We start from the raw sequence: 62371 nt of genomic DNA on the forward strand, positions 1-62371 counted from the left end.
CTGAGTTCTTTGATGCATTTTAGAGCCTAACAACTGCTGGAAATATTGCAGAAAAGCATGTTGAACGCTTCTTGGTGTATCGCACCAATTACCCTGATCATCTTCAATGGAAGAGACACGATTTTGGGTCCTCCTTGCCCTCAAAGAAGCATGGAATATGGCAGTGTTATCATCTCCATTTTTAGCCCAAGAGGTTTTAGCTTTTTGAGCTAAAAAAAGAGAATAGGCCTTGTAAATTTGAGTATACTTCTCCCTGGCTGCTTGTTCCTCGAGCAGAAGTTGACTGTCAAGAGGATCAGTATTGATTCTGCCCTGCAACTCCAGTAAGGCTTCTTTAGCTAGCATTGCTTTCTTTTGAAGGTCATTGAACCCCTCCTTATTGATACTCTAAAGTACCTGTTTCAGTCTCTTTAACTTCACTGTCAGTTTGAACATATCAGTTCCTACAACTCCTTCCTGCCAGCTTTGAGCAATTTTTCCATCAAAATCCTCAGCATCTTTCCACATACTAAAGTACCTAAAAGGTTTTTTCCCACAAACAACATTTTGGTGTAAAGAAACTAAGATAGGGCTATGGTCAAAATTACCTTCAGGTAAGAAAACCGCCTCAGAAGAATGAAAAGAATCGACCCATACAGAATTGACCAAAGCACGGTCAATCTTTGAAAAAACTCTGTCTTCCGGCTGTTGTTTATTATTCCAGGTAAAGAAGGCCCCAGAATATTTTAAATCTTCTAGTTGACAATGATCCACACATTCTCTAAATTCTTGGGTAGGAGCTTTGGTACTTCTCCTTCCAACTCTTTCATTTGAGAGCAAAATATCGTTGAAGTCTCCAACTAGTAGCCACGGTCCCTGTACTTGTGCTGAGATATCTTTCAAATCTTCCCACAGCTGCCTTCTTTTACTGTCTTCATTAAACCCATACACAATCGTAATACTAAACCTTTCCTTGCTTTGCTTAGAATGACCAAGACAATGAATCATTTGAGCAGAACAGATTCTGATATCTAAATCAAATATACTTGGCTGCCATGCTACTACTATTCTTCCTTTATCCAGCCACAGATTATTATTCGTAAAACACCAATTCTGAAATAAACTAGAGTATAAAGAACCCATGTTTTTATTCTTTATTTTCGTTTCGAGGAGACTAACTAGCCCAACTTTTTTTGAAAAAATCAGATGTTTGATTTCTTGATGCTTTTGTTGGCTATTAACCCCTCTAACGTTCCAGCAAAGGATCCTATCCATTGGAAGTAGAGGGATCTCCCCCCTCTCTAGTACTACTGTTAAAAACCTCTTTCTCCTGGTTTTCCAACACATCAAACCGATTGGCCACTTTTGTAACAGCAGGTATCTCATTAATTATAACTTTTTTCCTCTTTTCAACTTTTTGAAAACCTTCCTCATCCACTGTAGGTGCCTTCTTCTCCACCTCATTCACCTGTTTCTTGGGAATCCATTGTTGTTTCACTGTGTCCTTCCCTTCCATTTTCTTCCTACAATTGTTGGTCTCATGTCCCAAACCCGAACAAGTGTAACAGACTAATGGTAACCATTCATACTTCACCTCTAATTCAATATCATGATTAAATTCATCTGTGAATGAAACCATAACAGGGAATTCTTGACCAAGGCTTACCTCAATTAAAATTCTAGGATACATCAGCCTATCCCGATGTTTTGTAACATTGTCAACTTGCAAATGTGTGCCAATTTGACCAACAATCTTGAACAAGGATTTCTCCCCCCAATACTTGATATCCAAACCCTTTAATTGTATCCAGGTGGGAACACTGGTAATGTCATCTTTGGTGAAATCATCAATCGGATTCCATGGTTTCATGACCACTGGCTTCCGATCAAAAAACACATATCCACCTTGAAGAACTTTGTCTCGTTGTTCCATATTCTGAAATCGTATGATGAAAATTCCACGAGCAAACATTCCCACTTTAACTACAGTGTCTTGCCACATCCTTCTTGCAAAGCCATCAAGAACATGAAGAGGCAGATTGGCACCCATTACAAAGCACATAATAGAAGGTTGCCAATAGCTCACTTCCTCTGCGATGTCATCAAAATCAATCTTCACTTTAGATTTAGGGCTCTGTTCTTGTTTCCCCTCTTTTTCATTCTTCTCTTGAATCTACCCAGCAAAACGAGAATCCAGGTTCTGAACGATGTTAGATCGAAAGACTGGAGGAGGATTCTTCGCCCCCGTGCTCACATCTTGGGCCACACGATTCGATAGAGATAACCAGTCCGAAAAGTTCTGGCGTATCTCACTACGATTCCTGAAATTCTCCTCCGTTTCTTCAAGGGAAAATATTTTCTCAATCCCCTGCTTCTCACCACGAGCTTCCTCATCGATTTCCAATTCTTCCACACCCAGTATCGCATCCATAGATCGTGTCTTGATGATCCTATCAGAAGATGAAGGACCATTTTTCTTAGATTTCACTTTCGATTTAGTTTTTCCGGCTACCTTCGCTCCTTTCGCCATGGCTCCGGTGAAACACCGAAGGAGAGAGAGAGAAGGAAAAACTTTCGATTTTTCAAGAAACATTTTTTTTTCATAATTTTTTTTATAACTTTTATATGTAATTTATTAAGTTTATTTTAGGTATATGTATTTTTGTTGGATGATGTAATTAATGTAGGTTTCAGTCTTATAAAAAAAATATTTTATAACTTCCTTATTGTTTGTCTGTAACTAATTTAATAATACTTAATTATTTAATTAATAGCATTTTAACACTTAATTTGTGTATGATTAATATATTTAAAATTTGACCTTTTCTCACTAATTTTGATTAATACTTTTTTTTATAAAAAATTTATAAATATATTTTAAATCTAAAAAAAAAAAATTAAAGAATTTTAAACATCTTTATAAAAAAAAATTAACCAAAACTTATGGAAGTGTACAATTTTGAACCAGTTTATATATTAAAATAATATTAATTAAGCAAGGATATTCTAAAACAAACAATATATGATACTAAAATGGTATGTTTCACAAAATAATTTTTTATTCTGTCCTAATCCCAACATTCATGCCTTTTCTTGTTTCATTGGAAATCAAAATAGTTGTACCATATTTTGAAGCTTAGGTTTTTTTAAAAAAAAAAAATAATAATAATAAATAATTGAACATTAGGTTGGAACTAAAAAAAGAATGAATTTACCACTACAACTGTTCAATGAATTGTTAGCCAGTCATCCTTTTCTCAACAAATAATGCCTTTGTTTTGACTACTTGTAAATGACACGAGGCTTCCAACCTAATGGACTTCTAGGGCATTCGTCTTTGTTAAAGAAGAATTTTCGATAATTAGGGTTCTATTTTCTACAGTGATCACACATTTAAGATGGAATATCTCTTCTATATAATAAGTGTGTAGATAATAAAAATTCTTAATTTTAACGGTTTTTTATTTTTTTAATGTTAACTTTAACAGAATATTCTTATATTTAACCGTAGTTTATAAATAGTTAAACTTAAATAAAATAAATAATTAAACAAATTAAAATTAGATATTTTTGAGATATTTTACAATGTTAATTATTTAAAAATAATAAATAATTAAAGAAATTAAAAAAATATATTTTTTAGATATTTTACAATAATAATTATTTAAAAATAATAAAACTATAAAATAACTTAAATAAAATTTAATTAAACTTAAACTTAAACTCGAATAATATCATATTAAACATATAATATAATTTACAGTTAATTAGCAACAAATTGTTTTTAAAAAAAACTAGCAGCAAACTTAAATTTAAAAACCACGTATACTATTTAATATTACATTAAACATATAATATATAATATTTTATTGTTGCTCTCAAATTCAAAAACTAAAACAAACATAAATAAATTATTTAATTAAAATAAGATATTTATTTGAAATTTATATGACATTATTATAAATTTAATAAAAATAATAAATAAATTTTATAAATAAAACTAAACAAACGTGCATATTGCACGTACTTGTATCGCGTATATATATATAAATTAGAATATATTAGGTACAAAGAATATGTTTTTGCATGTTTGCTTAGTTTTATTTAAAATTTTATTAATTATTTTCATTAAGTTTTTATGATTGTTATATAAACTTTAAATAAATAAACAATATTATATATAAAAGAATGACATAAACATATTAAAAGAAAAATTAAACTAAAATATTATTTATGGATTTTTTTAAAAAAAAAAAATCAATACAAAAACTTTTGAGATCACAAACTACCTTATTTAAGATATAAAATATTCATGAATATTATTCAAATTACACCTCAATAATTGGAGAATAAACTTTTTTATTCTTGATAGAAGATAAATGTTATTTTAATTTCTTATTCAGTTACACAATCATACTATTTATACACACGACATTTATATATAATGTATTTATTATGTATTGTATATTATTGTAATAATAATATTTTTATCACATGTGAATTTATATTAATATAATTTTTAAATATCTAATTTTTTATTAAATATTATCATAATAATATTTTAATTTATATTAACATAATTCCTAAATATTTATTATAGTAAAATTTTATAAAATTAGGATTATATATTATATGTTATATTTTATTACAATAATAATAATTTATAACATTTAAATTTATATGAATATGACTAATAAATATATAATCTAATATTAATATAATAATGATATTTTATAACATTTGTATTTATAATTAATAAAATTTTATGATATTTGAATTTAATGATGATATTTTATAACATTTGAATTTATATTAATATAATTATTAAATATCTAGTGGTATTTTATAATATTTGAATTTATATTAATATCATTATTAAATTTTTATTTTTATTTGGTTATAAAAATATATTCCATTAAATATTTAAAATATTCCATTAAAGTTAACAAAAAAATAATTAAACAAAAAAATTTCGTTATCTACACATTTTTTATATAAAAGAAATATTGTTATTATTTTCATATGCTGATTTGTTATAATTTATTAAATATTTTTGTAAATTATCAAATTGTTCCTAATTATTGAAAAACGTTCTAACAGTTAATATATATATACTGTATTATTGTGGATGTCTCTATTATTTTATTAAAACGAGGATAAGATGATACTGTTAAGTATTAATGGGATTTTGTATTTTCTGAAAAGTTAAGATGCGTAATACATGGGCAGTTACCTTTGGTCTTTCTGAAAAGAGCATCTTATCTTTAAATCAGATTTTTAAATTGTAGTGCTTCCTATAATAGGGTCTTCAAGTCCAAGGCGGTCAATGGAGTCTTCATCATAGGTCCTATCAAATTGATTATCGGGGCGAATCTTTAGGATAACTAGGTTCAAACATATTGTTTTCCACACGCATAAAAAAATTAATCACGCGTGCAAAACTTATATGTAACCATGCATTTATAGATATTTATGTAATTACTGAATACAAACTTATATATAAACAATCATTTTTTAATTATTAGAAGCCTAGATGCATCAAATCAAACATACATTACATAAAACAAAACTTTAATTACTTCGCATATTTTTTTTTTACAAAAATGAGATGAAATCCAAAGCCATGGATATGCATGGAATGGCAAAAAAAACCTGGCAGATCGGGACTTTGACCCGACGGGGCGTTCCTGATCCAAATATAACTGGTAATAACGGGGCGGGTTGAGATTCGACCCAACCTATCAACAATTGTCCGACCCGGTTGTTGTTGTTTTTTTTTATAATAAATTTAAAAAAAAAATCTAATTACTATAACTATTTAGGGTGATTTACGATCCATATATATATAAATAAGACAAAGTATATTTAAGAGAGATAAATGAGAAAATTGATGTTTTGCTTCAAAGTAATATTTTTTTTTATTTTAGTATGCAAGACCATTTATAAAAAAAATTAAACAGCTCATTTATGTCTAGTATGAGAGATTTTTTTGCCACTTATTTTTATATTGTAACATATTTTAAAAAATTAGTATTTCTTTTATTAAAGAAAAAGAAAAAAATAAACCTTACCGGGTCGGGTTTGACCCACTCCATCACATCCAGGGCAAGTCTGACCCGACCTGCATCAAATGTCTTAACGGGGCAGGTTGAGTCGGGGCATAAACCTAGTGGGTCGAGGCGGATCTTTAGCAGGGCGGGACCGACCCGCCCCATTTACATCCCTAATGGAAATGAATGTGTAATAAGGTACGAGTAGGTTCACAATATATGGCTATATAATGATAGGTTAGGATAACTACAACATATTTTCGTTTTAGTATAGAATATCATTCCCAGTAGGCACGATATAGTGTATGAAAAAAAATAAGAACATGATTTTAAAGATTTCAGGGATATTAAGGTAAAGAAAGTTTAATCAAATGTTAGTTGGTCCAGTCAACTCGGTCAACTCAGCTTATTTCTATTAACCACTTTTCTGTTAGAGTTAGTTACATTGATTAGCTCTATAAATAGCTAGTTGTTAATTGGTTTTAGTTGGTCATTTTTCATTTAAAGTTTTCTCTTGAAAAGCTTAGTGTAAATTCAGTAAAATTGTTCGTGTGAGACAAAGAGAGCTTGAACAATTTGTAAAGAGATGTTTTGATTCAATAAAGTGGTTGTTGCAGATTTCCATTTATGATGTTCTTACACTACTTCTACTATAAAATTGGGCTTTCCCCACACCCAACAACGACAGGTAACTCTATTGACTGTTATAATTGTTTAGTGCAACTCTACGTGCGATAGTTAAAAACTGTAGGCATAGAAACCAACGCCGACAGTGAATAACTGTTACCGTTGTTTTTTACTGTCGTTATTGACCCAAACGCCGACAGTTAGTTTGAGACCAATGCCAACAGTTAAAAACTGTTGTAATTGACCCCAACGCCGACAGTTAATTCAAGATCAATGCCGATAGTTAAAAATTGTCGCTATTAACCTCAACGCCGATAGTTAATAAAAGCTCAATACCGACGGTTATAAAATGTCGCCGAAATTCAAATAAAAAAAGTAAAAATATAATTAATGAATTTTAAGGGGAAAATAATATTTATTAAAAAGGTTATTTAATTAGACAATCATGAAAATTAAATCGATGTTGATTTAATTATATAATGGGATAATAGATGGATTTATGTATCAAATTATGTATTATTCATTAGAATAATTAATAAGTGACATTAAAATTTAAAAATGGAGAATAAATTGAATTGAAAGAGTAATTAATAATTTGTAATACTAAATTTCTTTTAGTTAAAAATAAATTATTTAAATTATTTTTCTAACTTTTTAATAATATTTAATATTAGCTATTAATAAAATATTTTTTATAAAAATATATTATTAAAGATATTCTAATTTGTTTTTACATTATTTGAATTTTAAAATATATTAATTTATTTAAATAATACACATATATAATCGATTTGTATATGAAATAAGTATAACAAATACATACTTATTAATATTACATATATTATAATTTTTTAAATATATATTAATTAATTATTTGGAATTAAAAAATAATTTAGTTTTTATAAATAAGAAAATATTCATTTTACACTACTACAAAACACTCTTTTATGACACTTTTTTAGGGCACTCACCTAGATGCGAGTCCTGAAAACAGCTCTTGAACTTTTTAGGACTCGCAAAGAATTTCTTTTAGGGCTCGCAGAACGAGTCCTAAAAACTCATGCGTGTCCTAAAAGTTTGATTTGGTTTTTTAATATACATCTCTTGCAAGTCCTAAAAGAATTCTTTGAGGGCTCGCGGAACGAGTCCTAAAAACTAATGCGTGTCCTAAAATTTTTATTTTGTTTTTTTAATAAACACCTCGTGGAGAGTCCTTAAAGAATTTTTTGTAATAATAAAATTTTGAATAGTACTTATATATCATCAAATATAGTTTGGTGTGGTGGTTTTCTACACATTTAGGCCCAGAGTTCTAATCTCATTTTACAATTTTGATTTAAAAAAAAAAACAATATATATGGTGTTATAAAGTTTCGAACCCTCACCCTATTAGTTAAGTTAAGCCTTTACCATTGCACCAACACATTTTACTAATAAATAGATGACTATAAAAATATTTCTATCATAATATGCACACTTAATTAATAGTTAGAATTAAGTAGTTTATGGTTTTTTTTTCAGATCTAACATAAAAAAAAAAAAAAAGAAAGGGGCTGGGGGTCGGGTTGTAGGCGATGGGGGTGGATAAGGGGCTGGGCTCGGGGCTGGCTAGGAGGCTCGATCGACGGCGCAGAGAGGGGTTCAGGGCTCGGCTTGGCTCTGCTCGGTTTGACAGTGCAGGGAGGGGCTTAGGCAGGGAGGGGCTCGGCAGGGACGACAGTTGGGCTGGGCTCGGGGCTGGCTAGGGGCCGATGGCGCAGGGAGGGGTTTGGGTAGGTTGGGCTGGGTCTGGGTCGACGGTGCAAGGAGGGGTCGGCTCGGACGGCGGCTGGGCTGGGCTCGGGGCTGGCTGGGGGTCGGCTGGTGGGCGACGACAGGGCTGGCTAGTGGGGTTCTCAACTACATGGTGGCGACACTGTAGCTCACAACGACAACATGTATTTATTTTATTTCTTGATTTTTTTATGTTAAAATATATTTGATTTGGCTGTGTTGGATATGTTCAGATCTGATTTTGAGCTTAGACTAATAATGAATATCATCTTTAGTGTATTTTGCTTATGCTTTAATGGCTTTCTACTTGTGTTTCACTACTGGTTTTTGGTGTATTTTGTGGCTTGATTTTGTTGTATTTTGTGACTGGATTTTGGTGTATTTATGATCTATTTTGTTGTATTTTGTGACTTGATTTTGTTGTATTTTGTGACTGGATTTTGGTGTATTTATGATCTATTTTGCTGCTTCTTTAATGTCTACTACTTGTATTTTGCTACTAGTTTTTGGTGTATTTTGTGAATGGATTTTGGTGCATTTTGCAACCGGGTTGAATGGATTAATATGGTTGATTTATGGTCTATTTTGTTGATGCTTTTGGTGTAGTTTGCTATTGTGCAATGGAGACTAGCTGAGGTCTGTTAAAGATTGAAGCATGATCTTGTGATCCAGAGTTTTAATAGTATATTTTGCTATTGTTTTAATGGTATATTTTATGTATTATGCTAATTGTTTTTTGGTGTATTTCGTGACAGATTTTTGGTGTAAGTTGAATGGATTAATATGGTAGATTTATGATCTATTTTGTTGCTGATTTTGGTGTAGTTTGCTACTGTTTTGGAATACTTCTATGTACTGGGTGAATAACATTTTATGAAATAGTATTATCTAACATTTTATGGTATATTGAGATGCATTTCTTTGGCGCAATACTAGACATCATTGGTAGTTGAAGTTTTTAGAATCAAAAACATATTTCACTAATTTTGTATACACTTCTTGTTTAATATTTGGTGATGATAGAATTTGAATGTAGTATAAAATATCATGTAATATGATTTTGTAAGTCGAGTAGACTAAATATTGAAATTATATTTTTGAGTAATTAATAAAAAATTATTTTGTTGTATTTTCTTTTGAAATTTTAGAAATCTAACATATATAATACATTTTGGACACTCAAATGGATATATTTTTTTAAATCAAAATGAAAATTGTAACTGCAGTTTTTTTTTTTTAAAAAAAAAACTTTTAAGGGAATGCAAAACGAGTCCTAAAATCTTAATTTAAAGACACCCTGTTGACGCGGTTCTTCGCCAACAGGTAATTAAGAGAAGGAGAGAAAGGGATTAGTGCTGAAAGTAGAACCGTCACAGATAGGAAATCTTAGAGGATGAACTAGGTGACTCAAGACACGTTTTTAAGTGGTTCAAAGGTTAAAATCCTTCTACTCCACTAGTCAATATTATTGATATATGCTGGGTATTTGGTCACAAAGTGTATATCTCTTCAGAGACTATTTTTTCCAACCCTTATCAACTCCCAGGGTCTCCATATTTATAGGAGAAGGCACCTGGAAGTTGGTAAGGAGGTCATCCCGTGACCTTCTTATTTGTCATATCAACTCTGTGACATTCATGATTAATTCCTAAACCTGACACATAAGTATGGTCAAATCGATAGATAAGGAGATAATGGGCCGCACGGCCCAACCCAGCCGTGGGTGTCTGAATACGCACGTTCCTGCTGCGTATCCGAGAAGTCAGGGAGATATCGGACACATGATGTCAGATATAGGCACGTTTATCTTGCGTGTGTTGACTTTTCAAAGGGTCAGAGGTCCATGAGAAGCTCGTACCACGAGCTGCTTCCCTGACTCGACCTTCAGCCTTTAGACTCCTTCCCCCAGTCTTGGGCAGCCTTGGCGAGTCCTTGAGGATACCTCGAGCTAAGGGGGTACGACCTCGAAGACAGGATCTCCGACCTGGGGAAATTTATGGACTAACCATGATTAGTCCGAGGCTTGACCTGTTAATCAGCCCGTGGGAAAACCAGGGCGTACATCTGCCCCCCAAAGCTCCTGCTCGTGGTATATGACGTCATATATAGAAGACCACAGTAGGGGCTTTTAGACTTCCCCACAACCCTTCACATTCCACTTTTTGTGCAGGCGTCTGATACGTGGAACGTCGTGGGTGGTGACGGTACGTTTTACGAGAACCGCATTTAATGGCCTAGTCTATGCTCAGCCGTCGTTTCGTATTTCGAGTGGAAGGCCTCGGATCCTCCACTAGGGTCACCCAAGAGCCTTCTACACGTGATTCTTCATGTATATAAAAAGGGGGTGGCCACCCTATGCACGGGCCATCCCTTCATTCAAAATTTCCCAAATTTCTTTCCTTCTTCTCTCTCTAACTTTCAGAAGAACGAAACCCTCGACTCAGTCGCTGCCATTTTCATTGTTCAAGAAGCTTAGGCGCACGAGTTTCTCCGAAGCTTTGGAAGCTATTTCACCGATGAAGCTCCTATCAATGCAACATTCTCTTCAACCTTCCAGCCATACACTGTAAGTTTCCTGACCCTGTTCACTTTGAAAACATGCTACTGTAGCTTAGGTAAAAAATTTTGTTTTACTATAGCCGCATGCAAGGGTTTTCTGGGTTGCGTGGATATGGAGGGTGACAGCCCTTTTTAGGTTAGGACATACTTGTTGTAGGAAATCGCCTTAGAGTATGGGTTTCAGGATGCTTTTTCTGGAACAATTTCTGGGTAGAAGTTTTGGGAATTTTGGGTGCAAAACCGGGTAGCTTAGGGAACACGCCTCATGGGCGGTTTTGCAATTCCTGCCTACTGAAACTTTCCTTCCAAGGAAAATTTTACTCTGAACCCCTTGACACGCGAATTCCGAGTAATCTGGGATCTGTTGGGAGTATACACGCGTGTTCACTGAACCGCGTGGTTCCACCTCCCACGAGCTGGGCTTACCTCAGCTCGTGCAAATAATAATTATTCTACCTCCTGCTTGGGTCGCCTTTTCTAAAATGTTTTCTTGTTTTCACTAGAAGACCAGATGGCTCCAAAAAAGAACCTCCCTCAGAAGAACGTTGGAAGCTCGGCCTCCCGGCAGGAGAAGGGAAAAGGCAGTGATGCCCAGCTCGCCGGTCCCCCACTTTGGGCCGGCCGTGGAGAAACAGGTCGAGGTGGCCCCCGACGCATTCTTTGAGGCGGAGAGAATCGTCTCGAAGATAACCGACCAGGCGAAGATCAACAAACTCTTCCTCACCCACAACATTCCACTGGGGAAAGCCTCAGTTATAGCCCGACCTGCTGCGGAGGGCGAGCGGAGCTGCACACCGCTCGACGAATCGTTTGCGGCCTGGAGTGGTGAACACTTCAAGGCAGGGGCCTTCCTTCCCTTGGATCAGTATTTCGCTGATTTCCTGAACTATGTGGGGTTGGCCCCATTTCAGCTCCCCCCCAACTCCTACCGTCTGCTGGCAGGGTTGAGGTACTTATTCAAGAAGCAGGAGTGGGAGGTCCCCACTCCTGTGGATATTTTATACTTCTTTTGCCAAAAAGCCAGCCCGGACCAGAGGGGGCGAGGTGACGGGTTCTACTATTTAACCCGTTTTTCCTAATACGGCGGCGGTCATCGAGCTGCCAAGCCATCCAAATGACTTCAAGGACCAGTTCTTCATGTCAACTGGTTTTCGGAACTGCGAGCACCATTACTTCAACCATCCTCGTAAGTGAACCCTGATCTTAGCTCGCCTTTTAAGTGTTATTTTATTTTAGCTCCCCTCGTATTCCACTCTGATTCCAGCCAATCTTGTAGCCATCTACGCGAGGACTGAAAAGTCTGTGACCCTCGGGGGTCAATATGAAACACTGGCGGGCTTGCCCCCAGTGAAAAGGACTATCGCGTGCTCGTGATGGACGAGACGATGGTGTTCTGCAAACTGATTTTCCCAAATCAGACTCTGAACCTGAAGAGGCCGCGGGGGCCGCCCCCAGCCCGCGATAACAGACCTATCATCGTTGAGGAGGTCGCGGCAGAGGAAGATGAGGAGGACGAGACGGCTGAAGTTCCGCTCGTGAGGAATAGGAAGAGGAACTTGGAGGTCGCCCAGGGGATGGACGAGGAGAGGATCCAATCCAGAGCAGCCGCGGGTCCTTCCGGCCAAGGTAACCCTTTCTTGCTTAAGAATGTAGATAGGGCCACTGCGGACCCCCGGCTGGTTAGGTTCAATCCTAGGCAGATTGTCCATCGTCACCGAAGGGACCCGGACCTGAACACACTCCTGCTCCACTATGTTGACCGGCTCGTGCTGGATCACCAAGAGAGCCGGCCTAGGGGTATCGTAGTAGTAGATAACACCCTAGCCTTTAGGTCGATCATTTTTGAGGAGTATGGGACCAACTTACGCACGTGGCCATCACTCCAGAGGGGCATCTACTCCGGGGCTTAGGCAGTATGTAGAAGAGTCTAGCCCCGAGTCAGAACTGGACCCAGAACTTGCGCCAGTTCGGGAAATAATCGTCTTAGGTTCTTCCAGCTCGGGGGGTAGGGCTCCCTTAGTATTCGTATACTTTTTGTCTTTAACCTTCTGCTTCTATTTCTGTCTGATTGCTAACTTGTAATAACCATGTTTTTTGTTTTTGCAGAAGAGATGTCTCAGTCCGAGGATAGTCTGTGGGGCATAGACTTCGGGGGGAATCCCCCAGCAGGGCCAAGATTGAAAAGGCTCCGAGGGTCCAAGAGCACGGCTGGGGGCTCCACCAAATCTCCGGCAAAGGAGAAGGAAAAAACCCCATCATCGCAGGTCGGGGGGGGGGGCAATTCTTCTTGTTGGCGGAGCAGGACACATGCCCCCGCCGCCCCAGCGATCTCCATCAGCCACCCAGGACGTGGGAATGGAGGTCGGGACCCCGGCTGCAGTGGCCCCCGGCGTACGCATCACGGTCGACCCCTAAGATCTGGAGAAGATCCCAGAAGCCTTCCGGGGGACGGTGTATGAGTCGGCGAGCTATGCCGTCAACCATTTCTACAAGTTCAAAGAGAAGGAGCTCCGGGCTATTGATACACTGAGCCCGGTCCACGTAATAGAGTCATCGATGGACATGACTCTAACGGTAGGCTGCCCCATTCTTTTAAGGCTTTACCCCTCACACACCGCCTTATTTTTCTACTTAGCCAATTTGTCTCTCATTTCTCGCACGGCATCGCTGTCGTACACCGAGGCATTACCAGGACCAGAGCTCAGCTTGAGGAGACGAGGGCTGGGCACCAAGCCGCTCTTCAGGAGGCTCAGGCGGCGAAAGATGCGCTGGCGACCTCGAAGGCCAAGCTAGAGAGGACCCGCTCGAAGGTCAAAGAGCTTGAGACATCCCTTGCCACCTCGCGAACAGACCTCGAGGCAGCGAAGACCGAGGCCCAGGCCGCCCTTGAAGTTGAACGGGCCACCTCGGAACAGTCCATGCAGGAACTGTTCTATCGTTGCTGGGCCCACAACCCGGAGGCTGACTTCTCCTTCATGCCGTCGAGTCTCTGGGCGCGCTTGTTGGTGAAGTTCCAAGCCCGCTTTGACAAAGAGGTGCCGCCCTCGGAGACTGGGGAAGCCTCTGGTGCGGCGGAGCAGGATGAGACCGCGACCTCCAAGGGGCTGACTGACGGGGCTTAGGGCGTTTTTTCTTCTCTTTATTTTGAAGTATTTTATGTAATCCTTAGCACGAGGTGTTTTTTCCTCGAGACAATTTGCCTTGCAATTTTAACTTGTGTATTTCTTCATGCTTTTGGCTACAATACACATTTTTTTTTTTGATAAACTTAGTTCGTGTTAACCGTTATTTATATCCCGAGCCCTTTAAGAAGAACCACGATCAATAAATTTAAGTTAACTTCTAAGTTTTATGACCTGGTTAAAACCAGGAGCTTATTTTGAAAACTTAGTTCGTGTCAACTTTTATCCATATCTCGAGCTCTTTAAGAAGAACTACGATCAATAAGTTTAAGTTAACTTCTAAGTTTTATGACCCGGTTAAAACCAGGAGCTTATTTTGAAAACTTAGTTCGCGTCAACGTTTATCCATATCTCGGGTTCTTTAAGAAGAACCACGATCAATAAATTTAAGTTAACTTCTAAGCTTTATGACCTGGTTAAAACCAGGAGCTTATTTTGAAAACTTAGTTCGTGTCAACTTTTATCCATATCTCGAGCTCTTTAAGAAGAACCACGATCAATAAATTTAAGTTAACTTCTAAGCTTTATGACCTGGTTAAAACCAGGAGCTTATTTTGAAAACTTAGTTCGTGTCAACTTTTATCCATATCTCGAGCTCTTTAAGAAGAACCACGATCAATAAATTTAAGTTAACTTCTAAGTTTTATGACCTGGTTAAAACTAGGATAGGACTTAGTTCGCGTTAACCCTTATACATAGATAAGAATCAACATCTAAGTCGTTAAGGAGACCTGGTTATATCCAGGTACCATATGCCCCCCAAGTAACTGGGAAATGGTCTTTCGTGGTTACTTTAAGATTACACTTGCAAATAAAAAGAAAAACTTGATTTTTATTAATACATAAAAAGTGGCCTTCCAGGCCTTACAAGTGGATCATTGATAATATTTCTTCAAGTGGATGGCGTTCCAAGTCCGTGGGACTGCCCCTCCATCAAGTCGAGCTAACTTATAAGTTCCTTCCTTAATGACTTCAATGACCTGGTATGGTCCTTCCCAGTTCAGTCCCAAGACTCCATCTTTGGGATCTTTTTCGGCCAGGAAAACTCTCCTTAGGACCAAGTCGCCAACGCTAAAGCTACGTTTTTTGACTTTAGTGTTGAAGTAGCGAGTGATCTTTTGCTGGTAATGGGCGAGCTGGAGTTGCGAATCCTCTCGCCTTTCATCGATAAGGTCTAGGGAATGGCATAGGAGCTCGTGGTTCCTATCTTGGTCGTAGGACTGGACTCTATGCGACAGAACTTTAACTTCCACGGGGAGGACTGCTTCACTCCCAAAGGTTAGGGAGAAAGGAGTGTGACCCGTAGGAGTCCGATGCGAGGTCCGGTATGCCCAAAGGACCTGGGGGAGCTGTTCTGGCCAGACCCCCTTTGCCTCATCTAGCCTCTTCTTGAGGCTCGCCTTTAGAGTTTTGTTGACAGCCTCGACCAGCCCGTTTGCTTGAGGGTAGGCCACAGAGGAAAAGCTTTTCACAATTCCGTGCCTTTCACAAAACTCGGTGAACAGGTCGCTGTCGAACTGAGTACCGTTGTCGGAGACAATTTTCTTCGGCAGGCCGAACCGACAGATGATGCTTTTAACCACAAAGTCGAGTACCTTCTTCGATGTTATTGTTGCCAACGGCTCTGCCTCGGCCCACTTAGTAAAGTAGTCGATGGCTACCACGGCATAACGGACCCCGCCCTTTTCGGTAGGCAGGGCGCCTACTAAATCTATCCCCCAAACGGCGAATGGCCAAGGGGCCGAGATCATTTTCAGTTCGATTGGAGGAGCTCGGGCAACCACAGCGAAACGCTGGCACTTGTCGCACTTTTTCACATATGAAATCGAGTCTTTGGACAGAGTTGGCCAGTAATAACCTTGCCTGAGAACCTTTAAGGCCAGGCTTTGCCCCCCGGCATGGTCTCCGCAGAATCCTTCGTGAATGTCCTGCAGGATGGCCTATGCCTCACCTGGATGAACGCACCGGAGGAGAGGTAGGGAATGTCCACGTCGGTACAACACACCATCGACCAGCGTGTACCTCGGAGCTTGATACAAGACTCGCCGTGCATCGTTACGCTCTTCAGGCAGCTTGCCCTCGACGAGATACTCAAGAATGGGGGTCATCCAAGTCGGCTTGGCATCAATCATCTCAACCTCTGCCCGATCTCCTTCTATACTTGGTTCTTTCAAGAATTCTATTGGCACCAACCCCAGGGTTTCTGTCTCTGCCGAGGTGGCGAGTTTGGCGAGAGCATCTGCGTTGGCGTTCTGTTCCCGAGGTATCTGTTCGATCGATCCTCGCTCAAACGCGGACAGCTCAGTTTTTACCTTCGCCAAATAGGCGGCCATCTTGGGTCCCCGCGCCTGATATTCGCCCAGAACCTGGTTTACCACGAGCTGGGAGTCACTGAAGCACTGGACGGAGCTCGCCTTTAACTCCTGAGCTACCCTTAGCCCAGCTAACAAAGCTTCGTACTCTGCCTCATTGTTGGACGCCTTGAACCCGAAACTTAGCGCCGAGTGGAACCTATGTCCCTCGGGGGATATTAGAATTATTCCAGCCCCAGAGCCGCTCTCGTTAGATGAACCATCAACGAAGATCTTCCACGAAGAATGCGGCGAGGCGACTTGAAGTAGGCCTTCTGATGGATCCTCCTGGAATCCCGTGCACTCCGCCACGAAGTCGGCCAATGCCTGACTTTTTATGGCAGTTCATGGAGTATAGAAAATCTCGAACTGACTGAGTTCGACCGCCCACTTTAACAAACGTCCCGATGCTTCAGGCTTTTGCAAAACCTGCCTTAGAGGCTGATCGGTCATGACGTGTACCGAGTGGGACTGGAAATACGGTCTGAGCTTTCGCGAGGCTGTGATTAGGCAAAACGCCAATTTTTCCATCAGTGGGTACCGCGACTCTGCTCCGAGGAGTCTCTTGCTGATGTAGTAGACTGGATTTTGAACTTGGTCCTCTTCTCGTACTAGCACGGCGCTAGCTGCCTCCTCCATGACGGCCATGTAGAGGAAAAGAGGCTCTCCCGCCCTGAGCTTGGACAGCACGGGTGGTTCAGCCAGATGCGCCTTCAAATCGAGGAACGCGCTTTCGCACTCTACTGTCCACTCAAACTTCTTGTTTCCCCGGAGCAGGTTGTAGAAGGGCAAACACTTGTCGGTTGACTTAGAAATGAACCGGTTGAGTGCTGCCACCCTTCCTGTGAGGCCTTGGACATCTTTCCGCGACCTGGGGGAAGGAAGCTCGAGCAGTGACCTGATTTTGTCGGGGTTCGCCTCGATTGACTATGAACCCCAGGAATTTCCCCGATGCGACACCGAACGTGCATTTATGAGGATTGAGCCTCATGCCGTATTCCCGTAGTATTTTAAAACATTCTTCTAGGTTGGAAACATGGTTGTCGGCAGTCTTTGACTTGACGAGCATGTCATCAACATACACCTCCATGTTCTTTCCGATCTGGTCCGCGAACATTCTGTTTACTAGCCTCTGGTAGGTAGCTCCGGCATTCTTCAGGCCAAACGGCATGACCTTATAGCAATATACATTCGTTGGGGTCATGAAGCTGGTATGCTCCTGGTCTGCCGGATTCATCGCGATCTGATTGTAGCCTGAGTACGCGTCCATGAAGGACATGAGCACGTTCCCCGCCGTAGCATCCACCAGCTGATCGATCCTTGGCAATGGAAAGCAATCCTTGGAGCAGGCTTTATTCAGGTCGGAGAAGTCAATGCATGTCTGCCATTTCCCGTTGGGCTTTGGAACTAGCACGGGGTTGGCGACCCAAATTGGAAATTTTGCTTCGCGGATAAAGCTGCACTTTTTGAGCCGGGCCACTTCTTCTTCTAGGGCTTCAGCTCGGGTTGTTCCTAAACGCCTTTGCTTTTGAGACTTGGCAGGAACGCTTTTATCCAGATGGAGCATGTGCATGATGACGCTCGGGCTGATCCCCACCATGTCCTCGTGAGACCATGCGAATACGTCCAAGCTATTCTTCAGAAACGTAATCAGCTCCGCCTTTCTCTGGTCGCGGAGGTTCTTCCCAAGCTTAACCGTCCGGGACAGATTTTTTTTATCAATGTTCACCTCCTCGAGCTCCTCAATAGCCTGGAGCTCGGATCTGTCCTCGCCTACTCGGGGGTCAATGTCCTCACTCAAGGTGATCTTTTCCTCTTCGGGATTCTGAGGTTTTTCAATCTCAGGAGCCGCCAAGGGTCCCTGAGATTCCTCCTCGCTCTGAATGGCCATTGCCAGCTGCCCGGGTCTAGACTTTCCCTTCATGGAAATGCTATAGCATTCCCTGGCAGCGAGCTGATTGCCCTTGATGGTGCAGATTCCTATTGAAGTAGGGAACTTCATGGCGAGGTGTCGAATGGAGGTGATGGCCTCGAAAGCTATGAGTGTAGGTCGGCCCAAAATGGCGTTGTAGGCAGCGGAGCAGTCAATGACCACGAACTCAAGTAGCTTGGAAACTGTCCGAGACTCTTCTCCTAGGGTGATCACCAGCTCGATTGTCCCTATCGTTGCCGATCCTTCTCCCGAAAAACCATACAGCATCATGGAGGTCGCCCTTAGCTCGGTGACGGTTAGACCCATCTTTTCTAATGTGGATCGGAATAGGAGGTTCATCGAGCTTCCGTTGTCCACCAACACTCTCCTCACTTTCCGGTTGGCGAGCTGGACTGCTATGACCAAGGGATCATTATGGGGGAATTGGACATGGCCTGCGTCTTCCTCCATAAAAGTAATCGGTTGCTTCTCTAACCACTGCTGTTTTGAATGACGCTGCTCCGGGACGAACTCCGCTCCGTTGTGGGCCTTTAATTCATTCACATACTTCTTCTGGGCGCCTCTACTCGTGCCAGCCATGTGCGGTCCTCCAGAGATGGTGGATATCTCTCCCTCGACCACGGGAGGAGGGACGTCCTGATCTACCCGAGGCCCGGGCTGACTGACTGGGACTTCTGGAGCGGGTCGACTCGCTGGGACCCTATTTCGTGAGTACTGCACCAAGGGGCCTGCTCGGATGAGAGTCTCGATTTCATCTTTTAGATGCCTGCAATCGTTGGTATTGTGGCCGACGTCGTTATGGAAACGGCAGAATTTTGAAGTATCTCTCTTTCCCTTGTGGTGTTTCAATGGCTCCGGCCTCTTCCAGGGGACCCGAGCAGCGTTGGCCAGGAAAATACTTTCCCTGGACTGGGTGAGCTCGGTATATGTCATGAACACGGGCTTGAATTTATCCACAGACTTATTCTTCTTTTGACCGTGCTGGTTGTTTTCACCATTTCCCTTTCTTTTGCCACCACCGGGCTGGTTGTTCTACGCGACCTCGGGGATCGCCACCACGATCTCTGTCCCCGCTCCAGCGGGCTTCTCGGGAACCTGACTGGTCCCCACGGCTGAAGCTTCAGCTTCTTCTAAGTTTATCCACTCTTGGGCTCTGTTAAGAAATTCGTTAACCGAGCTGACTCCCTTCCTCTGAATATCTTTCCACAGGTCTCCCCCGACTAGGATTCCGGTTCTCATGGCCATGAGCTTGGAGCTATCATCTGCGTCCCTCGCTCAAGCAGTGACATTCGCGAATCTGCTCAAGTAGGCTTTCAGCGTCTCACCGGGCTGCTGCCTCACGTTAGCTAGGGAATCAGCCTGGACTCGGGCGGCCTGGGAGGCGCGGAACGCCCTTTTGAAATCAGCTGAAAAGGTCTTCCAGGAGCTGATTGACTGCCTTTTACTCTGCTTGAACCACTGCCTGGCAGGTCCAGTCAGTGTGGAAGGAAAGATCAAGCAACGCAGCTCCGGGCCAATGTTATGGGCCATCATTAGGGTGTTGAACATCCCTAAATGGTCCGACGGGTCTCCGTCCCCGTTGAACTTTGAAAAGTGAGGCATACAGAAGCCAGATGGGTATGCCGTCGCTGCTATGTTGGGGGCGAAGAGTTCCATTTCGTCACCCGAATCATATTCGTCTTTTTCTTTTTCTGATAGGAGCTTTCTCATCAGTTCCTCCATCTGAGTTAGGCGCTCGAGGGTTTGGTTCTGAGATCCTGGGTTATTCCGGGGCTGTTCAACAGCTCCTGACCCATTGTACATATTAGGTGGGTTGTTGCCCCTCCTATCTTGAGATAGGTTATTTAGGACATTCCCTCCGTTACGTACTTCGGATCGGACTCCCGCCGAGCGGGCCGGGCTACCATCTCTAGCTCGATCCTCTCTGTGAGAGTTGAGGCGATCCCGAAGGTCGCCTCCCTGGGTGGTCTGGTGACTTTGCGCTGAACTCAGTCGCTGACGCAGGTCTCCTCCGGAGAGATCACTCTGGCGGCTGCCGGTCCAATGACTCCTGCTGGACAGGCTTGGAGTGCGTCTTTGGTGGTGAGGACCTGAGCTTTCTTCAGGTGCCCTGCTACGCCGGGAAGGTCCTGCTGATGGTGGGTTTCTCCTACTACTCCCGTAAGCTAGGATGTCTCGGACGGGCTGAGGAGACGGATATCTGATTGGAGAAGGAGGATGCCTGACTGGGGAGGCGATCCTAGTTCCGTCTGGACGGATCAAATTTGGTGGGGGCCTTTCGGCCCTGCCAGCTTGCTGGTCCCGCTCTGGGTGAGCTGGACGAGGCGCAGGACGGTCTTCTGGGACGGGCTGACGTCGTTGGCCCTCCCCGGATCTCCTTCGAGAATTTCCTCGAGCTCTCCTAGGCGTTCTCGAGGAAGGTTGAGAACTAGGAGTTGACGTCCTGACCGAACGGCTGTATTGCTGTTGTCCGGTTCCAGGCATTTCCCTGAAGTTTGCCTCTTGATGGTGCGATGATGGGGTGGAGTTGGCTACAGGAAGTCTATCCGAACGGCTATGCCTGGGCTGATTACCCCGGTGAGACTTAGGAGCCTCACCTTGCCTCTCTCCAACGTTAACGTTGGTTGTGAGAGGGGGTAGTCGGGCCAGAATATCCTGGATTTGCCGACTAGCAGTTGCTAACTGGCTCCTCAGCTGAGCATTCTCCATCTCCACCGCAGTATAATAACACGGGTTCGGATTAGGTGGCCGGGGCGCCGAACTACTAGTATCGTCTTGGCCCGCCAGCTGCTTTCCTGGCCTCTGTTGGACTTCAGGAATTTGTTCATCAAGGATGGCAATATGGTGGGCCTCCTGCCCATCCTGCTGCTCTGTTTCGTTGCCATGCCTGGATCGAGTGGTCACCATAGTTGGATGTTTGTGGCAGCACTAATTGAACTTGCTCTCAATGAAAGCACCAAATTGTTGACGCGGTTCTTCGCCAACAGGTAATTAAGAGAAGGAGAGAAAGGGATTAATGCTGAAAGTAGAACCGTCACAGATAGGAAATCTTAGAGGATGAACTAGGTGACTCAAGACACATTTTTAAGTGGTTCAAAGGTTAAAATCCTTCTACTCCACTAGTCAATATTATTGATATATGCTGGGTATTTAGTTACAAAGTGTATATCTCTTCAGAGACTATTTTTTCCAACCCTTATCAACTCCCAGGGTCTCCATATTTAGAGGAGAAGGCACCTGGAAGTTGGTAAGGAGGTCATCCCGTGACCTTCTTATTTGTCATATCAACTCTGTGACATTCATGATTAATTCCTAAACCTGACACATAAGTATGGTCAAATCGATAGATAAGGAGATAATGGGCCGCACGGTCCAACCCAGCCGTGGGTGTCTGAATACGCACGTTCCTGCTGTGTGTCCGAGAAGTCAGGATATCGGACACGTGATGTCAGATATAGGCACGTTTATCTTGCGTGTGTTGACTTTTCAAAGGGTCAGAGGTCCATGAGAAGCTCGTACCACGAGCTGCTTCCCTGACCCGACCTTCAGCCTTTAGACTCCTTCCCCCAGTCTTGGGCAGCCTTGGCGAGTCCTTGAGGATACCTCGAGCTAAGGGGGTACGACCTCGAAGACAGGATCTTCGACCTGGGGAAATTTACGGACTAACCATGATTAGTTCGAGGCTCGACCTGTTAATCAGCCCGTGGGAAAACCAGGGCGTACACACCCAATGAGATCTTTTAGGACATGCATTGTGAGTCCTAAAAACATTCTTTTAGGATTCGCGAAGAGAGCCCTAAAAACTTATTTAAAGACAGTTAACAGGATTTTTTAGGACTCGCATTGCGAGTCCTAAAAAACCTCAGTTTTTAAGGCTCTCAAACAGAGCACTCGCGCCTCGCGAGTCCTAAAAAACTTTTTTTGTAGTAGTGTTAGTAGTATTTATAATTTAAAATAAAAAAACTTTATAAAATAATTTAGAGAGTATCTCTTTAATAATTTTTTTTAAATGACATTGTAGGTCGGTACCTATCATGTCATTATAAAAATATATTATTAAAGATACTCAAATTTATTTTTACATTATTTGAATTTTTAAAATATATTATTTTATTTAAATAATACACATATATAATTGATTTGTGTATGAAATAAATATAAAAAAATATATATTTATTAATATTACATATATTATAATTTTTTTTAAATACATATTAATTAAATAATTATTTGGAATTTAAAAAATTAAGATTTTCTTAATTTTTCTTTAAAGGGAAATATTTCCACTTGTATTTTGTTGATTTGGAAACTGAGTTGGCATTAAAATTTTCTTTGAGGAATTTACATGAAATGTGGGAAAATGAAATAAATTTTGATATATATGGTTTTTTTTTGTGTGCATTTTTTACGGTATTTTTTGTTGTTTAACTTTTTTATGGGGTTTGTTTTCCTATATTTATCAAATAAATTATTTGGTTTCCCATATTTATACAATAAATTATTGTATAAGATTATTTATACTAAATTTGAATTTTTGTGAGGACATTTCTGTAATTTTATGTATTATAATTATTTTTTTCAGTTTTTTTGGAAAACAATTTTTTAACAAAAATCAGTCTTCTGTGTTTTTTCTTTTGAGGACATTTCAGTAATTTTATGTATTATTATTATTATTTTTGTTCAGTTTTTTTGGAAAACAATTTTGTAACAAAAATCAGTCTTCAGTGTTATTTCTTCTGCATGCAGGTACTCAAGTACCTATATCTTCTATTTTTTGTAGGTTCCTTCATTATCATGTTTTTGTATAACCCTCACTTCGTCTTTCTCCTCTCCTTCAGCATTTGATATTCTGTTTTTTTGTTCTTCTCTTTCGTTCTGTTTTTAGGGTTTTATAAGTTTTCTGTTTGTGGATTTGTGGCTATTGTGTTGTTTCGACTCGGTGAGTACCTGGTTATAGGAGTTTATGTTTTAATAACCGAGTAATGTTATTTTGTTTTTTAATTAGGTACACATGTGTAACTGATTTCTTGTATATATGTAGTTTATTTTGCATAATGTTCATTTTTTATTGTGTTTGTTTTATTTTTATGGTTGTGTTTTTTTGTTCTTAAAGTTTTTTGTTTCTTTGTACCTGGTTACATGTGTAACTAGTTACTTGTAGATAAGTAGTGTATTTTGCTTAATGTTGAGTTTTGAGTGTGTAACTGGTTTTCTTAGTGAATGTATTGTCTTTTTTTTTTTATATTTCAAATATGCAAAAGTTAAAGACATATAACCGGTTTTATAAACGTAAATAAATATCTATTTTCCATGTTTATATTTTATGAAACTGGTTACATGTTGTGTAATTGGTTTGTTTGTTTCTTCTGCAGGCTCATTCAAAGATCAATCCCTCTAAGAGGTTTGGAAGTAAGGTTCAACATTTCAATGAGAAGAATGTCATTAAAGACTTAAGAGCTAAGTTCACCAAAAGTCAAAAAGCACGGTTTAAGAATATGCCATTTGGGCACTTCTTAGAAGTTTCTGATATTCATTTCCAAACCCAACTTGCCCAACTAGTCTTGTTGAGAGAGGTGTCTCATGAGAGGGAGGATGAGGAGATGTGGTTTAAGTTGGGTCGTAGGGTTTGTAGATTTTCTATTGAGGAGTTTGCCCTTATTACAGGTCTTAAATGTGATGGTATTTTTTATTTAAGTCTTTTTCAAAAAAAGAAAGTTCATTTTAAGAAAAAAATATTTGGCCGTTTTGTTGGTAAAGTGTCAAAGGGAGAATTGCGAAATGCTTTCATTAGTAAGGAGTTAGTAGATGATGATGATGATGTGAAATTGGGGATAGTTCATATTTTAGTTAACTATTTGTATGGGTATACCAGTGAGAAGTTGGTTGATGACTTTTTTTTTGAGCTGGTTGATCGTGATTTGTCTGAATTGGAAAATATTGGTTTTGGGAAGTTTGTTAGGGATAGGACTTTTCATTATATGAAAATTTCTTTGAAGGGTGGTAATAAAATTTTTGATGGAGTTTTTGTTGATGGGAAGGTTGGGCGTCATCCTTATAAAATTCTTAGTTTTCCAATTGCTTTTCTGGTTTGGATATATGAAACTAGGAAAAAGTATCCCTGTTCATTGAATTGGAAGAGTTCTGTTAATGCATTCTATTCAAACTTGGTGACAAAGATTTTTAACAACAAAAAGGTATAATATTTTGTTTTGTAACTGGTTACTATGTAAATTTATTTTATTCATTTATGATTTTTGTTTGTGTAACTAGTTATAGATCATGGTAACCAGTTTCTAGTTTTTTTTATATATATATTTTTTATTTATTCAGTTGACTATCTTGGATGTTTATCCAACTTCTAGGGAGAGGCTTTGGCTCTGAGTTTTACTAGGCTATGTGGCAGGACATAGGTGATGAAATCTCTGAAGCTATTCTCGAGTTCTTTAACTCTGGGAAGATCCCTGCTGAGCTTAATAAAACAGTCCTAGCTCGGGTTCCTAAAACTGATATGCCTTGCAGTGTGATTGACTACAAGCCTATTGCTTGCTGTAACAAAATATATAAATGCATTTAAAAAATGATATGTAGTAGGCTATCGGAGGTTCTACCTAAATTAGTTAGTCCGAATCAAGGTGCTTTTATTAAAGGGAGATTGCTAGCTCATAATATTCTAATTTTTCAAGACTTGATCAAGAATTACAATAGGAGGAATGCTTCCCCGAGGTGTGCTTTGAAGATTGATCTAATCAAAGCCTATGATACAGTTGACTGGTGCTTTTTGGAGGGGCTATTGATCAGTCTGCGTTTTCCTACCCGGTTCATTTCTTGGGTGATGGTATGTCTCCGTGGCACTTCTTATGTACTTATGATGAATGGGAGATTGCAGGGGGGATTTCAAGGTGTTAAGGGTTTGCATCAAGGAGACCCTATATCCTCATTACTGTTTGTCCTGGTAATAGAATACCTCACCTGGTTACTTCAGCTAGGAGCTACTCAATATAATTTCAAGTTCCATCCTTTGTGTAAAAACCTCAAGATAATTAACCTCTGCTTTGCTGATGATTTAATTATCTTCTGTAAAGCTAATAGAGACTCAATTCAATGTGTTAAACAAATTTTTGAGGACTTCTGCAGTAGTACAGGGCTGAAGGCTAATCACAGCAAATCCCATGTTTACTTTGGAGGTGTTCCGAATATAGAGAAGGTTCATTTGCTTCAGGTTTTGCAGATTAAAGAGGGAACATTTCCTCTTAAACATCTTGGGGTTCCCATGAGGCCAACAAAATGGAAAGCAGCAGATTGTGATGTGATCCTAAAAAAATTAAACTTAGGCTTCACACTTGGGCTAGTAGACATCTCTCTTATGCAGGGAGGACCCAACTCATTACTTCTGTCCTTCTGGGTTTGTGGAACTATTGGATGAACATCTTCATGCTCCCACAAAGTGTAGTTAAGGAGGTTGATAAACTTTGTATGTGGTTCCTGTGGGGTAACAATGGAACCCGAAGCAACTTCCATCTTGCCTCTTGGACCAAAGTCAGCTTGCCAAAAGCTTTTGGGGGTTTGGGTTTTGGTGAAGGAGCAAAATGGAACAAGGCTATGCTTGCTAAATATATTTGGGCTATAATACTACAAGAAAAAATGCTTTTAATAACACCGAAATTGTGTTATCAAAACATACCATAACACTTTTTGATGTGTTAAGACCGACTATGTTATCGTAGGTCAGAGTACTTTACATAACACTTTATCATTGTTATACAGATGTGTTATTATACTGTCAACGATAACACAATTTCTGTGTTATTTTAATAAATAGATAAGTGCTTAATTATGTTACTTATAGTCGATTATATAACACATTTCAATACTTATAAATTTGTGTTATACTGCACTTTAGTATAACACATTTTTTGTGTTATACTACACTTTAGTATAACACATTATTTGTGTTATACTACACTTTAGTATAACACATGTGTTATATTAGCTTAGAGAAACATAATCTTTTTTTACTTACACAAAACTAGGAAAACAAATATGAATGTTGAAGCCAAATAAGGTAACATAAATAGATTTTTATTAATTACTCAAATGTAATTACAATATTTAGTCTACTAGTCTAGGCTTAAGAAATCATATTACAACATAATTTATGCCCAATTCAGATTCCTTTATCACTAAATACAAAACAAGAAATGTATACAAAAATTAGTGAAATACATTCTTCCATTCTAAAGGCTTCAACTACAAATGTTGTCAAGAATTTCTCCAAAGAAATCATCTCAATATACCTGCACATGGTAAAAAAAGAAGTCCTTTTATTATTAAGAACATAAGACTTAAGCTAGTGTCCACCTGTAAGCATATAAAGTTTAAATTAAATTTGTAATAACTCCAAAACTTGACGAAACAGCAGGGTATAGCAAGATGTACTACCATGCAAAACAACGACTGAAGCAACAAAACATGTAACTTAAAACAAGGCTTGTGAAATGTATCAAGATAACAAATATACCATTCTCAATGATAAAAAAGTATGTGAGGAAGAATTGATTCCATAACTCTAAATTCTGTCAATATATCCCCAAAAAAATTAAAGAATAAAAATAGAATCACACTTTGACTTCTTATACAACAAAATCATAAAGAAAGGACCTATAACAACTGTTATGCTTGCAGTGATCACTTCTGTGACTGATAAGCCAACAAAAGCCCAAGCATACTGAGTTGAGAGATTTCCAAGGCTAAGTACCACCCCTCCTGCCATTGCAAACATCACAGAAGGCCAATTATCCTGCACCAATCACCCTAACATGAATCGAAACCAAATACATACAATACAATACAACTCCATTATGGCAAACATATGAAATTTTCATTATGCTGTGTTCCTTATCACTGGTCTCTCCAAATAGCACCACATTCATCAAAGAGAGACAACAACCATTATTGAACAAACAAGGAGAGACACAAACAAGCATGGTTTGCTTATCCACATGAATATAGACCAACATATATAAAATATATAAATATATTAACTAAATAATTATAATAAAGACCATTAACTTATTGAAAATTGTCTTGAAAGGAGGAAAGAGCAAAACAATTCTAATAAATTGGATAAACAGAACATGGCAATCTATATATTCCTTTATGTGTTATATTAGAAATATACACCACAGAAGAATTCTACTATCATTTCAACTGGTTCCTAAATAATCTGAATTAGAAATTTAGTACTATAGTTCTAAGAGATGGAAATTAAGAGCTAGAGAGACTAAAACCAAAATACAGGAACAGGTTCAAACTGGGGAATGCAATCTTCAACCTGTAAAATGCATGAAATTAGATAACAGATCAGAAGTCCTGAGGTATAAACTTAAGTTAGCATTCCATTTTTAGTGCCCATTTGTGGTTGGCTTGCCTGATTTTATAATATGTAACTACTGGGTTAAGAAATATTTCCATGGTTACTTTATGAAATTAAACAACTTACCTCAGTTTTAGAATTGTACATCTATTTTAGTTGTCCTGAGGTAGACGAAAAGGTCAGCTTTAAATCTCTAGGCCCAACTTCAATGGTATCATTTTGTGGATTCTTTATCTTGGAGAGTAAATTCCTGTTTACTGCAATAGTTTGAAAAAGAAACCAGAGCAATTAAACAATTAATGCCTCTTTATGCATACTGTATGATATTGTATCTTAATGGTGAGCTTCATAAGAATCAACTATATGTTCAATATAATTTGACTAGCAAGTTTGAACTCAATTACCTATACTATATGCCTTTGAGACAAAGTAAGTATTCCAACCAAGCGATAGTACAAAAACTTGAAAATGAAGCCAATACTTTGGAGCTTGTTTTGGTGATTGTCCCAAGTAAGCTTGTGCATAGAACTTTCTCATGTTCTTTGTAACATTGTCTAAACTTAAATACTGTGCCTTAATTCTAGTGTTCTTTTGACCTGAGTCAGTAAAAAATGCATCTAACTCGGTGTCAATAACAAAGGTTCACAAGAAACAGAAAATGAGACATGACAAGCAAATTTCTTAAGCTAAAAAGTACAGGGAATCCATGATTTTCTGTTTACATGAAAAAAAACACTAAAACACATGTATTTCTACTCCAAACAATATGATCCAATTTTCAACTTCTTGCTACAACTTAGTAACTCTCCATTAAATATTCAAAACTAAAAAACCAAAATCAGAGCATACTTTTCCAATAATATTAACTCTCCATTAAATATTCAAAACTAAAATACTACTTTCTAGTTACCAAATAGCAACCAAAATTGACTTTTCCTACCCTCTTCATGTTTCTTTTCCACTTCTCATTGATAAGTTCTAACAAGACAAATCTATAATTCCTCCCTTTTTCTCTCTACTTGATCAATAATCATGTTCTTCTTTTACTAAACCTTGGAAGACATTTCTTATGAAGCCTAGGATTTGATTTTGAAACTAAAAGACAAACAATCATTCATTTATAAGCTATTTTGGTTGTACAAATTTTAAATTTAAGTTCCCTTAAAACCAAATAGATTAGTAGATAGATATGCATGAACCTCAGATGAGATGAACCTCATACCACTAGCTATTTTGCACAGCTTAATGATTATATGTGCTAAAGACAAAAACAAATGGAGATGCTTAAAACTTATCAAAGATGTGTAAAAGATTTCATTAACCCACTTGGAATCCAAACTAACATGTATTTAGCCTAGGTTAGAGAAATTTCCTAGTTATATTTCTCCAAATAGATAACACAGCCTTGTTACAGCATATACCTTACAAGATACAATTTTCTCTTCCTCTTTTTTTCTTCATTTATTTAAATTATATGCACACACACATACACACAAAAAATATGAGAGCCAAGAGCAGTTATTCTGTAAGGAACACTTTCTTAATCTCCATACCAACTTCTACTTTCTGAGTTTCATGAGTTAGATTAGTTATAAGTTTACAACATAAGTTATCTACCAGTATATGTGTATTCATTGTGTTTATAGCAGTAGTAAAAATATCTTTCTGTAATGCACTTTCAGCTATGCCCTTAAGACGTGAAAATTTATAGAAAATATTTGTGTGATATTGAAAATGTAACAACAGACACATATTTGTGTAGGTTCCTTAACATTTAAAAAATAAATAAATCCTAAATAAGGAGTAACAAAAGCAACAGTGTAACACTAAATCTTCAGGAAACACTGCTAGAACCATTGGAGTTAAAATATAATTGTAGCTGCATCAGGGAAACATAAATCAAGAATTTGATTTTGAAGCTTCTCTCCAGTTAATATACAATATGGACTAGCATCCTAGAAACACCAATGACTCAAGAAATCAAGGAAATTGGGACAAAAAAAAGGACTTCTGGAAAAATACATAAGAACCCCATATATATACCACTTCAACTAATTTGTTTTCAAAGCTTATTATCATAAATTGGCCTGATAATATTTTATAGAAAATAAATAATAATATATATATATATACATTGAACTACAAGAAAGTGCTTACTAATCTTCAAACAACAGTTGGAGGTGCCCCATTAAGCCGGAAAATGTATGCCCCTGAAGCCTGTAAGACAGGTCATTTTAAGTATTGAAGGCATTGCTTGGACAAATTTGGGACTTGAATAACTCGACAACCATAGCACATGAAGTGCTTACCTGAGAATCAGAATCACCAGTGCTTGAACCATACCAGAGATAGCTCTGTTGTATTGGTACATCAACCTTGTAATATATGACAATCAAATGAGCATTATTTTAGCATGCAATTTTTTTTGTCAAGTCAGAGAAAAGAAATAAAAAAAGTTCCTTACAGATGTAAAATTGACATATAAACTTAAGTTAGCATTCCATTTTTAGTGCCCATTTGTGGTTGGCTTGCCTGATTTTATAATATATAACTACTGGGTTAAGAAATTGACATCATTAACCTGGTGGAAATTGTGATTCTCAGACAATGAAAAATTAAAAATCTCACCTTAGTATCCATTGAAGGGTAAGGAAATCTCAAAATTTTACCAAACTTTTCCCTTCTGGAATGTCTTCTTCTGTTGGTGGGCAGTAATTGATATTGAATAATTGACACTGTTTAAATCAATGTAAAGAAGATTAGGACAATGGAAATAAGTAGACCAGAAATAGCTGCATCAGTCTAGAGAAATATGACGATTAGAGAAATTTAAAAGATTGAAGCAATTTCAATAGAAATACTGGGTTATAAGAGCTACAAATACATATACATGAAGAGAAGTACTACTCTCTCATGAAATAAATTAAAAATCATAACTGAGAAAAAGATAGATTCATTTACCTTTGAAAAGAAACTCTAAAATATTAATGAGTTAAAATGAAATCTAATGCAAGTTCAGATTATGAATGAACTAATTGTTGAAGCCATTCAACTTACTGCTAGAGCTTTGGCCGAATCTCCTTCAGTCAAAATCAAGGTACATTTTTCAGAGTTCCTTCCTCCGACTTCATTAGCATCCTCCAGCTTATTGATATTGTGAACCCTTTCTGTCTTAGCTCCATCTGTTTTCTTAAGATCCTTGTTCTGCTTGAAGTTGGCCCAGGAAAGAAGACTATCCACAATGCTAGACTTTGCCACTGCAAGTTTAAAAGGTAAAACATAAACAAAGATATAGAAAGTAATGATAAGAGTGCATCTACATAAACAAGCAAAGAGCTTCCCAAACCTTTCTTTAAGAACTTTGGTGGGAGTTCACATTTAAACCCAAAACTGCTTGGACGAATGGTAAGAGTTTCTTTAGTTTGAGAATCAAAAGCAGGATTGTCAATAAGAGCATTGACAAAAACCCATATATAATTCTTCACATTGTGGGCTTTCAAGTTGGCATTCTTGTTCTTCTTATTTACAAGATTCATGACATGATTAGTGATCTGACTTGTGACGTGATCTACATGAGTTCCACTCTTGATTGTGGCAATCGAATTTACAAAGCTAACCTGGTTTAACAGGAGAAAACAATCAGAATAAAACACCCTTAAAAGTGCAGAACAGCATCAAAGTACTCTCATTTAACATAAAAATTCAAATACCTGTTGAAATTGCCCATCACTAAGGCTCACACAAACCTCCCACTGGTCATTCACCTTCTCTGTGATCTTGCAGAGAAATGGTCAAAAGAGTATGTTAGCAAAAAAGATAACAAATGAAGAAAAATGAAACACAACATAAGCTCAAGGGCCATTACTCATATAAGAAAATGAAACACACCAAAAAGAATCACAGAATAATACAATATTTTGATCCTAAATTATTATAAATTCACTCTTTGAATGAATCTCAATGGTCTTAAGAGCAGTGGAATCATAAACATATGATTATGTGCATATAAATATAATAGCATAATGTAAGAAGCAATAAAGAGCACTACATATGCTTGTGTGCATGTAAACATAGCTGCATGATGTAAGATATATATAAGATCCAATGGCCTAGAATCTGATGACACTCATATTATATGTGTGCAAGGCAAACATGTGATTAGGCTTACTAAAAAAGGACTAATTTCAGTTATAGTAGCACTCTGTCTTTCATTCTCAGAGTTTCTTAGCAACAATATTCAGAGATATTTTTTATATCCAAAGAAACAGATAGCTAATATGATGTAAAAAATGACTTTTAAGATAGTTGTTTCAAACCCCAAAAGAAGTAGGGGAAGAGAGGGGGGCAGGTAAGTTTACAATAAGGAAATCAAGAGAAAAAAGGTATGCGCAGAAATAAATTAAGTAAGAAAATTGGAATGCATCATTACGGAGTAAAAATAATCCAAGAGTAGATTAAAAAGGAGAACAAAAAATTGTACCTGTGACAGCATATAGAGCACATAAAGCATGGAAATCAAGAGAGCGATATATATGCTGTCACAAATAATTCACATGGTAACTACCAGACTGACCACTAAAAGAAAACTTTTTAACAGAAGTCAATCAATTACATCGTATAAACAATGAAACATTCTTCAGTAACAATGATACGGTATTAAGCTTGTCAACAAGTATCATATTTACTTTAAATATTTTGTTTAAACAACATTAAATAAAAAATTGGAAGGTGTATACAAATGGATCTTATGGGAGAAGGAATACTTATAAACCAGGTAATTAATAAGTGAGACAGAGAACGTACCTCATAGCATCGACGAATGTGAAGCTTCTTCAAATTCCTGCAGCCTTTGGCTATATAACAAATTGCTTCATCTCCAATACTTGAGCAATCAACTAAATCAAGCGCTTGTAGGAGCTTGCAACCCCTTCCAATCTTGAGAAGTGCACAGTTGCTAATCCTTTGGAAGTACAACAAAGTCAATTCAGTAAGAAGCCTGCAATTATCCAGGATATACGGAACAAGCATAATTTAGTGGAACAAATAACCGAGCTTATCCTAACACAAATTAATCTAATTTTACATAAAATGATAAATAATAACAACTAATTGGCACAAAGCAAAGATTATAATTACTTCTCCAATCAATATGTTTAAACAAATAGTTCACATATCATGGAAAGGAGGAAATGTCGTTGTGGATGCCAAAAATCCATCAAATAAAAACTCTTTAGTCCCTGGTCGGAACATAGGGATAAAGGTCACTTATTCATGCTATTGGGCTCGAGCCTGTAGGCCTTGTTGAATACAAGAGATCATCTCATGAGATGATCAACACATTATGAGCCACAAGGTTTGGCCCTGCTAAGCTAAGTGGCCACAATGAATACTGCAAGAGGATAGGAGCACAAGGCCCACACATAGTGAGGTCCGACACGCCCCTAGCGAGGCCATCAGGCACACGCCCCCAGCGAGGCCATCAGGCACGCACGCCTCCAGCGAGGCCATCAGGCACACACCCCCAGCGAGGCCATCAGGCATGCACGCCTCCTAGCGAGGCCATCAGGCATGCATGCCTCCTAGAGAGGCCATCAGGCACGCATGCCTCCAGCGAGGCCATCAGGCACACGCCCCCAGCGAGGCCATCAGGCTCGCACGCCTCCAGCGAGGCCATCAGGTACACGCCCCCAGTGAGGCCATCAGGCACGCACGCCTCCTAGCAAGGCCATCAGGCACACGCCCCCAGCGAGGCCATCAGGCACGCACGCCTCCTAGCGAGGCCATCAGGCACACGCCCCCAGCGAGGCCATTAGGGACACGCCCCCAGCAAGGCCCGTGGGCCACCATCTTCTCGGGAGGTCGTTGCACCATCACGTCACTAGTCTGGATCCATGCCGCAAGGAGACAAGTATAGCTAGGCCCTTCGCCACTAGGAGCCTTGCAAGGCACGGCCAGTGCATGGGTCATTACCACCTCGCATCTATGACTTGCAAATGAGGGTCACATGGTATTGATCTCATGAGGTACGGAGTCCACTGACGAACTGAAAGAGTTAGAGCACGGACATAGTACCCACGTCAGATAAGTAGTGGAGGTACGAACAAAGTACCATCTGTTGTCCTCACCAGCCACTCCTCTGACACCCGTACCAGGCAGGTAGTGGAGGCATGACCAGGTACAGGAGGTGAGGTGCTCCCATGATCTCTGACCTTGTACCAGAGCCGACACCACTTCCCCTGGAACCACTCTCCTGTTAGTGTACTTGTGTACCATCTGGTCCCCTGGACCACCATGTACCCAGGGCCATTAGAGCCTACTATAAAATGAACCCCACTTCCATAGAGGAGGGGGTTGGAAAATTCATTGTAAGCAGAGCCTATTGAGAAATATACCAAGACTTGCTCCATCATTTATCTGTGTTTACTTTTTCTTAAAGTTTATTCTCAGTTCTTATATAAACATCACCTGACTTACCTTTGAGTTTTCCGATCTAATTTGGTTGACGAGATTTCACCGTCAACAGTCGTATTATTAATACACTAGTAATATCATGGAACTAAACATAACTCAAGAATAGTCAATGTGTGTAACTTAAACGTGAACTCCATCCTATTCATTCATAGTATTACCTCCTATTATACCAATTTTAATTCAAGCTGGGAGAGATACATACGAGCAAGATTTCCCAATGAATTCCAGTCTCTGAGTACCAATATTGTGGCACCCATTAACTGTAAGATGAGTAAGTTGCTTGCAACCAGTGGCAATAGCTTCCAAACCCTTCTCACTTAGGAAATAGCGGTCACTTAGAGTGAGATATTTTAGCTTCTTACATCCATTCCCAATGGCACGTAAACCCCTGAGTTTTAAAATCAGGATGAAATGAAAGAATAAGTATTGAACTTACTAGAAAATAGAATAAAGATATGAAAAAAAGCCAAGCTGTTATCACATCTCTTCTATCTTATAAACTAAGGTACCTAATAACATTTAGAGGCAATCAATAGAAATATTGAAAAATGAACCTAAGAGCAAATGAAATAGACAAAAAAAAAGTACACAAGATTTAATTTGTTCCAACAAGTTCTATGGTTACAGATTCTTCATACCTGTAATCAGATAGCACATTGCTAAACAATAAATGACCAAAAACACATGTCAAATAAAGATGTAAAAAATGAGGCGACAAATATTAAAAAATGGCACTAACTTATCTGTGAATCTCTGGAAACTATATAGAGCTAATAACTCCAATGACGCACAAGAAGTGCCTACAGCTTTCAAAGCCTCATCAGTAACATTGATGCATTGTAGCTTCAATACTTTAAAAAATGGGCATGCTTGGGCTACAGCAAGCACCCCTTTGTTGTACATGAACTCAGAATCTAAAGAAAGGGTCTCAAGAGACTTGCAATGTATGCCCACTGTTTCCAGTGAGACATCAGTTATCTTAGCACAAGCAGCAATACCAAGAGCTTTCAATGAATTCCCACAACCAAGAGCTATTGATCTTTTTGGACTTTGGAGGTCGGACCACCGGAAAATGACTTTAGAGACTTTTTTCCGTTATGTCAATATAGTCTACCTACAACCGGTTTCTGGTCTCTTTCTACATATCACCTTTTACTTCCATATTTGTTCGAGTAGCTAGCTAATGCAGTAAGAAGTTTCAATTGTAAGAAAAATCCAAGAATAAGAAAAGTCATTTTCTAAGTATATATGGACAAGAACCATGAACATGAAGGAATGAACATTACAAGAGAAAAAGCAGGTAAATCTCTCTCACCAGTCCACACCATTATTCAAATAACTGAACAAGATATTAAATGTATATCATTTGTAGTGGTACTTGAAAAAGGGAGTGAATAAGTAGAAATAAAATAGTTAATGACACTAGAAACCATGAAAGAAACTTCCAAAGGAAAAGAAAAATCTTACCTGCATTGTATGAACAAGCAACCAGATGATCTTTCAACATAGTATTTGCAGGTTGGACACCTTTTCCACTTCTTATTCCGAGCAAGGTTCTTCAACATAATATCTTCCTTCTCTCTCTCGTCCTTATTCAACTTCTGAAACTCCGAACACTCAATCCCTTCATGCCAAGGAACCTTACACTGCGCGCAAAACATTCTATAACAACTTGGGCACTCCGAGTTCGTTATCACCTCTTTTCCATCATCGATCAACATCACTGAGCAATCCGCAATCCTTGTACGGATAGTAAAACTTTTCAGTCCCAAGAATCAGAGCCTCACACAACGCCGTGCCCCACTTGTCAAACACCTTTGGGGGAAGTATCGAACGACAGTACTAGGGCTCTAATGACCCGTTACAACCAGAAACAGGGCAATCGATTCTCGTAATGTTATCTTGAAGCTTTGAAGCAGCGTACCTGGCCATGCACCTGGAACAGTAAGAATGGATACAACCTTTGATGCTAAACGACTCACTTCCAGACTTAGGTTCCGCGCATATCTCACAAATGAAAGATGGGTCGTTGTTGGAATTTGAAGACTGCCCGTTTTCGGAGCGTGGTGCGGCTGAGGCGCTCTAGGGCTAGCCACCGCTTGCAGACGAGGGAACATGCATCTCGGCTGGGTTTAGAATCAAGCAGGCGGAAGAAGAAGAAGAGGAAGAGGAAGACGAGGGATGGTCAGAAGTGTGTTAGAAAACTGTTTAGAGCTTTGGAAATAAAAAAATAGAGGCAAATAAAAAAGTAAAAAGTAGAAGATAATTTGGCTCCAAAATTTTGGTACCGCCAATTTGATATGACCAATTTTTTTTCCCACCTGTTATTTTATTATTTGATGTATTATAATACTTTTTCAATACTATTATATTCATGTGTTATGGAAAGGGGTATTTAGTGTAGTGTAAGTCACCAACCAGAGACATTGTGGGTGAAGTGGATAAATTCTGTCTATTTAAGAGGCCAAGGTTTCTGGCATTATCAACTCAAGGCTGATTCTAGTTGGTATTGGTGTAAACTGTGTCACATCCACGATGCCTTTACTGAAATGGACATAGATGCTGCTGCCAGTCAAGGGACATTCAAGATTGGTATGTTCTATAAAAGAATTATCCACCAAGATCAAATCAAGTATCATCATTTTGTGTGGAATAGGATGAGTGTGCCAAAGCATCGTTTTATTATTTGGCAAGCGGTGAATGAAAATTTGCTAACTCGGGACCACTTGCAAAGGGTGCTTCTGCATCTTGACAGCAACCTTAGCCGTGTTTGTAGTCAAACTGAAGAGAGTCATGACCATCTATTTTTTAATTGCACATGTTCTCAGTAGGTAGTTCACCTTATACAAGCTTGGGTTGGCTGTAACTGGCCTCTTCGGTTCAAGGATTGGACCCGTTGGATCGTAGATATGAGGAAGGGTGTTAAGGCAGCGGCTGTGGCAGCGGTGTTTTCAGCTACAATATATCATATTTGGCAAAACAGGAATTCTTGTATTTTTAATAGATGCTCTTATAGAGTGAATGTTATTGTAGACATGATAAAAAGAGATATAGTGTATAGAGTTAGTTGCTTTACTCAAAAGAAAATGAAAGAAAAAGAGAGACTATTTGTGAGGAAAATATGTTCCTTGTAATGTTGCTGGAGCGTTCTCCTTGAGGGAGGATTTTGTTTGTAATTGGGTTTGTGATTAATGAAATCTTTCTTTCTTGATCAAAAAAAAAAAAAAAAAAGAGAAACCAATTGTGAAGAAGTTTAAGTTTGAGCCTATATATTTGCCCAAGGAGTGTGCTGATAATGAAGATAATGGTTCGAGTACCCAGGTACTTGTTAGTGTTGGTGTTTGTTTTAGTTAAAAAAAAATATTATTTTGTTTGAAATTTATAGGTTTGTTTTTATTTTTATTTTTTGCTGTTTTGTAAATTATTTTATTATGTTTTTTCAGGTTGATAGTGAAAAATTAAGATTGATTTGTGAATCAATATCTTCAATAAAAGAGAGCCAACAATCTATTATTAGTGATATTGCAATTATGAGGTCTGAGTTCATGGGGAAACTCAGTGATTTGTCTGAAATGATTGGAAGAATTGCTAAAAAAAATTCAGAAAAAGTTGGACGTTCTAGTAATGAAATTGCTTGATATAATGAAGTGAAAAAGCCAACTGATTTTGATAAAGTTTCTAGCCCTATTTCTCATGATTCTAAGGTAACTTGTTTGTTCTATGTTTTATTTTTATTTTTTTAACCATTTTTTGTTGTAACCAGATTCTTTTTTTTTTTTTTTTGGTCCAGGCTTGTGGGATGGATTTAGGTGAAGATTGTGATGGTAGTAAGGTAACTGGTTTCTGTTTCTAAATAGTATGTTGTTATTTGTTAGTTTATTAGTGTAACCGGTTATTGGTGTAACCAGTTTCATTTCTTATTTTAGGGGGTTGGGAAGGATTTAAGTGAAAATTTTGATGCTGTTTATACTGGGTTGGAGTTGTCAAATGTTGTGGGTGGAAATAAGGTTTTGAAATTTATTTTTGTTTTTGTTTCTTTGTATTATTGTATTTAAAATTGAATTTGTTGTAACCGATTTTATTGTTCTTCATTATAGGATTATTCAAAGAAGCCTAAGTTCAGTTCAGTTGGTTTAAGTTTTGAAGAAATATATTTGGATCCAGAGTTTTTGAAGGTTATTGATAAAACTATTAAGTATGCAGAAGGAGAAAAGAGATTTAGTGGGAGTAATGATGATTGGAAAGTTGCGATGGTTGGTGATGTTGATAAAGTTTCTGTTGCTATTGAAAAGATAGAGCTTAAACCTAGTACTCATGTTAAATCTCCTTTTGTTACCGAGTTTGGTTCATCTGAAGTAAAAGAAAATGTGAAGAGGAAGGTCGAAGAAGTGTTGATTGTTAGATGGTTGCTTCCATTTAAAGATGAAATTGGACAGAATGTTTCAAAGAATGAATGCATGGATTATATTACATGGATTGAGGATAAAATAATTTTTAAAAATAAGTATATTTTTTTATTTTGTTTAATATTATTGTTCTTGATATGTAAATTTCTGTTAATATATATATATTTTGGTTTGAAGGAAGAAGAAATTTTTTGATGTTAATAACATTATAAATCCATCGATGGATTATTCTTTTGTTAAAATTTATGAGAAGATGTGGTTTTACAAGCTTCAAACTTGTGGGGAGGAGCTTATGGACACTATAAGTAACCAGGTTCTTGGTATAATGCTTTGTAACCGGTATTTGTGTGTTTAGATGTTTTGTTATTTTTGTTGATCATGGTTAAGACAAGTAACCAGGTTCTTTTAGTATTCTTTGTAACTGGTTTTGATATTTGTTTTTTTACAAGTAACTAGGTTCTTGTAGTATTGTGTGTAACTTGTTTTGATTATTATTTATTGGCTAGTAACCAGGTTCCTAACTTTTGTTTATTTATTTATTTTTTGTAGCACGTCAATGTTTGTTTTTATTACTTGAGGAAGAAAATGAAGTTGAGTGATAGTTTGAAAAAGAGGGTTACAACTATGTTGACGGTAAGAACTCGTCAATGATTAAAGGTTAATTTTTTTTTATCTCTATACTATAGAAAGCTTTGAATCAGATGGAAAGAACTTGAATCAACAGAAGAAAACCAAAGCAACAATGCAACCAGGATCATATATTTCTTAAGTCTCTTTCATACACTCAGTTTTCCAGCCCCTTAACCTGAGGGGTTGGGGCCTATTTATAGGGGGACTCTATTGGCCCCTGATACAAACAAGTCCCAGACAACAGGGACGTACGCAGGTATTCTGATAGTGTAGTGGCTCAGGGCGTAGTGGTGTCTACCCTGATGATGCTAGAGTCGTGGCCTAGGACATAGTACTGTCGGCTCTAGCGTATGGTCGGGGGTGTCCAAGTGGTACCACTACTCTTCGTACAGGTCCGTACTGCCACTACTCCTCAAATGCATATGACAGGGCCATGCCTCTGTTCTCTCCACAACCGTACGCCCCGTGTCAGTGCACGTGTCCTGTACCCGGTCGTCCTCATCAATCCCCATTTGATACCCAATGCTGGCTTGGCAATCCCATTAAGTGTCTCTAAGTGCTCCTCATGCCAATGTCAAGGAGGCTTCAACCTGTATGTGTCATGAGAAGCCAAGGCGCTAGGAGTCGAGGCTGTCCTACGCAGGTCACATGGAGGCGAGGCTGAAGACACGGGCAGCGTAACATGGCCGCACCCTCGCATAGCGATGCTCGGGGCACGGGCACCACAACAAGGCCTCACCCTCGCACAGCGAGGGTGTCTCGAGTAGCGAGGATGACCTTCTTCTCCCGAGTGCAGGTGAGGCTCGATGCTTGATGGGATGGGGCGCATGCAGATGGAAAGCCGGGGACCCTTGCATAGCGAGGGTGACGTTCGGATTGGCAAGCGGCCGAGGGCCCCCGCATAGCGAGGGTGGCCCTCTTAGGCCGATTCCTTCACCATCATGTGACGTCCTTATCCCCTTGTGCGGACAATGAGTAGCTTTTAGGATGTCTCGTAGTATAGAGCTTCACTTGTGAATAGAATTCACAAGGGAAAATTTTCCACATTTACACTTCCCCCCGAGTCTATAAGTACACTTTTAAGTGTGTTTGTAGACTCTCTCTATTTCTCTTGCTTGACATGTACGGCCAACCTTGGGAGACTTAGCCTTGGAAAGTTTCCCAACGTCGCTCGAAGAAATACGAGGTGAGGCTTGGAGTCGTGTTTCTTTATAGTGTCCAAAGAAACACAACAACTACCTAACTCTTGGGGGATCCATGAAAATTCCTAAGATTGCATAAGGACCAATCATCCTCAATTGCGGATCCCAAGGTTACCCATACTCTTGATCTCCCCCATTCATAGGGAGATAGATCCAATGGCTAGGGAGCCTTGACTTTCCTTATAAATACCCCAAGGCTTGAAGCCACTTCTCCACACCAAGACTTGCCTAGCCTAGTGGCATGCTCTCCAACTTATTTTCAAGAGTTCAAGGGTTCTATCCTCCTCCAAAGCATTTTTGAGGTACCCTTTCTTTTATTTTCGTTATTCATCTTTTTTTTTTTTTTACATAATAATTTTTTTTTGTTTCCTTTTCTTTTTTAGCTTCGTGGTGACGCTGGGCATTCCCTTGCTCCTACGGTCTTGCCCCTGCTCCTTTGCAAGTCTATCCTTGCACCCCTTCAGCTTCGTATTCCCACAGGTATGCCTCATTCCTCTCTTCTCCCTTTTGTTTTGCATTGATTACACGAGGGTATAATTGATGGTTGCACGACACTCATTCTTCAGAGTTTAACATTCTCTTCGTATAGCCTTTCCAGTGCCCATACATAGGCCCTTTTCTTATACCCTTACACTCATGTTGTAGATATAGAGTTACCCTAATGCGTACACGCCTTCGAGTCTTAGCTGGTCCATGGCGTCTAGGCGATGTCCCGAAGGTCCGTCCAATGTTGAATTTATTGAGTTGTCATCCTCCGACTTAGGGGTCGACGCATGTAGACCCTCTAACCGCGGGGGTGTGCGGGCGCTATACCTCAGGAGACTGTCTTACCTCAGACATAAAGCGTGCGGCCTGGAGAGGGAGCTAGAATCCCATCCCAGGGACGCGGGTTCTGGTCTCTCCCCCCAGCAAGCGACATACATTTCCCAGCTACAATCAATCCTCCAGGATTGCCTTTCTGAAATTGCTTGCCTAGAAGAAAACTTGCCCCCTGAGCCTTTTTCCTTTTGTCGTGACGAGTCTCCCGATCATAGGGATTCCTCCTCCGAAGGCGGTAGACGTGAATTGGTTGAACCGGAGTTCCTTTCCATGGTTCCGCCCGTGCTTCCTCTCCTATCCCATGTCTTGCGCCCTAGGGTCAAGCAAAGCGCTGGTAGACATAGGACATGTGGGGGATCTTCCAGGACCCTCAGAAAGTCTGTTGCTCATAAACTGCATATCTTTGTCCAGGTACCCGAGATGTCGAAGAGAGCCTTGGACACTTATGATGAAATCAGCAGGTCCACAGTTACCCTGAAGAAACTGGGCAACATGCTGAAAGCTCATAAGTTAGCCTTGAATCTCAAGTTCGTTATACCAGAGCGCAAGGAACGCGCGTCCGCACCGCCAAAAGGGTTCGTGGCATTCAGCGATTCCATATTTCGATCTGGTGGAGCTTTTCCACTTCACTATTTCTTCATCAAAGTGTTAGACTACTTTGAATTGGCACCACTACAATTTTCCCCCAACTCTTGGGTGATGCTTAGCTGCCTATATGTGTTGTACCGTCAGGTGTACTCTAGGGGGCCTTCGATAAGTGAGGTTCATTACTTCTTCACCCTGAGGGAGAATACATCGGCCCCCGGGTTCTACCAACTCCAGAAAGCCGCGGCCCTTAAAAGGAGTTCCCTCGTGGAGGGATCTATTTCCAATAGGGGGTCGTGGAAGTCAGACTACTTATTTACTTATAGCGGGCAGACCCGACACTCTAGCTTCAACACCCCACGTAAGGCTATTCTCACTTTGATCCCATATATCAGAGGTTTCTCTTATTATTCGACTTCTCTCTTTTTTTTTATAGCTTTTCTAAATGTGGTTATTTCTTTTCGTTTGATGGCAGGTCTCTTAGGGGTTGTTGGTCCCAACTTGAAACGGTCGGCTCATGACCGAGTAATACAAATCCTGGCCATGTCGAAGGGATGCAAACAAGCCAACGCCCTTTTCACAGAGAGCAATCTCCACTTGTATGGGTTGCTGACCCCGGACCAGAAAGTTACCCTATGCTCCATTTCCTCTGAATCTGAGGATCCATGCCCCGTGTCACCTGACCCCGCGTCACTCGTCCCTGCAGGTCCACGCCCTATGTCTCCCGACCCTGCGGGTCCACGCCCTACATCACCCGAATCTGTGGATCTACCCCCAGTGGTACCCGTACTCGAGAGTCCGTGGGTATATGGTCACGATGAAAGAAATTATGATGAAGTAGCTGATAGGGATTATGTCTACCCCCCGGGCGACCATATGGACGTTGAGGAGACTGTGGTGTCTGAGAACTATTCCTGCTGGTACTCTGTTGCTAGCAGGGCTAAGGGTGTAGCCGATGACGGTCATACTGGCGGTGCTACCTCTCGGATGTCGCCGTCAACGCCTGGCGGCGAGTTTGCCTTCGATGCCCCTGTCCTTTGCCCCTCTGTGCCTAGAAGGAATTTTTTCATTCCTCCTTTTGATGGGGCTCCTTCACCCCTGAGGAGGTGTCCCAGGCGGGCATCTACAGGCGTCTCTTTACCCCAGGAAATGACTCCGCACTCTTCTGCTCCCCGCACCACTGCAGATGGGTCAGGGCCTTCTCAGTCCCCATCCTTGCCAAAGCGGGCCTTAGCAGGCACTCACGCCTCCCCCGACCCAACTCATGTTTCTATTCTTGAAGATCATCCTCTGGCGAGCCAGTATGGGGAAGCCATGAGCCATCACTTGGGAAACTTTCCCAAAGGTGAATGGGGGACGCTGCACAATGTCCCCGAGGGTGAGCTAGAGAACGCCTATATGCGAGCCTCCCTGCAGGTATTTGTCGTGATACTGGGTTTATTCATTTATGATGGCCATATATATACTTCTTATATTATTTCTGGTATATCATCTGACCCTTGAGGCTTTGTTTCATATCCTCGCCCTCACTCAGGCTTCCATCTTGAACCATCGGCTGCTCGCCTCCCACTCTTCATCGGCCCAACGGTTGCAACACAAGCTTGAGTAGGCACTGGGGAACCTATCGGTGACCGAGACTACAAAGGATGCCTTGTCAAGTCAACTGGCCGAGGCGGTGTGCCAGAGGGATACCGCCTTGGCCCGGGCTGCATCAACCTCTCATACCAACATTCAACTGGAGGCTACCATCCAAACTCTAAACGGGAGGATCGCTGTGCTCGAGGCTGAGCTTGTGAACGTTGAGGATCGCATAATCGAGAAAACATTGCATGCTGTCTGGAGGACTAACCCCACCGTTGACCTATCTTCTTTTGGGGACTATGCCGTCGAGAAGATTTCTGAGTTGAAAGGTCGAGGTGGAGATTTGTAGGCTCCTTTGTACTCAGTCTATGTATGCTTTTGCTATGTAATCCCTCACACCACTTCTTCTCTTTTTCTCTCTTTTTTTTTATCAAACTTAAGGTGCTCTGGTAAGTCCCTCTTATTACTATTGTTTGTGGATTACATATTTTTCTTTGATCTGATAGCGATAATCTTTCTGGTGCACCTTGATTATACTTGTAAGGACACGTTAACCCGTTGGGCTGTCGGGGTCCTTTTATATTCCTTCCACGCGCTTGTTACTTTTTGCGAGAAGCGTCCTTCTCGTCCTTATACATAGTACTATTTTTTCAAGGGTCCCTTGTAAGACCCTTTTTGGCTAGCCGGCTTAATGGCCGATCTAGACTTATCGGGTGATTCCCTCCTTACGGCCTCACCTCTTGGGGTGTCAGCCTTTAGTTAGAGGTCATCCTTTTAAACTGTTCCCTTGATATTCATAAGGGTAGCTAATCCTTTTGAATATAAGAGATTTTTTTTTACTCGTGCCTCCTATCCTACCCCCTAAGTGCTTGGTGAGATTTATTTCAGCAGGCAGTTCGGTTGATGCTCGCATGAAAAAGAAAAATCACATGTGAAGTTGTGAACATTTTCATTCATAGTAGTCAAATTACAACGATATACATATAAAAGGCTTACATCTACTTGGGAGGTTATATAGGCCACCCCTTTGATTCTCGTCTACTAGGCTAACATAACATGCAACAAATTAAACACAGATACTACTTGTGGGAGTCTTACTGCTAGTCTTACCCAGTTGGGCCCTCCACGATTCTGGGGTCTAGTTCCTGTGGGTCTGTGCCCCCATGCACCACCATCGCCATCGGTTCTCGCGGTTTCGCAGACGTGTGAAGGGAGGTGTTATAACACTCCCTCGCCTCCCTTTGTTCTCCCTTCATACTTGCTACCCCACCAGGAGTTGGGAACTTGACGGTGAGGTGATATATTGAAGTGATTGCTTTCAATTCTCTTAGGGATGGTCTCCCCAATACCGCATTGAAAGCTGAAGTACAATTTACTACGACGAAGTTTGCCATGATTGTGGTCTGTCGGGGTTGTTCTCCCATGGTGAGTGCTAATTCGATCACCCCTAAAGGTTGTATCGAGTCCCCCGTGAACCCGTATAAGGAGGATTGACAAGGTTTCAAGTGTCTGATGCCCAAACCCATCTTCTCCAAGGCGGGGCGATATAAGATATCTACGGAACTTCCATTGTCTACGAGGACCCGATGCACCCGCAGGTTGGCCAACTGAATTGTCAACACCAAAGGATCATTATGGGGAAAGTGCACCCCTCGTGCATCCTCCTCTGTAAAAGTGATTGAGTCATTTTCTCCCTTAAAGCTTTTCAGGGGGGCTGTTCCAAACTCATGACACAGGGTGGTGGACTTCGCCTGGCTTCTCTAGCGTACCTATCTCGTCCTTTCCGGGAGTCTCCCCCAAACCCCGGACCTCCGAAAATAGTTCTCACTTCTCCCTGGATCTCTGGAGTTCCTCTTTGCGTCTTAGATATCACTGGTTCGTCCTCCGACTTCGACCTTTCTCTCCTGACATATCGGCCTAGGTGCCCCCTGCGAATGAGCTCCTCAATTTCTTCTTTCAAATGAATACACTATCGTCTTAGATATTATTGAATGCTTCTATAACCAAACTATACCTCGAACCAAAAAATACTATGAACCTTACTTCCCGAGTGTTTATTAAGCTTATAAAGTTATAGCTTATATTCCCAACCCAAGTGTTTAAGCACTCAAAAATAACCTAGCAGGTTGCAACCTCTGAACTTAGCTTGATGAATGAATAAATGGCTGGGTACTAGGTCCTATTTATAGAGTTCAAGAATGAAAAGATCTTCATTTAACTTGAATAAAATAATGGCTTTTTAAGTGAAAAATATTTGAATTATCGTTCAGCAGAGGCTGAAGACTCGGTCAGAAAGATGCTGGACTTATCAAGAGGTTAAAGATTAAAATGATCTCGATTTAAAAAACATTCAAAGGAGTCGATATATTGCCCCTAGTAGGCGATATATCGCCTAGGACAATATGCCCGAGGCTCATCGAGGTGATCGTGCAAAGTTACGTGTTTTTCGTATCCCCGTATGGCGATATATCGCCCCCTATAGCTGCGATATATCAGCATACGCTGAAATATTAAACACGAAATTGCACATTTTTAGCCTAATTTGAATTGAGTAAACAACCTTGGCTAAGTCCTCTAACAATTTCAAAGCTGCTGACAGACCCTAGGATATTCAAATATTGATCTTAATAAACTTATTCCTCAAAAATACTTAATTATCATTAAACATACACAAGACAAGTGTTACTATCTTATTGGGTCTATCTAAACCTTATAATATAATAAATATCACCATCAATATCAGTCATATTAATCAAACTTTAGGTTAAAATTAATATTCTTAAACTATAGGTTAAACTTAGAAAATCTACAAGTGCTACTACGATTGTCCAACTAAATCCCGGTCTGAACCAAAATCCACAGTCATAAAAGTACTACAACTATTACTATTGCTACTACTATCTAACTAGCTAAGTAAAGTTCTTGGACTCTACACTATGTCTTCCCACTACCATTCTGGGATACTAAGCGGTTGTAATAAGCCTACAGGCCGCTGGTGTTTTGCTTTCACTTGCTGGCATACAAAGCATTTAGACACATATTCTGCTATATCTTTCTTCATTCCCGGCCACCAATACAACGCCTTAAGGTCGTGAGTCATCTTGGTCGACCCTGGGTGAACTGAGTATGGGGTATTGTGCGCTTCTTATAAAAATCTTCATCTTAATCCCATGATCATTCGACACGCATACCCGGTCCTAATATCTCAAGAACCCCTATTCTGATATCGAGAAATCTTTGGCCTTGCCTTCTTTAACTGCAACTATGTGAGATACTAATGTGTCATCATTCCCTTGTCCAATCCGTATATCTTCTAACAAACTTGTCTGGATGGACAAGTTAGCCAATTTACCAATGATTACATCTATTCTGGCATTGACCAACTCTTGCTGAAGCAACTTTTCTATTCCGGATATTGCTGCTAGATTCCCGTAACTCTTTCTGCTTAGCGCATCAGCAACTACGTTTGCTTTTCCTGGGTGGTCATAATCCTTTACTAGTTCTAACCACCTACGCTGCCTCATGTTGAGCTCCTTCTATGTAAGGAAATACTTTAAACTTTTGTGGTCCGTATAAATCGCACACTGTTCTCCATAAAGATAGTGGCGCTAGATTTTTAATGCGAAGACCACCGCTGCCAACTCCATATTATGCGTTGGATAGCGTTGCTCGTATTCCTTCAGTTTCCTTGAGGTGTAGGCTATCACTTTTTCGTTCTACATCAACACACAACCCAAACCTTGCTTCGATGCATCACAGTAGACTACAAACTTGTCGTTGGGTGTCTTTACACAAAGTAGTGGTGCTAAGCATAGCTTATCCTTAAGCAATTGGAAGCTCTCTTCACACTTATCTATCCAGTTGAACCTTTGCTGTTTCCGGGTCAGGTTGGTAAGCAGAGTGGCTATCTTAGAAAAGCCTTCTACAAATCTCCAATAATAGCCTGCTAGCCCAAGAAAACTTCTAACCTCTGACACATTCTTAGGTCTTGGCCAATCCTTCACAGCCTCTACCTTAGCTGGGTCTACTGCAACTCCGTCCTTGGATACTATGTGGCTGAGGAACGTTACTTGCGAAAGCCAAAATTCACACTTCTTGAACTTGGCGTAAAGCTGATGCTCCTTCAGTCGCAACATGGTCATTCTTAAATGTTCGTTGTGCTCGACTTCATCCTCGGAGTACACCAAAATATCGTTGATGAACACTACAATGAATTTGTCCAAATAATCCTTGAAGACCTGATTCATTAAATCCATAAATGCGGCTGGAGCGTTGGTAAGATCAAACGACATAACTAGAAACTCATAATGTCCATAACGAGTTCCAAAAGCTGTCTTGGGAATATCCTCTTCCCGTACCTTGAGTCGATGATACCTGGACCGTAAATCGATCTTAGAAAACACGGTTGCTTCTCGTAGTTGATCAAACAAGTCGTCGATCCAGGGTAGCAGATACTTATTCTCAATTTTCACCTTATTCAGCTCGCGATAATCTATACACATCCGCATGCTTTCGTCCTTCTTTTTCACAAATTGAACCGGTGCTTCCCATGGAAAATGGCTTGGTCTAATGAAACCCAAGTCTAAGAGTTCTTCTAACTGCATCTTTAACTCCTTGAGTTTGGTAGGTGCCATCCGGTATGATGCCTTTGAGATAGGCTCGGTTCCTGGTACTAGTTCGATTGTGAAGCCAATTTCCCGAGTCGGCAGCAACCCTGGTAAGTTGTCAAGAAATATTTCTGGAAATTTCTTTATGATGCGGACGTCTCCAACCTTTAGTGGTGTTTCCTTTACCACATCTGTATCACTGGCTACAAATGCGTGACATCCTTTCTCTATCATCCTTTCAGTTTTGAGAGATAAGATAAGTGGTGTTCGTAGTCCTGAAACCTTTCCCATAAAACATTGCTTCTGACCGTCAGGAGTTTTGATCGTCTCTTGCTTATGTCTATGGTTGATGGTTGCACCATGCCTTGCTAGCCTATCTATGTCCAGTATTACATCGAAGTCTTTAATTTCTAACTCTATCAGGTCTCCTTCTAGCTTCGTCTCCTCGATTTGATCGGTACACCTCGTACTATTCGTGATGATAGGACTACTTCGCCCGAAAGCAACTATGTCACAAACCTAGTTCTACAAGGTTTGTCTATTTTCTCTATCAGTCCTAACGAGATATACGAGTGTGTTGCTCCCGAATCAAACAATACTGAACATATATTATTGAGGATAGGAATCTGTCCTGTGACTACTTTGTCACTAGCATCGGCTTCTTCCCAGGTCAAGGAAAAGACTCTGCCTGGAACCATCTTATTGTCCATTTTTTCTTCTTGCTTAAGCTGTGGACATTCCTTCTTTTGATGACCTTCCTGGCCATAGTTGAAACAACCTTTGATGTTTGCACGACACTCCCTAAGATGTCTTTTCTGGCATTTGGAGCACTGCAGGTATTCTACATATCCCAACCTACTATTTCCATTGCTAGTCCGTGCTCTTTTGTCTTTATCGACCTGCTTACTATCAGGATGCTTCCTTCACAATTTAGAGCGTGCTGCTTACAGAACCGCTCATAGACTGGTTCTATGTACTAAGCTAGGTAAGGCGTGTAGTTCGCCATTGGCCATCCCCCATAAAGACCTACTTGCTGGGGTGCCGGAACCATTGGCTGAGGCTGTAGTTGCAGCTGAGACTGAGGCTGAGTCTGAGGCTGTGGCTGAGTCTGTTGTCGTTGTTGCTGTAGCAGGTCTTCCACTTATTGACGTAGTCAGACAATCTCAACGGTGTTGTCTACCGGAGGCGGTGCATTTCTATTGGCAGCAGCAATAGTAGCACGCATTTCCCTTCTTCAAACTGGAGGGGCTTCGTGAGTCTCGTTGGTGGCACTGGAGGCATTGGCATTCATGTGTGCAGACCTTCGTAGCGACATCTTCTGCAAAGTTCTAATAGTTGCAAAAGCACAATAGAACTTACCCTAATAGGCTATAAGGCAAAACTTAGTCTAAGCAAACATAACTCAGACCTATTTGTTATGATTTCTTATGAAAAATTATGTAAGCCTTCTTTATAATTAGGGTGTGTTTCTTTACTTAGAAAAAAAGCCATCTTTATTATTTTCTAAGTCTGTTTCTAATCATCCTATAAGATTTAATTTTCACGCTCAAAACTCGTCGTTGTTCCAAAGTTAACCATATTGAGGGAGGGCTGGGATCAGTATACTCGTTCCCACTACTATGGCCCCCTAACCCTTAATATAGAACCCGATCCATTGATTTGTATCCACCCTCACCGAACTTGGTCATTATTTATTTAATTTATTATTTATTATGATTGTAAAAAAATCAAACTTATACATGTTATCCAAAAATAACAATAATATTCATTTGAAAAAATATTTTCACTAAATACAATCATAAATGCAAAAATAATAAATAAATAAATAATAAACTAAACTAACATAACTAGGGTGAATCTAAAAATTAGGATCTTCTATATCTAACCCTTCATCTAACATATCTTCATCTATTTCTTCATACTCATTATTATTTTGAGCCTCAAAATTTCCTCGAGGAAGATTCATAAAGATTCTATGTTTTTGCTCATTAGCGACTTGAAATTCCAACTTAGAGGTGAACCTAAGTATGAGAAAATAATATCTCATGGCTACTGGTAAATCATCATCATCATATATCGTCTCCCATATTTCTTCTAAAGTTGAAATTACTGAAGGAAAATCTTTAAAAAAACAAATTACTAAGACAAATTGCTTCATAGCTATCATAATTTGACTAGTAGTCTGAAGATGAACTATCTCCTTGGGGAATAAGATTAATCTTTGAGTGATTCTTTCTAACACTCCTACTGTATTCCTTGGCTCTCTAATCCTTTTCAATGCCTTAATGGCTCGGATATCCTCACAAGGCTCCATCCATCCTTAACTGAAAACATAAGGCTAAAACGTTAGCTAATAACATAAACATAAATATAATAAACATAAACACTTACATTGGCGATTAGATTCAGAGCTTGTACGTGTGTATCAAGGAGAACTTCATGCATATGAACTTTTGCTCTGATACCAACTATAATGACCCGACCATTTCTAAGACCTCGGACCATTAAAAACTACTAAGACATAGCTACTAATTTTGAGTACATACATAAGAAATAATATAACTTTATTCAAAACCCAAAATATTGTACGAAATATAAAGTGTGGTATTGGATCCCTTTGTTATAAAACATAAAACATAAACTTTAATTATTTAAATACTAAATGCATAAATACAAAAGAAACGTAATTCAAAAGACTTAAAAATAACATCATCCTCGATCGTCACACAGTCCATTCATCCTCAACACACATGCCAAGCTGCCACAAATCCTTTCGCCTTCCATGTTCATTTTCCTGCATCATTATAAAAATAAAGGAATGAGCCTAATGCCCAGCAAGGAAAATCTACTAACAACATATATCATAAATCATAAACATAAGACTATATCATATACATATACTATAAAATATATGACTATAAAAACATAAATCATATAGGACTACAATATTAATGGCCATTAACTAATTAACATGGCATGTGATAAAACAATCTAGGTCCTCTGTCTACTAATCGAGGTAGGTTAGATTGCATGGTATTATATGATAACCCATCTAGGTCCTTTGTCTACTAATTGAGGTAGGGTAAATAATAACTCTAAACCATGAAAATGATAAAAATTCTTAGGGCTTGCTATCTAAGCAAGTCATACGCCCAAGCGACTATAAAACATATTCTTGGGGCTTGCTATCTAAGCAAGTCATATGCCCAAGGACTACAAAACATAATTATACATATACATATTATAACATCATAACATAAACATATAAACACATATATTCTATCCTATTTTCCTTACTATAAATTGGGATATGGAGACAAGAATGGGATTGGAACACTCCTAAAACCAACAATAAGAATGGTGAGTTTCTAAGGAAAAGAGATGAAAAAGGAGAGAACTAAACCATCAAGAAGAAACTTATCGAAAAGAAACCTTAAGTTCAAGGAAGTTAAACACCTAACCAAGAATCATAACAAAGAGTTAGGATCTAAATGAAAATGGAATAAAAGAACTAAAGAACTACGAAGAACTGAACTTAAGAATAGAAATACCTTGAATAATCTATGACTTGATCTACACCTTGATACCGAAATAAGTCTATATCTTACTTCCCGAGTGTTTAGAAAAGCTTAGATTGGAAAAGCTTTTATCCCAAAACCCAAGCGTTTATCTCTATAGTAACCTTAGCTGCTTGGAGGCTCTGAACAATGCTTGAAGAATGAAGAAAATGGCTGAGTACTAGGTCCTATTTATAGAGTTCAAGGAGTGAAACTAACCCCTTTTAGAATGAATAAATAAATGAATATAAAATGAAAAAGATTTGAGCCTCAAAATTTCCTTGGGGAAAATTCATAAAGATTCTATGTTTTTGCTCATTAGGGAATTGGAATTCCAACTTAGAGGTGAACCTAAGTATGAGAAAGTAATATCTCATGGCTACCGATAAATCATCATCATCATCATCATCATCATCTATGGTCTCCCATATTTTTTCTAAAGTTGAAATTACAGAAGGAAAATCTTTAAAAAACCAAATTACTTAGACATATTGCTCCGTAGCTATCATAATTTGACTTGTAGTCTGAAGATGAACTATCTCCTTGGGGAATAAGATTAATCTCTGAGTGATTCTTTCTAACACTCCTATTTTATTCCTTGGATCTCTAATCCTTTTCAATGCCTTAATGGCTCAGATATCCTCATAAGTCAAGGCTCCATCCATCCTTAACTGAAAACATAAGGCTAAAACGTTAGCTAATAACATAAATATAAATATAATAAACATAAACATTTACATTGGCGGTTAGATTCAGAGCTTGTGCGTGTGTATCAAGGAGAACTTCATGCATATGACCTATTGCTCTAATACCAATTGTAATGACCCGACTATTTCTAAGACAACCATGAAAATGATAAAAATTCTTAGGGCTTGCTATCTAAGCAAGTCATATGCCCAAGCGACTATAAAACATATTCTTGGGGCTTGCTAAGGACTACAAAACATAATTATACATATACATATTATAGCATCATAACATAAACATATAAACACATATAATCTATCATATTTTCCTTACCATAAACTGGGATATGGAGACAAGAATGAGATTGGAACACTCCTAAAACCAACAGTAAGAATATTGAGTTTCTAAAGAAAAGAAATGAAAAAGGAGATAACTAAACCATCAAGAGAAAACTTACCGAAAAGAAACCTTAAGTTCCAGGAACATAAACACCTAACCAAGAATCATAACAAAGAGTTAGGATCTGAATGAAAATGGAATAAAAGAACTAAAGTACTAACGAACTATGAAGAACCAAACATAAGAATAGAAATACCTTGAATAATCTATGACTTGATCTATACCTCGATTCCAAAATAAATCTATATCTTACTTTCCGAGTGTTTAGAAAAGCTTAGATTGGAAAAGATTTTATCCCAAAACCTAAGTGTTTCTTTCTATAGTAACCTTAGCTGCTTGGAGGCTCTGAACAATGATTGAAGAATGAAGAAAATGGCTGAGTAGGTCTTATTTATAGAGTTCAAGGAGTGAAACTAACCCCTTTTAGAATGAATAAATAAATGAATATAAAATGAAAAAGATTTGAATTTTTGTTCAACAGATGCCCAAAATTCGGTCAAAATCATTCAAAGGCAGGTCCAAGTGGTTAAGGATGTTTCAAATTTAAACCCACAAAGATTCAAAAATGTGAGTTGGAGTCGATATATCACCCCTATAGGCGATATATCACCTCCCCCATATTCTCGAGCCTCGTTCGATTGTTCGTGTGACGCCGACGTGGTTTCCTTATCTCCCGTAGGCGATATATCGACCCTTATAGCTGCGATATATCGGCATACGTTGTTATATCAAACATGTATTTGCACTTTTTCAACATATTTTGAATTGATTAAACAACTTTGCCTGAGTAAAAAATACGATCCTAAGAGTTGCTGGAAGGTTCTAGAGCTTCTAGATCTTTCTTTTAATTAAACTATTCATCAAAATACTGAAATCCTTAATAAACATGCATACGACAAGTGTCACCATCTTATTAGTTCTATCTAAACCTTAGGTTATAATAAATGACATCTCTATAATCAACTATATTAATCAAACCTTATGTTATAATTAATATTCTTAAACTATAGGCTAAGCTTATAAAATCTACAAGTGTTGCTGTGAGTTTCCAACTAAGTCTCGGCTTGAACCAAAATCCACGGAAACTAACATACTACAAGCTATTACTATACTACTACTACTACTACTACTACTATCTAGCTAGCTAAGTAAAATTATGGGACACTACACAGATACATGAAGATCAACAAATGATTATGGTAATCATTTTGGGCTTCCAGCCCTAATCAGATAAGTGACTATTGAGTCACACATTGTGCAGGTGACTATTAAGTCTATCTCTAAGGATATGTTCTCTGTATAGATGACTAATAAGTCCATCTCTAGGGTTCTACTCTTTAAATAGATGGCTAATAAGTCCATCTTTGGGGATTTGCTCCCTAAGCCATGTGACATATCGATCACCTTAACCTTTTGGCTCTGGCTCTAAGTAACTAGCCTTTAGACTAGACAAGCGCTTTTCTTTTCATCGAACTTAAGGTTGGTCAAGCATTTCATGCTTATGATGATAATGCTTATGCCAATTAGATCTAATATTTTTGGCTTGTGTTAAACACGCTAATACCATTATTGACTCATAAGTCAATACCATACAACCAGTGCTCAGTACTACTGCCGAACTTGACTAATAAGTCACAACTTTACAATTAATATTGACACCATTGTCGTTTCTGACTAATAAGTCAGTACCATTCACAGATAAGCAAGACTGCTAAGCATTTAATATGCAATCAATGTCCACATATAGAGCACTCAACATGTCTTATTAATAACCATGCATGTCACATACTAGGTGCATTTTTCTTACCTCTGGTTCGAGCGTGAAATAATAAAAAAACGACCCTTGAGAACGATCGATCCTTTGGTCCCTTAGTGTTTACCTAGTCATAACCAAATATGGAATTCCATTAATAAAATATCTCAATAAAAGGTTCATGGTCTAAAACCTCGCTCATGAGACCTGGAATCATACTAAAACAATTAGTAGATTCGATCCTAAGCCTTAGGAATTGAACCCCCAAGCCAAAACCCTTGAAAACTCCTCCCTGGCACAAAAAGAAAGGGCAAGTCGCGACGCGCCTTGTCAGAGAGCATGCTTAACCTTGGCACCAGGGCGGGTCGCGACTTGCCTGGCCAAGTCGCGACTTGACCCCACGAACAGAGACCCCTTGCCATTTTCTCCATTAAAACCAGCCAAGAACCTCAATAAAACCTCCATTAAACCTCATTAGGGATTTTGGGGCATTACAACTATCCCCTCCTTACATATATTTTGTCCTTGAAATTTACCTGAATAACTCGGGATACTGATTCTGCATAACTGTCTCCAGCTCCCAGCTCACTTCCTCGACCTTGATGTTCCTCCATTATACCTTAACCAAATGTATCATTTTATTCTTGAGGACCTTGTCTTTTCTGTCAAGTATCTGGACTGGCTGTTCCTCATAGGATAGATCTGCCTCAAGCTTCAGATACTCGTAACTCAAAACATGAGTCACATTAGATACATACCTTCGAATGGCTGAAACATGAAACACGTTATGTACGGCTGATAATGCCGGGGGTAAGGCCAACCTGTAGGCCACCTAACCAATCCTCTCCAGGATCTCAAATGGACCTACAAATCTAGGGCTCAGCTTTCCCTTCTTCCCAAACCTTCTCACCCTTTTCCATGGCGAGACTCTAAGGAAGACATAGTCTCCCACTTGGAACTCCACGTTCCTGCGTTTGAGATTTGCATAACTTTTCTGTCTACTCTGAGAAGCAAGCATCCGAGCTCTAATCTTCTCAATGGCCTCACTGGTCCTCTGAACTGCCTCAGGACCCAAGTATCTCCTTTCTCCTATCTCATCCCATTGAATGGGAGATTTGCATTTCCTACCATACAACATCTCATAAGGTGCTACCCCAATGGTCGATGGATAACTGCTGTTGTAGGAAAACTCTATCAAATGTAGATACTTACTCCAGGACCCACCAAATCCAGCACACATGCTTGCAGCATGTCCTCTGTTTACCAAGTTTTTCAAAAACTAGAATTATAAAAGATAAGAGAGCTTAGAAAGAAAGGATTATAAATAATCACACAAGGAAATTTACGTGGTTAGGGCGTTAAAGAGCCTTAGTCCATGAGTCTATTGTATTAGAGCTTAAGGAGCTTTAGTAATGGAGTTTTTCTCTGAGTTTGAGCAGACTATATGCTTACAGGAGAAAAATTTGACCCCCTCCACAGTGCACAACTGTTCATATTTATAGGTAGTTGAGTGTTCTGGGTTTGGGCCGGACTAATCCAGGCCCAATGCGGGTATAAACATTATTTTCCCACTAATGGAGGTTTAATACAAAGGAGTGTAATAAATAAAATGCATTAATCAAGGCCCATTGGGCCGGCCAGAGTGTAACCACGCTATAAGACTGACAACAGTATGCACTGTTAGTCCAGTTCGTGTGGGCTTCTAAGGATATCCGGGGGACAAGATATGTCAGAGTAATGGCATTACGGTTCTGAAATAACGGCGTACATTCCGTATGTAACCTCTTATGCAAGTTAGTTATGGGGACAAAAATCCGTGTTTCTCGGGGTGATGTCAGTATTGGGGACAACTTATCACGCCCAACCTGGTTGCCTGGTCCGGGTTTGTTTACTAACATCCCTCTTCATTTACCATGACCCCGGTTCATTTACCAGGATCCGAGTTTGTCTACTGTCGTCCCGGTCCATTTTTAGACTTTGAGGAATTAATATCCTTATCGCATCCCATACACACCATGCGAAGGGTCCAGGAAGATGAAACATGCCAACCTCACGGTCCCGAATTTCACTCCGAGACACGTTTGGGATGTACCGATATTTGGGTCATTGGGACTCACGCTATCTCTGTCTATTGGGCCTAATCTGGGCCTTAAGTCCCTTCAGGGTGGCCCATGGACTAAATGTGCGGATCCGCGAGTGGAGCCCCAAGCCTTTATCTGTGCTTGCGCAGTGAAGGCTTGCTTCCTTTCTCGGATCAATTCTCGACATACCAGTTCGTTCCTTAGGCGATAGGTCCATTTTCTTGGGGGATTGATTGCTAGGAACTTCTATAAAAAGCATCAGAGTCAACATCCTTGATCAAATCCCAAAGGCCCGATCAATTTACCAGGACCCTGGTTCGTTTACCAGAGCCCAGGTTCGTTTACTTCAAGGCCGTTTGGATGATCCTCGACCTTTGAACTTCATCCTGCTACACACACGTGTCTCCCTATAACTGGCGCGTCGATGGTACTTGCGTCTGAAAGATTTGGAGACAATCTCTTGGTTATTATGTTGGCAACCAAACATCAACGTAAATTCTGAAGCGTCCCATTTGTACGAATGAATCCTTTAATATTCCAGCATTATTGAGGACCGTTGGATGGGAGAAATTTTGAAATGCCTTTCATTTGGACCATTGGATTGAGGTGGCGCAGATTGCGACTTGGGGAACCCGCGATCCGATACTTGAATGGGCTAATTAAAATTCTTGCATGATCCAGGACCATCCGATGTGGGGGATCGTTCCGAACCGTTAGATCAAAAACATGCTTTTGGTCCTTATAAATACGACCATATTTTTATTTACAAATTTTATGCATTCTAAATAATCGAAACCACAGAGAGAACCTTTTATGTCTGAGCTCGTCGAAGAAATTCTTCGTCAACTACTTTGTCTTTGTCGTCATCTCTTTCAAACGCGTTTGATTTCTGTGCCCCCGTCTGAAAGTGTGACCTCGGCTCGACCATTGGATGAACTTCTGTGTCGCCTTCGCCTGTTCAAGACTGTGATTTTACCGTCTCTATCGCTGGAAACACGCCACCGTCCACGATCAACACTTTACAGTAAGTTTCCCAAACCTTTTAATTCTGTTTTCTCGTGCCTATCATTTTGTGATATCGTATTTGTAGCTATAGGGCCGTTAGAGCCGGGGCCATCATTTAGGGTGGCTCTGGGTGTACTAGAATAGTAGAACAAATTGTCTGGGTCATCCCAGATCCTTTCAGGTCCGGGTTGTACTTGAACAAACGGTAATAGGCCGACTTGGGGAAACTTTAGCAAAAATCTTCTTATTTGTTCTCGATCAGGGTTCTGGGGATCTTTGGTGATCCCAGATCTGATCCGGAGGGGACTATTCCAAGCAGTTCGTAGGAGAGCCCTCGTACCTTAACCAAACTTTTTGGGTTTTGGTGCAAACTACTTGGTTTTGTTTTCTTTTCTTTTGTTCCTAGATCATCAGTCATGAGTAACGACGTTACCCTCCAACTGGAAGAGTATGTCCAGTAGATCCTTTCATCCTGGAAGGACACAAACCCCCCTGTGGCAACACATGGGAGATGGACAAGGAGAAGATTTTGTTCCGGAACTACCGTATGCTGGCCGTTCTGGGGAGGCATTTGGAAGTGGAGTCCACTCCTGGACTCTTTTATAACTGCCTGGCAAGGAAGGAGAAAAATGCCCACACTAGTGTGGGAAAATTTGGGGCCTGGAGCATGGGCCACATCAGTGCGGGAGTACTCTCCCGCTTCACAATTATTTCGCGTAGTTCCTGAAGTTTGTGGGGATCGTGCCCTTTTAACTCTTGCCCCAAGCTTACCGACTTCTCGTGGGATGGCGTATCTTTTGCGTGGCGAGGGAGATACTGGAGCTAACCCCAGCAGAGGTGTTGTACTTCTATAAGCTGGAGCTGCAGCTTAATGCCAAGGATAAGACCTGGGTTGGCTCCTGGAAACACCCCCCGGATGTCAGACATTATTGGTTTATGACATCCGGGTTTCTTTTTGGATAAGAACCCCACGCTGATGCTGGACTTCCAGTGAGTGGGTAAGTAATCTTTTTTTCTTAGTCTTGTTCATTCTTTTCATTCTTTTTGTTATCTGCTTTTGACTTATAATCCTGGATGATAGGACCATATGCCCAGACCCCTCTCACTCAGTCAATCCTTGAACGGAAGAAGTTCTACACCACTTTAAGTGCGGAAGATTTGGACATAGGAGGCTACGTAAACACTGGCAACCTGCGAACAATTGGGATGTTGGTAGCCAATCAGACAATTGTGGCTCCTAGCCTCCGGGGGTTGCAATGCGAGAAGGAACCGACCTTGAGGGAGGAGCTGGCTCTCGTCCATATTTAGACCGGGGAGGCTGCGGCCCAGGCGGACGCGGCGAAAAAGAAGACGGATCAGGCCCAATAAATGGAGAGGGCCGCCTCCGAGGAGCTGGATGCCCTCTTTGAAGAGGCCCAGCCGAACACGAGGGCTCCAGGGCTAGTATATCGGGGCAAGGTAATTTACCTTTGCTTTTGACTCACACTCCCTATTTTGGAGACTTATTTAGGGATAAACTAGTTTATCGAGGCCACTTGTTCGGGGCCGTTAGAGAAATGAGACCTTCACCCCCCATCGTTGTAGACCCAGAGACTCTTATGTACTCGTCTGGGTTCCTTCAATATGGTAACTTCTTGGACCTGGACGACATGGAAGACCGAATCCACTCCTTCACTTTAGGAGAGTTGAGTCGAGCCTGAGTTCTAGATAAGGGTTTGTCCCGAAGGACCTTAGACTAGTTTTTTAATTACTTCTTATCCTCACTCGTATATTTTGTTGACTTTCATTTTGCTTGTCTATTTCAGACGATTCCGACATGTCCAATCCCATGGCCAAGATGAATTAGGCCATGATGGCCTGGGCAGCCAAGGCCAGGGCGTCGGCGAAGAAAGCCGCCAAAGGTATGCCCAAGAATAAGGTGTTGGATTTGATCCTTGGGGGCTCGGTGCCGAAGGCGGATGCTGTCGGGGAGGCTCCAACCGCGATCCCTCTTATGACGATACATACCAAAAATGCCCCCTCTCAGCCTGCTCATTTTGTAGTCATTGATATGGAGTAGGAGCCTCTGGAGAGTCGGGGGTCAGAGAAAAGAACTGCAGACTCAGCTGCTGATGAGTCCGCGAACCGGGCCAAAAGGGCTAAAACCAAGGACCCTTCCTTGGCTGAGGAGAGCTCTTCCGGGGAAAGCCAGCTCGCCACCCGGGAGCTCCCACGCTTCCCGTCAATCTGGCTCTCTCCGAGGAGGGGGACATGGTCCTCCTGGAGGAGAGATCAATGATTGTATCCCGACCCTGGGAAGATGGCAGGGACAGAAGGGAGGAGGTCTACTGGGCCCTTACAGCTAAGTATTTAATATGCAATTAATGTCCACATATAGAGCACTTAACATGTCTCATTAATAACCATGCATGTCACATACTGGGTGCAGTTTTCTTACCTCTGGTTTGAGCGTGAAATAATAAAAGAACGACCCTTGAGAACGATCGATCCTTTGGTCCCTTAGTGGTCACCTAGTCATAACCAAATATGAAATTCCATTAATAAAATAACTCAATAAAAGGTTCATGGTCTAAGACCTCGCTCACAGGACCTGGAATCGTACTAAAACAGTTAGTAGATTTGATCCCGAGCCTTAGGAATTGAATCCCCAAGCCAAAACCCTTGAAAACTCCTCCCTGACACAAATGGAAGGGGCAAGTTGTGGCGCGCCCCAAGTCAGAGAGCATGCTCAGCCTGGGCACTAGGGCGGGTCGCGACTTGCCTGGCCAAGTCGCGACTTGACCCCACGAACAGAGCCCCCTTGCCATTTTCTCCATTAAAACCAGCCAAGAACCTCAATCAAACCTCCATTAAACCTCATTAGGGATTTCGGGGCATTACACTATGGTCCCTGGGGATACGACCTTACATATGCAGTTTACAGGTGGTAGTGGTGCTAAGAGTGTTGCGGTCAGTTTTAGTACATGTAGAGTGTTTGTTGGAGCACCTCAACTTCAGTACTTGGATGTACCTCCACCACTTTTTTAGTACGAGTGTCAGGGACTGGTTGATTAGGACCACACTAGGTACCTTACTCGTACGACCACTACTTGTCTGACGTGTACATCGTGTCCGTACTCCGACTCCTCTTGGTTTGTAGGTACAATCTGTATTTGTATGAGCTCCTCGAGCCATAAGTTTTTACCCTCACAAGGTACCTTATTCCTAAGGACTTCAAGTGTTGAAATCCTTATATGTTAGTCTAAGATGCCTGGCAATCAAGGATCTCGCAAGATGGCCCTGTGAAAACAAGATGAGAGGGGCCTCTAGACCCCAAGCGCATATCCTGGGCACAAAGTGTGGCTCAGTAGGCTTATGAGGCGGGTCACACGGGGTGTTCTTGCGAGGCCATGGTGCAAGGCGAGGCTGTGCGTGCGAGGCTATGGTGTCTCACGAGGTGTAGCGCGAGACGTGGGTTGGTGGAACGGTTGTGCATGCGATGCTGTGACACGCGCCCGTGGCGTGAGGCTGTTGGTGGGTGTGTGAAGCGACGCACGCCAGAACGTGGCCCTTCGGACCTCCATCTGGGCAAGGCATTCAGTGAGGCGAGATGCACCAAGGGTCACGGGCTCGCAAGGGCCTTGCGTAGGGCGAGATGGGGCAGATCCACGAGGGCCTTGAATGAGGAATCAGGTGGGCGAGGCGAGGTGCACCAGGGGTCACAACCTCGCAAGGGCCTCGGGTGGGGCGCAGCCTCGCAAGGGCCTCGGGTGGGGCGAGACTAGGCAGATCCGCGAGTGCCTCGCGTGAGGCATCAGGCGGGTGAGGCGAGGTGCACCAGGGGTCATGGCCTCGCAAGGGCCTCGCGTGGGACGAGATAGGGCAATTTCGTGAAGGCCTTGCGTGAGGCATGGGTCTTGTGTGGGGTGAGACACGAGGTTACTTGGCATGCCCGGGGTCACTAGGGGAAAGCCTAAACTTTTCTCTCGAGTGTCGAGTGTGGCCCTCTCAGGATCATGTCCAATTTTTGGCATTCACAATGTCTATGTTGCAGAAAATGTGAGAGGTTAGTGCTATTGCTTTTTTGTAATTCAACTACTTTGGTAATGTGATTTTCTAAAGTATCTTATAAATGATTTTGTCACAGCTGATGGAGTGTGCACATCTCTTAGAACTAGCAGATAAAAGTGAGAATCCTTATATGAGAATGATGTATATATTCTAGTAACTCACAGACAAACCTAACTTAAGTTTGTTTTATTTCAACTCTTCCTGATTCAATTTTATAATTGTAAGATGTTTGGTACGTTTAATGGTAACCTCAATTTTGTGGACAGGTTAAGCAGATGGTTCAAGAAGACTTGTTTAAATCGTTATCCAAAACCAGTAAAAGGTGAATTTTGGGTAAATTATTATAAATATCTTGAATTTGTAGCATAATATTTTATCATTTAATAAATGTGTGTCTATAAATAGATATGTATTTATGTTTACATCATTTTGACTTCACCGTCATTTTATCTTTGATATAAAATATATCCTGCCTAGCTCAAGTATGCTATTATTTTAGATTTAGAAATTATAATGGGCCTTCAATAATGGTTGAAGTATGCTCCTCTTTATGATTTAGAAAACATAATTCTTCTTATATATTTATTAGTATTTTTTGATTTTCACGACTTTTTATGTTCTAATGATATTGTTTTCTCTTTTTCAGTGTCATTTTTATTTCTTTCTAATTTTATATTGTGTGTTTTTTCTTTCTGGATTTACTAAATTTTG

The 62371-nt window shown here is 40.1% G+C and overlaps 1 long non-coding RNA gene and 1 pseudogene across 1 annotated transcript; both read right to left on the reverse strand.

Moving 5' to 3' along the window:
* Positions 1-29969: 29969 nt before the first annotated feature.
* LOC133784278 (uncharacterized) lies at positions 29970-30409 on the reverse strand. The gene is made up of 3 exons (XR_009871245.1): positions 30292-30409; positions 30137-30202; positions 29970-30044 (listed from the first exon to the last, which is right to left on the reverse strand). It is a non-coding gene; the product is annotated as an uncharacterized LOC133784278 (long non-coding RNA).
* Positions 30410-35761: 5352 nt separating this feature from the next.
* On the reverse strand, positions 35762-36725 carry LOC133785628 (E3 ubiquitin-protein ligase RSL1-like; annotated as a pseudogene).
* Positions 36726-62371: the final 25646 nt, after the last annotated feature.

This window comes from Humulus lupulus, chromosome 6 (genome assembly GCF_963169125.1).
Source record: "Humulus lupulus chromosome 6, drHumLupu1.1, whole genome shotgun sequence".
Taxonomy (NCBI): Eukaryota; Viridiplantae; Streptophyta; class Magnoliopsida; order Rosales; family Cannabaceae; genus Humulus; species Humulus lupulus.